Consider the following 72,089-nt stretch of genomic DNA (forward strand, 5'->3'; position numbering starts at 1 on the left):
TTTTTAGATTTAACTGTGTATGATATAATCATTTCAATTAGATAGGATCTACAGGTCATATTCCAAAACTGTCAGCAAGCAATTGATGTCTCATTCACGCGATTTTAATGATTGTCAAACCTTGTCAGACATCTTTTTTGAGTGGGTAAGTTGTGGCTTACAAGGAAATAGAGCTTACGTAGCCTCACCTGACGAGTCAGCTTGTAATCACATCACAAGTCGAGGATACAAACACAGCTGGTCACTAGTTTTTCTCAAATATCTTAAAGCTACATAAACACAGAGGAGATTTAAAGGGGGCAAATGATAAACCCTTTCTCTTGTTTTTGGACTATTCCTGTGCAGAGGCTGTACTCTTGTTAAGGAACAATCCCATGTTTGTGTATATGTACATTATGCAGGCTTAGCCTTAAAAAGGGATCATTTCCCTGTATGTATACAGGCTGTATGTGTTAGATGGAACATTTCCCTATATGTATACATGCTGTATGTGTTAGATGGAACATTTCCCTATATGTATACAGGCTGTATATTTTAGATGGAACATTCCCCTGTATGTATACAGGCTGTATGTGTTAGATGGATAATTCCCCTGTATGTATACAGGCTGTATGTGTTAGATGGAACATTTCCCTATATGTATACAGGCTGTATATTTTAGATGGAACATTCCCCTGTATGTATACAGGCTGTATGTGTTAGATGGAACATTCCCCTGTATGTATACAGGCTGTATGTGTTAGATGGAACATTTCCCTGTATGTATACAGGCTGTATGTGTTAGATGGAACATTTCCTTGTATGTATATAGAATGTATGTGTTAGATGGAACATTTCCCTGTATGTATACAGGCTGTATGTGTTAGATTTAACATTCCCTGTATGTATACAGGCTGTATGTGTTAGATGGAACATTTCCCTGTATGTATATAGGCTGTATGTGTTAGATGGAACATTTCCCTGTATGTATACAGGCTGTATGTGTTAGATGGATAATTCCCCTGTATGAATACAGGCTGTATGTTTTAAATAAGGATGGAACATTTCCCTGTATGTATATAGAATGTATGTGTTAGATAGAACTTTCCCTGTATGTATACAGGCTGTATGTGTTAAATAGAACTTTCCCTGTATGTATACAGGCTGTATGTGTTAGATGGAACATTTCCCTGTATGTGTTAGATTGAATATTCCCCTGTATGTATACATGCTGTATGTGTTAGATTGAATATTCCCCTGTATGTATACAGACAGTATGTGTTAGATGGAACATTTCCCTGTATGTATACAGGCTGTGTGTGTTAGATGGAACATTCCCTGTATGTATACAGGCTGTGTGTGTTAGATGGAACATTCCCTGTATGTATACAGACTGTATGTGTTAGATGGAACATTTCCCTGTATGTATACAGGCTGTGTGTGTTAGATGGAACATTCCCTGTATGTATACACGCTGTGTGTGTTAGATGGAACATTCCCTGTATGTATACAGGCTGTATATTGCATTAGAAAAATTCCCTTGTATCAATATAGTACAGGTTTTATTGGATAGAGGGTAAATTAACACCCCCCCCCCACACTCCTTTTGTACATTTTCTGGCTGTACCTACAAGAGGGAACATTAAATTCTGAGCCCTTGTCTGTATACAGGCTGTACCTATTTATTCAGGGTGTAAACAATATATAGTTTTCATGCAGACTCAAGCTGTTTGTTGGTTTCTTTGGTAAAACCGAAAAAAAAAGTATTGAATATAAGCAAGAAATTGACTATGAATTTAGGATGACCTAGGTTCAAGACAAGTGATGCCAGGTCAGATAAAAATTCCACAGGTCAGTAGCTGTATAGGTTGTAGTCAAGTCTGGTCTGAGATGTACTACATAGCCTTTAGGCACTGTTTCACTGACCATTATCATATTTATTAGCATACAATTGATCACAGGACTGTCTGTTTCTAGTGTGTAAGTGTGTCAGTTCAGATGTCAAGCTTCAGCCTATAAGTAGGGCAATATGCTGATATGTCTCCTGTATATTGACTTACATGGTGCTGCATGTCTGAGTTTACAGTCTTAACAGTTGTGGGCTTTACAATTTCATTGACTGTATATCGTCAAGTATGTTTCATTCATGTCTGAAACATAATACTAACCTGTAAGATTATTTGCACATTTAAATGTTAATAGACAGGTAAAATGGCAACAAGTCTATAAAAAGAATTCCTTCTGTATGATTCATTCATGTAATATGTGCTTCTCCAATAACTTACTTAATATTCAACAATGACATAAAGATAACAGTTGCTCATAGTTTAGCAGGGCAGAATGCTTATCTTTGACCAAATGGAAAAACATTTTTTGTATCAAAAGATATAGGCCTGAAACATTGGTCATCTTGTTTATCTATAAGAAAGATAAAACTTACAATAATAATAAAAAACAGTAGTTGAAAATTGAGGCAATATTGATCTTAACACAATTAAAAAGTAGAAAAGAACAAAGGGCAATAACTCTGACAAATTTTGAATATAAATACTATTCAAAAAAGAAAAATAAATCCAACACCATACCTAGCTTTAGAAGTCCTCCAAGGTTTAGAAAAAATGCTTATAAACGGAGAGAGGGAACCTCCTGACAAAATTGAAATAATGAAATAACAGACAGTATTAACTAGTTCAAAGTTTCTTGGATGTTCAGAACACACACTGATTTCATGTAGTTGGAATTCAATTGATTCAGTTCAAAAGAGTTCTTTTTAAAAGTCTAGACCGAATAAAACAAAAAGATTGTAAAAAAGGGGAAGTAACTCTTGCTAAATGATTAGCATCTGATATACAGATAAGGTAAATTCAGGAAAACACAATTTTATGTCAAGGCGACCAGGCTTACTAAGTTTGAATGAAATATTAGTTTAAAAGTGTTTAATGATATTCTTTAGAAAAGCAAACAACAGTTGGACAATGCTATACCTTGTAACAGTATAGAATATTACATGATCAAGTTTCCATTTGGTACAAAGTCTCTGGTGAGCTAAAATGAAAAATGTTTGATGACACATACCAAATGAAAAGGAATTAAAAGCCCTTTTCATTAAATTATTCAGACAAATATTATTGAAAAAAGGATATATCCATGTCAAACGTGAAGTGGATTAAAAATATGTATTGTTTTTTATCGTTAAGTTATACCTGTGATGCCATCTTACATAATCTAAATCTGACACTACATTAAGCTAATTCATTTTATTACACATGTCATTTGCAACAAATTTAACACAGGTGTACTGATAGCTTAAAGACAATCATATGAACATCCTGTTAGTCAATATCCCAAGGAAGCAAAGACGAAACAAATACACTAGACACAATTGAAAAAGGCTTTTACAAGGAAATTCTAGCTAAAAGATGAGTGTTCAGACATTTGTGTAGTTTGACATAACTCGAAATTTTTAAATTGTAATCTGGGATCTCCCTGACATAAAAGAAGGGTCGACCATGCAGGTACCAAAGGTATCTTGTGTTTTGTCCTGGAGATAGTGAATTTGAATATCCACCAAAGTACAAAAGGAATTGATTTCTATCTCAATCACATTCTGTCAGCTAATTGGTGTAGTCAATTATGGAGAGCAGTTTTAAGTTGTTGGCAGTTTATCAATAGCCTGGAGATACTCAGATCAGTATCTCAGAAACCAGAAAAGACCATGAATAAAATATGAAATGTTTTATCTTCAACCTATACCAACAAAGAAAAGAATAAAATGCAAGCTTTTTCTACATAATATATATATCAGACTGAATGAATTTCAAATTTTGTGATACATGTATCTCCTTCTTAGCTGTTATATCCAGCCATTTTCTGACCTCCAAATTTAAAATATATTTATGTACCTTATAAGATATATGATAATTGTTGTTTGTAGATTTTCATTCTACATGCTATTCATATGACAGTAAAACAGCATGTAACAAAATGTGAATCACATGGCAGTAAAACAGCATGTAACAAAATGTGAATCACATGGCAGTAAAACAGCATGTAACAAGATGTGAATCATATGGCAGTAAATAGCATGTAACAAGATGTGAATCATATGGCAGTAAAACAGCATGTAACAATGTGAATCATATGACAGTAAAACAGCATGTAACAATGTAAATCATATGACAGTAAAACGGCATGTAACAAAATGTGAATCATATGGCAGTGAACCAGCATGTAACAAGATGTGAATCATATGACAGTAAAACGGCATGTAACAAAATGTGAATCATATGGCAGTGAATCAGCATGTAACAAGATGTGAATCATATGACAGTAAAACAGCATGTAACAAAATGTGAATCATATGACAGTAAAACAGCATGTAACAAAATGTGAATCATATGGCAGTGAACCAGCATGTAACAAGATGTGAATCATATGACAGTAAAACAGCATGTAACAAAATGTGAATCATATGAGAGTAAAACAGCATGTAACAAAATGTGAATCATATGACAGTAAAATGGCATGTAACAAGATGTGAATCATATGACAGTAAAACGGCATGTAACAAGATGTGAATCATGACAGTAAAACAGCATGTAACAAAATGTGAATCACATGACAGTAAAATGGCATGTAACAAAATGTGAATCATATGACAGTAAAACAGCATGTAACAAAATGTGAATCATATGGCAGTGAACCAGCATGTAACAAGATGTGAATCATATGACAGTAAAACAGCATGTAACAATGTGAATCATATGACAGTAAAACGGCATGTAACAAAATGTGAATCATATGGCAGTGAACCAGCATGTAACAAGATGTGAATCATATGACAGTAAAACGGCATGTAACAAAATGTGAATCATATGGCAGTGAATCAGCATGTACCAAGATGTGAATCATATGACAGTAAAACAGCATGTAACAAAATGTGAATCATATGGCAGTGAACCAGCATGTAACAAGATGTGAATCATATGACAGTAAAACAGCATGTAACAAAATGTGAATCATATGACAGTAAAACAGCATGTAACAAAATGTGAATCATATGGCAGTGAACCAGCATGTAACAAGATGTGAATCATATGACAGTAAAACAGCATGTAACAAAATGTGAATCATATGAGAGTAAAACAGCATGTAACAATGTGAATCATATGACAGTAAAACAGCATGTAACAATGTGAATCATATGACAGTAAAACGGCATGTAACAAAATGTGAATCATATGGCAGTGAACCAGCATGTAACAAGATGTGAATCATATGACAGTAAAACAGCATGTAACAAAATGTGAATCATATGGCAGTGAGCCAGCATGTAACAACATGTGAATCATATGACAGTAAAACAGCATGTAACAAAATGTGAATCATATGAGAGTAAAACAGCATGTAACAAAATGTGAATCATATGACAGTAAAATGGCATGTAACAAGATGTGAATCATATGACAGTAAAACAGCATGTAACAAGATGTGAATCATGACAGTAAAACAGCATGTAACAAAATGTGAATCATATGACAGTAAAACGGCATGTAACAAAATGTGAATCATATGAGAGTAAAACAGCATGTAACAAAATGTGAATCATATGACAGTAAAATGGCATGTAACAAGATGTGAATCATATGATAGTAAAACGGCATGTAACAAGATGTGAATCATATGACAGTAAAACAGCATGTAACAAAATGTGAATCATATGAGAGTAAAACAGCATGTAACAAAATGTGAATCATATGACAGTAAAATGGCATGTAACAAGATGTGAATCATATGACAGTAAAACAGCATGTAACAAGATGTGAATCATGACAGTAAAACAGCATGTAACAAAATGTGAATCATATGACAGTAAAACGGCATGTAACAAAATGTGAATCATATGAGAGTAAAACAGCATGTAACAAAATGTGAATCATATGACAGTAAAATGGCATGTAACAAGATGTGAATCATATGATAGTAAAACGGCATGTAACAAGATGTGAATCATATGACAGTAAAACAGCATGTAACAAAATGTGAATCATATGAGAGTAAAACAGCATGTAACAAAATGTGAATCATATGACAGTAAAATGGCATGTAACAAGATGTGAATCATGACAGTAAAACAGCATGTAACAAAATGTGAATCATATGACAGTAAAACGGCATGTAACAAAATGTGAATCATATGAGAGTAAAACAGCATGTAACAAAATGTGAATCATATGACAGTAAAATGGCATGTAACAAGATGTGAATCATATGATAGTAAAATGGCATGTAACAAGATGTGAATCATGACAGTAAAACAGCATGTAACAAAATGTGAATCATATGACAGTAAAATGGCATGTAACAAAATGTGAATCATATGACAGTAAAACGGCATGTAACAAGATGTGAATCATGACAGTAAAACAGCATGTAACAAGATGTGAATCATATGACAGTAAAACGGCATGTAACAAAATGTGAATCACCACCATACACCAAGCTTACTTACAAATAAGAATGGAGAGGCTTTATATAGGGTTTATACATCTTTATTACAAAATGTGAATTCAACTGGGAAACATCATAAGGGGAGATAATTATGCAATGTACATGTCACACATGAAGGTGAGACTAATTTTCTTGTTTTGAAATGAGCACACAGCAATGCATGAGGAAATAAAAGTAGATAAAATCCTCCATTAGCATAGAAATAAATTTATTCTTCAAAGCAAATGTCACTTTTAAAAAGGAAATGAACTCTTTAACTTAAAATCACAAAAAGCAAGGTTCTAAAATTTTCACTATGACAGATTGAAATGTCTTGTTGAAATCATAAGTGTTTAATTTTAATTTTGAAGTAATCAGTTGATGATAAGTTGAAAGTCTGGAGACAATCCAGTAGCAATACCTGTTTATAAGCACAGGGGCTTGTAATTACAAGCTCTCATCTCACAGAAACATTGTTACAGGCCCCTGTGTATATAGGTACATCTAAAGTTCATCTTGGATGACAGGGTCAGATCATTCATTCACTCCATCTATAAACATAAGATTCCAGATCCCTTAGGCACTTGTATGAAAATGAATCCCGTCAATTGGTGAACCTTGCCCTTCATTTGACTGTGTATATTGCATGGTCATGTCTGATAACAACAATATGCATATTCAATAATTAATTAAAAATCTAATTAAATAAAGTTCAAATCGATAATATGAATGAAAATTTTGTAGGCTGTAAATAAATGTTCTGTATAGGTAGTTGTGTTTTATTGTGGTACACTAGATGTATTTCTGTAAGTATTGTAAAACCTGACTGACACAGATGTAGCTGACAGTGTGTAATTTACATAATATAGATGGATGAAAAATAGAATTTTTGTCATTGTCTGAATGATAAACATCTGTTGGTGATTGTAAACACATTATATGAGTACTACATTTGAAGTCACTTAATTTCAAACTTCTGAATTAAGTATTTAAGTAACTTAATTATTAAGGAAAAGATAATAACATCAAAAGTGTTTAAATTAAGTTGAAAATAGAATTGAAAAATTGAAAAATAAAAATGAAATTAAAAAGAAAGAGCCAAAAATATAAAAAAGAGAAGAAAAAAATGTTCATACCTGTGTTAAGTTTCTAGGAATGTCACCATTGAAAAGTACAGAATCTATTTGTCCTCAATATATTTCTTTCTTCAGTCTATCTGACCCTTCTATGTATAGCCATGTATTTATAACTGTACCTATACATTAGATATACAGAAATATATTGGCTCTCAACACCTCAGAGGCATGCAAGCCCATTCTTTATACTAGACTGGATGGTTGTTGTCATATTTAGGTCTATAAAATTGTCAGATCACTTGATAGTGATGAATATTTTCCTGTTTAAGTACTCTATGTTAAGTCAAACAATGTCAAAGTGTCACTTTTGTATTTCAGATCATACATATAGTCATAATATTTTAAAACAATTAGAATAATTACTTACTGATAGAATATATTTGAATTCAAATTAAAAAAATATAAGAATGAAGAAGGGGATGATTTTGTTAGTCAGAACTGAGGACATTCTTTTCTGGAATTCATGATGAATTAATTTGATTTTTAAACTTATGTACTTATATAGAAACATACTTTAAAGTTTTGGACTTTTTGTGGTTGGTCTGAGGTGTAAGCTGAACATTCCGAGATCAGTTTCTTGGCTCCCGGAGATCGATTGTGACTGAATTTTTTGGTTGCACACATTATGCAAGTAGAAGTGTTTTTTTACTATTTTCAACCCCAAAAAGCACCTGCACACATTACATAGGTTTTTTTTGATAGTTCTACTTATCTAGCTGAGTTAGAGCTAAATACTCTCTAGATATCCACAAGTTATTTGTGTATATATAGGTAGACTGTGACCACAGGAAGGAAAATGATAATATTAGACATATGTGACAGCAGGTAAGGATAAGGTCAAATGGCAGGGGTCTGTAAAACTGGGTCAGTATTTGTCAGATATATGGTGATACCTGTAAAAATAAAACAGATTACATGTGGGTCAAATAAAAGAAGTCGATTATCACAAGTATTTGTAAAACAGGGCCTTGACAAAGCATCTTCAGTGATGTATAGTAGCCCAGTGAGCGTGCCCCTCTTGATTTTGGACAGGTATTTTTTTTTCTTATTTCGGACACAATAAGGAAGATCTATGTTATATAGTTTCATATATAACTCACAAAACATTTTAAACGAAGGAAGGAAGAGATTGTATAATATATACATGCGTCAGATTGTCCTTGTTCATACCGTTCATATAATTATTTCTGTAAAAACTTTATGACATCATTGTTATTAAACAATGTGTTCCTGATCAGCTCACCAAGCATGTTGCTATTTTTACCTCATTATGGTAATCGAGATTCAAATCATCTTCTCAGTTTTAGATATTAAACTTCTAGTCGTCAATTTTTAGTGAGGTGATATTTCTGATTTATTGAATTAACCCTGTATTAATTAATAGTTAGACTTACACTTTTAGATTTACTGCAGGGTATTACATCATGCTGGAACTCTTTCTTAATTAACTGTAATATATCATTGAATGAACTAAATTAATCTTAAAGGTGTTATGTTTGAGGATGACTGAAAGGCAATTTTTTAGAGGCTTACTGTGTTTTTCTGTCTTTTTTTAGACATAGTTGGATGTGACTTATTGTGTTGAATGATGAGGACCAAATTTTGTCATATTTTTGTAAAAGTTGAGAGTACAGGTCACCTTTCTAGCTTTGTCTAGTAGGAATTTCCTCTCAGTCCATCGGTAGAGTGTCAGGCTAGAACCAAAGGATCGCTAGTCCGAATCCCGCCGGGGGACAAGGTATTTTTCATTACTCATTTTTATTACAGATTTGGTGCCATTGGCCATGCCAAGGGTAGAAGCTATAGGAGATTGAGATGCTTCCTTGGAGATATTGAACCTAGGTTGTTGTTGTCTTTGAGGTCAAAGATTTTGGAAGGGTACAGTGTAAAAGTTGAGAATACAGGTCACCTTACTGGTTTCGTCTAGTAGGAATTTCTCTTTCGTTGAATGGTAGAGTGTCTGACTAAAGCTCGTTAGAGTGTCTGACTAGAGCCAGAAGTGTTGCTGGTTCAAACCCCAGTGATGGCAGGGTGTTTTTCATTACCCTTCCATATACGTTTCAATACATGTTAAAAAAGTGAATGATTTCAAGACTGAAAACAAAATTTCATAGCAATATTTGTAGTGATATGGATGGGGGTGAGATTTAATGTATTTGACTGGTCTGTCCAGACAGACAACAGTTAAGCTGAATGAGGACATATATTTTGATTATAACTTGCAGAGCTGTTCGGCCTCCATGTTTTTGATTTATAATCAGGGTTAAATAGTAATGTGTACCTTTTATGAACCAGCTGTAATCACACTATAAACAGAATGGAGTGTTTCAAGTTTTGTGTCAACACAAGGACACAAAATAAGATATGTAGAAATCGGCCAGTTCATCCTGATGTGGAGGTAATTTCATGATTATAAATTCTGCATTTTACTAACAATTTGTTGTTGCACTGCGACATGATCACATACTTGTTTGTGTCTGGATGTGTTGTATTTTAAACTGCCGTAACATATATATATTGCCTGTCCAAGCAGGTGATGAACTTTTACTGTCAGACACATTCATAAACAGAAATACAACTTTCTTTAAATCGTTTCAGTTTTATAGTTTGAATGCTTTCTGCTGACTCAGTGAACAGGATTTATAGATTTATTGGTCTCGTCCACACTTTATCTACATTGTTCTCTTGTTTACAAGTGTTTATATGACAAGAAATATAACCTTCAAGTGATATGGTTCTAAAAATGAGATAATTGATCAATAAATATTTCAAAGACGGTTTTTCTTCATGTCACTTGTGAGGGCCATATATATGATTATTGCTGTACTAAATATGTAACCCTTGTTTAATAAAGTTAGTATTTGTTGCTAGTATACACTCATTAATTGTACTGTATGTGTCCATGTGTCATCCAGTACATATACCTTGATGACTTGGACCTCTTAAAAACAGTTTTATACCTCTAAAACAGACATGGTAAAAATTATGATAGTCTTTTATGCATATACATTTATATTCAGCATTTCATGAGAAAGTTTTATTTTGTTACAGTTAGTGGTGTTCTAACCACTAACACATGCATTCATGTATCCAAGATACTATGTTTTTTCCTGCTAATTTTGATTTTTTATCAGCAGTTTTATGAGTTTGGGTTTATATAGAACAATATCTAGTGGTAAGTTAAGGTATCCTGAAGAACAAGGATCATTTGTGAGCTGTCAGTGTTCTACACCATTGTTTATTATCATTATTATTAGACACGCAGTCAGTAACGGTGATGTACCACATGACTGGTCACCTAATTAAATTTCTCGCTCATGCATAACAATTACTTTCCACTGCCTAATACTGCATGGTTATTAGGACCTACCTGGTATGTAAATTGCACTTAATTATGGTGTCACTATTTTGATGAATGCTGTAGCAATTTTGCGGTAAAATTTGAAATTATGACCAAAACCATTGAAACCATCCATATTACTGAAACTACAGACTTAAAAATATTTCAATTTTACATCACATTGATGATGCCATGTTGTTTGGGAAAGTGCCAAGATTGAAGAGCAAAGTAACATTGATGAAGGTCAATGTGATGCTGTAATTGTGTTGTTAAATAAGACTGATTAACTAGAGATTGATTCAGTGTTGGTAGAAGTCATCAGCTTAAGATCTCATTTACATCATGCTGAACAGGAAAACAAGATCCTTCTTCTGCACGAAACAAAACTAATTAGGTTGTAAATTTATAACAGAATGTTGGTAAGATGTACCAAAACACTTTTCTAATTACACTGTTATGAAAAAAAATATGGAAATCCATTCAAATTGAATTGCTTTACAAGTTCGATATCCTTCAGGGTTACTGATTTTCGTGCAGCTGAGCATTGTCATGAATCTTATGTTGATTGTCAAGCTGTCTGAATAATTGGCATTTGTCCGTGCTGCTGTTGTCATGAGGTAACAGAACCCAAACGTTTGCTAATTCTTTCTTAGCCTGTTATTTTGTTTACTGGATGTAACACAGTCCGGGTCATAATGAGGCACAGTGTTACAAACCGGAATAATCCAACGACAGCAAAGAACTGTCTGTGAACTCCATTAAACCTCAGATTACAGAATATATAGATAGAGTGAACACTGTCCATGATCCAGGTTTAGCAAGACTAGAGTGACCTGTTACAGAATATATAGATACATTGAGCCTGTTCATGATCCATATATAGCAAGACTAGAGTGACCTGTTACAGAATATATAGATACAGTGAGCCTGTTCATGATCCATATATAGCAAGACTAGAGTGACCTGTTACAGAATATATAGATACAGTGAGCCTGTTCATGATCCATATATAGCAAGACTAGAGTGACCTGTTACAGAATATATAGATACAGTGAGCCTGTTCATGATCCATATATAGCAAGACTAGAGTGACCTGTTACAGAATATATAGATAAAGTGAGCCTGTTCATGATCCATATATAGCAAGAGTGACCTGTTACAGAATATATAGATACAGTGAGCCTGTTCATGATCCATATATAGCAAGACTAGAGTGACCTGTTACAGAATATATATATACGCTGTCCATGATCCATATATAGCAAGACTAGAGCCTGTTACAGAATATATGATGAGCCCATGATCCATATATAGCAAGACTAGAGTGACCTGTTACAGAATATATAGATAGAGTGAGCCTGTCCATGATCCATATATAGCAAGACTAGAGTGACCTGTTACAGAATATATAGATACAGTGAGCCTGTTCATGATCCATATATAGCAAGACTAGAGTGACCTGTTACAGAATATATAGATACAGTGAGCCTGTTCATGAGCCAGGTTTAGCAAGACTAGAGTGACCTGTTACAGAATATATAGATACAGTGAGCCTGTTCATGATCCATATATAGCAAGACTAGAGTGACCTGTTACAGAATATATAGATACAGTGAGCCTGTTCAAGATCCATATATAGCAAGACTAGAGTGACCTGTTACAGAATATATAGATACAGTGAGCCTGTTCATGATCCATATATAGCAAGACTAGAGTGACCTGTTACAGAATATATAGATACAGTGAACGCTGTCCATGATCCATATATAGCAAGACTAGAGTGACCTGTTACAGAATATATAGATACAGTGAGCCTGTTCATGATCCATATATAGGAAGACTAGAGTGACCTGTTACAGAATATATAGATACAGTGAGCCTGTTCATGATCCATATATAGCAAGACTAGAGTGACCTGTTACAGAATATATAGATACAGTGAGCCTGTTCATGATCCATATATAGCAAGACTAGAGTGACCTGTTACAGAATATATAGATACAGTGAGCCTGTTCATGATCCATGTATAGCAAGACTAGAGTGACCTGTTACAGAATATATAGATACAGTGAGCCTGTTCACGATTCATATATAGCAAGACTAGAGTGACCTGTTACAGAATATATAGATACAGTGAGCCTGTTCATGATCCATATATAGCAAGACTAGAGTGACCTGTTACAGAATATATAGATACAGTGAGCCTGTTCATGATCCATATATAGCAAGACTAGAGTGACCTGTTACAGAATATATAGATACAGTGAACGCTGTCCATGATCCATATATAGCAAGACTAGAGTGACCTGTTACAGAATAAATAGATAGAGTGAGCCTGTCCATGATCCATATATAGCAAGACTAGAGTGACCTGTTACAGAATATATAGATACAGTGAGCCTGTCCATGATCCATATATAGCAAGACTAGAGTGACCTGTTACAGAATATATAGATACAGTGAGCCTGTTCATGATCCATATATAGCAAGACTAGAGTGACCTGTTACAGAATATATAGATACAGTGAGCCTGTTCATGATCCATATATAGCAAGACTAGAGTGACCTGTTACAGAATATATAGATACAGTGAGCCTGTTCATGATCCATATATAGCAAGACTAGAGTGACCTGTTACAGAATATATAGATACAGTGAGCCTGTTCAAGATCCATATATAGCAACACTAGAGTGACCTGTTACAGAATATATAGATACAGTGAGCCTGTTCATGAGCCAGGTTTAGCAAGGTTAGAATGACCTGTCATTTAAGACCGCTTCATTTATTTTTTTTAGTAAACTGTTAAAACTTCTGTTTTTGCACATCACGTAGTGAATTTCCTTTACAATATATTTATTCAGGTATGAACCTGTTACACATATTAAATCATAGACTCAGGACAGGTCATTCTGGTCTGAAAACCAACTGGCAGAACTATTAGTGAATATAGAAAATGACATTTCACTATTTTGAATTCCTATGGTGGAAGAACTTGCTTCAAATTTTAGTAAAAATATCTCAAAATCTTTCCGACCATTCAGAAGTTATTGTAAATGATCTCTGTGAGTCTGTTATCAGCATTTATGAACTTCTGGTTGGCATTGTTGGTGGTTTGGGTGAGCTCTAGCAGTCCGAGAGCGTGAGTTTGTGTTCACCAAGTACTCTTATTTTTGGATACAAAATTCAATTTCAGTGTTTTGTAGCCAAATTTTTTGACTGCTCAATATTATGCTATACAGTAATATATTTCAGCATCAGTAATTTTTTTCGACAGATTAAAGATTATAAGTCTAATTAGGGAAGGCAAGACATTAAAATCTGTAAAACACATTTGAAAACATCATTGTAGAATTCTCACAAGGTCTCCTGGTACCTAGAATTGAGGTCCTTTTGTTCTATTGGAAATAAATGGTTTCGTCCTTTTTATCAATCAGGATTCCAGATTCCAGCCAACAACACATACAGTCGTCAATCTTACTCCGTTGTAGGCTTTACAATGTGCACTTTCCTTCTAATTCACAAAACCCTAATGAGTCGGGGAAATTCTCTTGTTATGCTAGAGTCTGTTCTACACAATTAGCAGACGTGTGTGTAATTTTAGATGAGATGTAAGGTAAGGTAGGGTGGGGTTTACATATATATATATATATATTTATATAAGTCTCATTTAAGCCCCTATCAGCTGACGCCCTTTATTTGCTACTAAGGCGATTTTCATAGCAGGAAATAATAGGCAACATTATTCAATAAGTATACTTGTCTGTAATCAGCATTTCATACCACCCAAAATTAATTAATTATAGTAAATCTGCACAACAAACAAATCTGTGATGATTTTTGTACTTAATCACATCTGAATATTACTAATAACAATTTACTGTTGGAGCTCTCAGAAATTTAGAGATTGACCTCCTTATTACAAGTCATGAATGGCTTTCTGTAATAAGGTCTTAGCTCACGATGTCATGCTGCGTGGTGTGGATCTATAACTGAGAAATATATCATACCGTATCGTCAGGCACTGGTTCTAATTATAAAACCATGGTTATATATAAATGGAGACAGTAAATTTTCACAAAATTTGTAAGATCATGTACTCATTGCACTAAGGTGCTGTTTAACATCCTATAGAAATGAGAGAATTAATTTAAATGTATTGAAATTTAAAGCATTGGTTCAAAATCTTGTCTGACTTCATTGAAACCATTGATTTTTGCAGAATTTTTTCTGGCAAGTCTGGGGCACTTTTTCTTAAGGATTCTTATTACTTAAGAGATATTGTGATTTCTGTGAGAGCATAAGTGCACATTATATAAGGAAGGAAGTTTGTCTTTTCTTCCTGAGCTCTGGTAAAATATTAGCTGCTACATGGATTGAAATATTTATACAAAACATATTATCTCCCCTGATGATGACTTTGACTTTTGAATGACCTTTGTTAACCTTGACACCTTGCTCTTAACATATAACAGGAAGCTTCACCCTTGTCTGTTTAAATAGCTGTATTAATGATTACATGTGTGTGAGTTTCCTTCTGGTCAGAGGCTGTGAACTTGATGGTTAGTTTGGTTTTTACACAGGAACACTGTCACAGATGCAAAGTTTAGGTACCACAGGCATGATAAGCTTAATGAAAAATAGACAATAATTATTTATTCACCAAAGTTACAGTAATATTGAATAAGACCTAGTCCATAAGCAATTCAAAATGAACATGAACAATTTAAAGCATTTTTTTTAATTGGATCTTCAATCAATGCAGAATATTTTTATTTCTTCTAAAAATGTAATTATGAAGCTAAATGCAGCATTAAAAAAATATTTAGGTAATGACTTCAGGGCTTCCTGTTTAATCACATGGACAATGTCTGTACAAATGATGTGATATCCTCAGGCAACTTTAACAGCTTTTAATTGTGTGGTAAAATATTATCAAAAATTATGTTTATACACTCCATGTATATCAACTCTGTCTTTGTGATCATAGATATCAACAAATGAAGTTCCATGCATTTTGGAAATAGACAATTAGATAAGCGGACTGTCCATGTAATTAATGCTGTTTCCTTGGAAATGCTGTGATTTAGGGATCATTCTCAAAGCATATGTAGATTTTCCACATTTGTAGCTGTGTAAGGTCAATTTTAGGACCACATAATTGAAAAATGAAAAAGTGCATAGAGGAAAAAGCCACTACTTCTGGAGTGAGAACAAATCGAGGGATGTAATTCATAATTTTTCTACATGTATGTACAGGTTCCTCTTGGTCCCTAGGTGTAGGATGATCAGGTGCAGGTTGAATCAGAAAACAAAATGGTCACCAAAATTAATTAAATCACATATTTTGTATCTTACCAAATTTCTTTGGCAGGTTTTTCTTAATCTTTTAGATTATTTTCTATAAGTTTTTGAGACTCAGTTTTCTAGCTATTTTTTAATTCATACTTGATGAAATGTTTTCAGAATGTCATATCATTTTTAGACTCCAATTTATCCTTAATTCTGCATTATGCATTTCTGACAGGAAATGTAACTTCTAATTAACTTTCCAAAGTCTTTGAGATACGTTTTGTGAATTCTAATAAAAGTGTCCTCAGTTTGTACATGATTGAAGGTGCTAATAGGCCCTACACATATATGATGACCTATGATGGAATTTCAGTTTAATGATTTTGAAAGAAAATAGTCACTTTGGAAAATTAAAAGGGGTCAACCCCACCCCACCTCATCCCCTTTCTGTTCTGGATCTGCCTGTGTAAATTGATCCCAAAAAATGTTGATTTTGGTATTGTTATGGTATTACAAAACATGATCATCACATTAAAACTTGATCATCAAATCAGAATGGTGATACACATATCAAAATCATAACAAAATATACTCCAGTAGACAGATCTGTCTAAAGGTTGACAGGGGAAGTCCACTCCTGGGCTGTACTCCTGTAGACAGATCTGTCTATAGGTTGACAGGGGAAGTCCACACCTGGGCTGTACTGCTGTAGACAGATCTGTCTGTAGGCTGACAGGGGAAGTCCACACCTGGGCTGTATTCCTGTAGACAGATGTGTCTTTTGGCTGACAGAGGAAGTCCACACCTGGGCTGTACTCCTGTAGACAGGTCTGTCTATAGGCTGGCAGGGAAAGTCCACACCTGGGCTGTACTCCTGTAGACAGATCTGTCTGTAGGCTGACAGGGGAAGTCCACACCTGGGCTGTACTCCTGTAGACAGATCTGTCTGTAGGCTGACAGGGGAAGTCCACACCTGGGCTGTATTCCTGTATACAGATGTGTCTTTTGGCTGACAGAGGAAGTCCACACCTGGGCTGTACTCCTGTAGACAGATCTGTCTGTAGGCTGAAAGGGAAAGTCCACTCCTGGGCTGTACACCTGTAGACAGATCTGTAGCAGATATTCTATTATACTATAACAATTATTACTGTACTAATGTAACAATGTGTTTGTCTTCAAATTATTGTTAAATATAATTGTCTTGTTTCTTTCTTTTCAGGTCAAATCCTTTTGAAGCAGACCACACACGAATAGACAGATAAGATTTTATGGTGAACCATTATCCTGACTAGCTATAACACAAATATGTTCTAGCCTTAAGGATGGAAAAAGACATGTTCCATAGAATTGGACTGCCAAGGATAAACTGACCACAGGTGGAAGGTACACAAATTAAAGCACAGGTTTTAGGATGTGTTCACTACATGAAAGTGCGGTGATTTTTCTTGGAATCTCCATAATTGGATATGCATATTAACACAATACTTTCTTTGTAAAGTTTACAATGTATATAAATGGAAGTACCAGTGTACATTATCAAATTTAAACAGATTACTTTCTGGAGTGAAATTTTCAACCAGATAAAAGCCAAACATGTGATTTCAGATAGATTATGGAAATGGCGGACATTTTTGTGGTGTTTCCTCAGCGACTGAATCACTCAAGTTATTGACCTTAATAGGATGTACACGTGTATGTGATATTTTTTACGACAAATATTTTTAATGTTTGAATGTTGATATTATGTAGATATCTTTATAACCCCTGGAGTAAATACAAGAAAACCTGTATGTTTGACACGCTACAGCACTAAATAGGTGGACTTTGCAGTTATGTGATATTTTGTCAATGAATTAGGTTACCGTGACTTGATTGGAAAACGCACATTGATTTATATATTGAATATGAATGTATGATAGTGAATTAGATATTTTTAACATCAATAATTTTTGTTTGAATATGATTGTGTTGATTTTGGTCATGTGACCTGATTCTACAATCAATAAGAATCCTTCTTGGATCCGTGATGATTTTCAGAAGTTTCTTGAGAAAGTTGTTTTGCCACTTTAACATGTATGATTATGTATTGGAAGTGGAACTTAATGATGGAAAGTGTCTTATGGAATTGTAAAAGACTCCATTTACTATAACAGGAGGGCAAATAATTAAATACTTGTACATTAAGCAATGATACTGACAAACACCATATATACTACTAGTTTCCTTATTTATTGTTTATTTTCATAATCCTTAAGATGTAGTAATTTTATTGGAACTTGAGATGATAATGGTTAAAAAAGGAACTGTCATTGTGGGAAAACTTGATTGATTTTTTATCTTTTATTTTAGAAATGTTAAATACAGTACAATTGTATTGAGCCAGAAATGTCTTGTGTGTATATGTTTTCCTGTGATAAACCCATGTTATAAGGAACACACCTTCATCAGGACATTTATTGATATTTATCAAACACCATTCATTTCTCAGACCTGGCTGTCATTCTGTTTTGGACTTCTAAAGCTGGTCTCCGACCAATTCTCTACTGTCCCCATTACCACTGGTGTGTTGATGGAACTGTAGATCTGGTCGCAAACCAATTTTCTACTGTCTCCATTACCTGTGGTGTGTTAATGGACCTCTAGAGCTGGTCTCAGACCGATTTTTCTACTGTCCCCATTACCAGTGGTGTCTTGATGGCCTGAAGAGCTGGGCTCAGATCAATTCTCTACTGTCCAGAAAAGTTACTTGGTGTAACAGAGTTTTTCGTCATCACAGATGCCTTAAAGTATAAAAGATGAAACCTTAACTTCATTACTTTTTTGGGGTGATATTAAGTGCTTTTTGTCTAATGTTAAAATTCTCTGTATCACTAGATACTCCAGCCAAACCACCCTCCTTCACCCAGCACGTCATGGGCTTATTAAAGGTAAAACTAAAACATACAGTGAGCAATCTACACTATATGGTAAAGTACCCTTTTTGTGACTTGTGGAAAATAGCTGGATTTAGGAAGTCTCCTTGGCTGGAAGTGATTTATATTTTTCAACATTTTGATTTGTGATTGACTATTCAAACAACTTAGGAATAATGCAAAATTGTTTTAAAACCGAAAAAGTACAAAATCCATAAATTTCTATTCAAAAGCAATAAAATTGAAAGATCAAAATGTAATTTCTGTTGAAATAGCGGTAATTCAAAGAGAAAATTGGTAATTTATGTAAAATAGGAGAATATATTGTAAAATTCAAGAGGAACATTCTGTAATAAGTTAATTCAAGTTGTTAGGGGAAACTACCCAATACTAGTTGTAAAATAACCCTGAATTGATCCCAGCCATATTTCAGACCAAAAATCCAATTGCCCAATTCAATTCATTCTTGATATCTACATACAGGAACAATTTGTTACTAGATTATATTTTGTCATTAGTAATTAGAAAGTGACCAAGGAAATGTTTTAATAGACAGCAATAAATTCCAGATGTAGATCAATTCATGTTGGTGAAGATTGCAAAAACATTGGATCATTTTACTATAGTCTTACTGTAAACAGGTGGATTTAATTTTTTTGTTTTATTTTAATTTAAATGTCAATATTACTCAGGTATGTGATCAGCCATGACTGTTTTCTTGTTTAGGAATTTTTAATTTTGAATAAAAGTATATCATGTACAACAAAGTATAAATATGGCATCTATTGGGTTCACAATAGTGTCTTATATGACGTAGCATGAACATGGCAAACCATCTGATAGAGAATTAAACTGATGTTTCTATTAATAGATATTCTATAAATGTCAAAATATGTTTCTGAGTAATTTTTCAATTTAAAGTTAAACCGTACATTTATATGTATGTAACTGAGATGAATAACACAGAAACTGTATCTTCATATAGAGTAATCCATTGTTTGTCTTAAAGTTTGTAGTATCCATATAAATCAGAGTACATAATACAAAACTGGTTTTGAACATACTCCTGATTTTGAATTATTTTTTGTAAAATAGGATTTTTTAAATACCTACTTGCTCAAGAAAAGATACATCAAATGCCATGAATGTAGATATTGTAGTCATATTGTAGTGTTGTTGGCATGATCTCAATTGATTTTAAATATCTGAAAAATAAAGGGCATGTGTTCTGACAGGTACGAGCTGTACAGTAAAATTATTATTTTTTCTGTGTTCAAGCTTTTGCTATATTGATATTTTGCTTACATGAGAAATGAAAAAAATTTAGCACTCGATTAGTATAACTTGATAAAGTCAAGAATTAACATATTATATTGCTGGGGGTTGGTAATACTCAGGAAAAGAACTTTTGCAAGTTGAAAATGAAAAAAAAAAAAAAAAAAAAAACAGAGTACTCTCCAGGTTTGGTTATCTGTCAGTACATCATATTTGTTGGCCATCCTTCTAAAGAATTTTCTTTCTCCAAATAATCTTGGAAATATTGTTCAGGTATATTTTGAATGTGTGCTGAATTTCCCTGGGAGTTTAAGCCTGTCATGTGGATGTGGGCTTTGACCTCTATTTGCTTGGATCCATATCATAAAGTAGAAACATTTCGGGCCATATCAATACCCATCAGACAGCTTCCATTGTCCTTGGCTTATTTCCCTAAGTGTAATGATAAGAAATTCAATTGATCAGAAAATAAACCACAAATTACACTACACTAGGTAATTTATAGTCTGACCAATGTTTCTTATAGTGTTCAGCCTTATATAAATATCCTACTAAAATAGAATGTTTCTGATAAGTTAGTTAACCCAATATAGAGGGCTTATATAACTGGGCTTTAAGTGCCTATTTATAACACTATGGTGATATCAGTGATTGGTTTAAATATGGCGATTGATATTATATTTCCAGGTTTATTTTGATTCAGTCATTTAAAATCTCCAGAGAAAAGAGTAATTGGTTTAAATATGGCGATTGATATTATATTTCCAGGTTTATTTTGATTCAGTCATTTAAAATCTCCAGAGAAAAGAGTAATTGGTTTAAATATGGCGATTGATATCATATCTCCAGGTTTATTTTGATTCAGTCATTTAAAATCTCCAGAGAAACATATGTTAGTAAGCAAATATCAAGGGTAAGACAGAGTTGTCTTTCCCTGACAAGAAATGTAGACATCTCTGTATGGGCAGATAAGAATTGTTTGGTACATCTGTGTAATAAGAAGTAGTATTTAAATCATTTAACTCTTCTTGAAGATTACAGTTTCTGTTTTGTTTTATTTGATTCCCAAAAGCACATCATAGATAAAGTTTCATACCAGTTACATCTTAATAATGCTAACCGGATTTCAAATTGTTCTCAGTTCAAACATTTTGTCACAAGCGTTAGATGTACACATTGTACTTAAAGCATTGTCATGTTGTATATAGAATATGCATATAAATATATATTTAAGGTATCAAAATACTAATCATATTTTCATATTCAATGTTTGAAATGTCAGCCATCTTGTGCAATATCCTCTATCTTATCAGCCACTGAAATTATATATGGTATGTTATATTTTTCATTGACCAATCAGATGATATGTTATATTTTGTCATGTGTATATATTAACCTATTAATTGTTTTGTTACATTTGCGTTGAATTTGTTGTTGATTTAGGTATGTGTTTGTATGTGTGATAATGATTGAGATATATGTAAGGATTGCTGGCAGAATACTTCTTATTGATATCAACAGTTCCATTCAAATACATATGTTTTTTTTATTCCAAGGTTCAATTTCTTTCTTTCTTTAAATTAAAAAAAATTAAGCCTGATTCGAATAGTCTTCTTTAGATCTGATTGTTTTTCAGCAAAAAAGAAACATAATGCTACCTGGTGAATACAAATGATATTTCTGAATTAAATATTACTGCTAGGAAACTCTTGTTTGTAACATTTTCTTTTTATGGAAAAAAAACCCCATGCATTTCAAATCAGATGTTGTTACTGCATAAAGATTTTATTATTATTTTTGAAATATCTAACTTTTTTTTAATTTGTTTTATTTTCCCTGTGGGATGGTAGACATCTTTTTCACTACACAAAAACCAATATGATCATTTGACAGAATGAATTTGGTAGATCTCCTGAGGCCTCTGTCTTGATTGGAACATGTACATTTATATGTACATCTAATTTATACCTGTTTCGAGTTAACATAACATGAGGACTTGTGTGAAACAGTGAACATTTCCAGTCCACACTTGCAGTATCATTTGGGAGGGGAAAAAAATGATCTTTTTTTCATGTATGCTGTGAAAAGGTTTGTTTTCTGGTTTTAACAGTGACTTGACCTCTAAGGCAGAGAATCTTGTTATTTTATTTGGTGTACAATGTTTCATTATTTTAATCTTAAAATGTTTGTATGTTCGTTGCACAAGACAATGGTTCATACCATTACAAAAATTGTAGAATCAACGAAGCTAGGTGTTACTTTTAAGTGTTTAACCATAGAATATCAACACTTGTGTGATGATCCAAAGTGCAAAACTTAATGTTTGTAAACATCCGTATGACCAACCTAGGTGTTAAACTGAAAGTTTTAAGTGTTTATAAACATCCGTATGACCAACCTAGGTGTTAAACTGAAAGTTTTAAGTGTTTATAAACATCCGTATGACCAACCTAGGTGTTACACTGAAAGTTTTAAGTGTTTATAAACATCTGTACAACCAACCAAGGTGTTACACTGACAGTTTTAAGTGTTTATAAACATCTGTACAACCAACCAAGGTGTTACACTGACAGTTTTAAGTGTTTATAAACATCTGTATGACCAACCAAGGTGTTACACTGAAAGTTTTAAGTGTTTATAAACATCTGTATGACCAACCAAGGTGTTACACTGAAAGTTTTAAGTGTTTATAAACATCTGTACAACCAACCAAGGTGTTACACTGAAAGTTTTAAGTGTTTATAAACATCTGTACAACCAACCTAGGTGTTACACTGAAAGTTTTAAGTGTTTATAAACATCTGTACAACCAACCAAGGTGTTACACTGAAAGTTTTAAGTGTTTATAAACATCTGTACAACCAACCAAGTGTTAAACTGAAAGTTTTAAGTGTTTATAAACATCTGTACGACCAACCAATGTGTTACACTAAACATCCTAGCCATATTTGTGAACACCTATGCCATAGATAAAAAAATGTTACAATTTTACACAAAGATCATGATTCTAACCTTGTAAATAAACAGCAGACAATTAACAAAATCATGTTATGATAAACATACCTGTCAACTTTTTATATTTGGAATAATTCAAAAAATTGCATTCAGTTGTGTATGTTAATATGTAAGCAAAACCAGTACACAGCATAATACTTTGTTTGGCCTGTATAACTAGTTAGTGGTAAGTAATAATGTTTACTGCATACCACTTGTGTTTTAAAAATTCAGAAAGAACAATTTGGTGTGAAAAGACATAAAAGGTTGACAAGAATGTATATAATTCATTAGCAAATTTATTTCTTATGTAATTTACACAACTATAGATCACTATTGGTGATATTGATTAAAGTCGTAAAATTTTCATTCTGACCATATATGGAAGACTCTATGGTAATTGCTTTCAATGTCTGAAAAAGAAAAAGGTCAATTTTTACACACATAGATCACATTAACCATTTACATAGACTCAAGTCACACTCTGTACATTGATTTGTGTAATATGTTACATTTAATCAAATATTTCAAATCAAAGACATTTTAGAATCCCTAAAAGATGTGGTTTAAGAAGAAAGTCATGGTGATTTCTTCATTTCAATTTATTGTTTGTTTTTCAATTCATTGCACTTTTCTGCTAATGTCATTTGCTACAGAGAAAACATGAAGACAGCATCTCCATTTGTTAGAAATGTTTATAATTATTATAGAATCTCTTAAGCATTCAAGTGTTCAGAACTTTACCACAGAGGGGAGATAACCCCGGAGACAGTGCTACATTACACCTGTTTTTACCATTTCTTTAAAAATGGCCTTGTATTTTCATCAGTTGAGAGTTGTGTAGTCTTTTAACTTTTATTATTTTTATAACTAGACGAAGACCAGGTTTGAGATCACTATGTGACTGACTCGTCATTAGAGTGCTTTGTCTCATTCTCTAAGTTTGTTATATATGTGACTGTTCATCAAAATATCTACACCACTGTTTACATTATTAACCTATTAAAATGACGTAATCTTCAAAATGTTTTATGTCTTTTATCTTACAGTCAACATTAATTATACGGACCAGGGCCTAGTATATTCCACACCGACACGAAAAAAATATTTCCATAACTGACACCTTAATTACAATGTTTTTCATTGTGAGTAGTTTTTCTTTTAATCATAAAGTAAAGTTTGATTTATATACATGTACATACGTGGTATTTTAAATGACAAGCGTGACCGAGTTTACCTGCCATTGAAATATATAGACATATTACAACATGGACAGTTTATACAGTAAAATAACAGTCTTAAGTGACACCAGACATTCTTATTTTTGTTTTTCCCTCGGTATAAGATATCTTATATCAAAAAAATACAACAACTTTTACTTTTGTTCAAGCTGAGCGTTAATGCCTTGGGTGATATGAACAACATGAAGGATCACGTCACGTGATGTGTAGTAAATGTTTTGATTATCTTGCTATATCGATAAACAGAAAAGAGACCATATACCATGCTGTTATTTATCTTATAGATTTATTCCTAGTTTTAACATTGTCGATTTTTTCTGTATTTATTTGTCTCGGTAGAAGTATTTCTTTTACTACGTTATATTCCTGGTTACACGTCCTCTAAACTTTGATTTAGGACAGCACGTATCCACGGAAATACCAAAAGAAAAACAACAATCGAGATGATAAAGTATAAAAAACGAACACTCCCTGTTCTTGGTGGGACCATTCTCATTTTAACTCTCCAGCGACGAAAAGTCAACGCAGAGACTGTATGGTGTGACATTTCTGATCATGATGGCCGCTGCGTAAACATTTCACTTTAGAATTTTGCGTTTTGATACATTGCTAAAAAATTCCAACATTAACCAGACTTGGTATAAAGCTAGATCACATAGTGAAAATCTTAACACATCCACTTATTTTACAAATATATTCTAGATTTTACGGCCCTGTAACTTTGATTTGACCCTCCATATTAGATTACCTGAATTTTGTGCTTGTGTGCATATTTTTGGGACAAAAGCTTCAGATTGAGACGTCATTTCGAAACCCTTGTGGCTCGTTCTATTTATTTAATATTTAGTATATATTCATTTGACAAGTCTTCCTGTCCCTCCTCGGGAAGAGTGATAGTTTTGGGATAAAATACGGTATTTAAATGAATTTTGAGAATTGAAGAATTTACACATTCTTATTCCACGTGTTCGGATCAATACTTAAACACGACATCAGCGTACCTATGGTGTTTACATATCATTTTTAATATCATATTTGTTTAATTTCTTCTTTTTTCTATTTTTTTAAGAGGGCTGCTCATTTATGTATCTGTGTATTCTTTTTTTTTACATTTTGCGTCAGTATGTTATTAAATTCCTGTATTCTGTTGGCTGTTTATATGTTAGACTATTATGCTACTGGAAGCATTGTTTAATGTTAGTTAAAACAGACTTCTGGTATAAAATATTACTGATGTTGATAGCATCCATTTTTTTCAATCTGCACTTTCAGAAATTGGTGCATTGAGGGAGACTCCAGGCTATCCGTTCGAAGAAGTTTAAGTTTTCTTTGTTCCACATCATGAATAATACGAATTCATCTCCTTCGATTGAGTAAATAAAGCTTTTATGTTAGTGTTACTGCATTCGGAACTAGATCAATTTCCTACAGAGTCAACGCAGAAATACACGAGAAATTTTAAGATTATGTACGTTAAACTCAATTGACTGTAAATGCTTATTAAGTTGTGTTTAAAACGTTTCATTTAAAACATGATGTATTTATGAATAACTTCTACAAAAACCTGTATCATATATAAACGCATTACTCCTTTTAATGTGTAAACAAACATTACGTAACATTGGATTTAGAGCGTGTCTGTCACGTGATTTGGACCTTTGGAATATTTAGACACACTAGACACCCGGAGACACGTTTGCGAAAGGTAATGAACAAACACATTCATATTTTTTTCTGTTAATGATGTTTTTCTGCATTATAGGAAACTTTCTAATCATAACCATTTGTAATTGTCGTTACTGTTACGCAAGATAATATATTGTTGATGCATAAATAAGGTTTGCAGGCCGAGCGTGTAATGTTTCATAGCTGCGAATGCAGGTCAAACTCTGGTTGATTGGCCGTTGGGCTGCCTGCAAACTCCAAAGATATCGATGACACTAGCCTAGTGTAAAAGACCAGTAGAATATACTGCACTGAACACCCAATTCAGTACAGTAATTACTATAGGTAAAGGTGCAGTTTGGAAATAGTCATTCAACTGCTGTGCTACTGTGTTATCAATAACTTTTTTTAAAAAACCTGTAACATATATAAACGCATTACTACTTTTGACTGAATGCGTAAACAAACATTACGTAGTTTAGATTATCTAGATACCCGGAGACACGCTTGCTAAACGTAATGAACAAACACATTTTATACTTTTTGCTGTAAATGATGTTTTTTCTAACTTTCTAATCATAAACATTTCTAATTGTCGTTACCTTTACGTAAGTTAACATGTTGTTGATGCATAAACAAGGTTTGTAGGTCGACCCTTGTACTGACTATAGCTTTGTACAAAGGTTTAGTAGAATATAGTACACCAAACACCTAATTCAGAACAATAGTAACGACAGGAAAAGGTAACAATCTAAAAACAGTGAACCAACCTTATGTTTTGTGTTCTGAGGATAAACCGAAAGACACTGTGCTCTAACACATATCGCATGTCATTTTCGGATGAAAGGGACTTCTACATGTCCTCTTACCACCGTTGTACACAGTATTCAGCTTAACGGGTCACTATCTGTTCTCTCTATCTGTCCTCTCAGTCATATTGTACACAGTATTCAGCTTAACGGGTCTCTGTCTGTCCTCTCAGCCATATTGTACACAGTATTCGGCTGAACAGGTCTCTATCTGTCCTCTCAGTCATATTGTTTACAGTTTTCGACTTAACGAGTACCTATCTGTCTTCACACACACACAAAGCATACACTTGTCGGCTTAAAGGGACCTCTGTCTGTCCTCTCACGATTATTGTATACAGGTTTCGACTTAACGAGTACCTATCTGTCCTGCCACAGATAAGGTATACAATTTTCGAGTTAAAGGGGTTGTATTTGTTCTCTCACCAACGTTGTATACAATTTTCGGCTGAATGGGTCTCTATCTGCCCTCTTTTACATACTGTATATAGTTTTCGACTTTCGGTTCTCTCACAGAAATGTCTACAGTTTTTCTCTGAGCGGATCTCTATCTGTCCTCCCACACATTGTATACAGTTTTCGGCTGAATGGTCCCTTATCTGTCAGATTATGTGTACATATTTAGGTTTAAAACGTCTCTATCTGTCCTCTCAGACATATCATATACAGATTTCGGTTTAAAACGTCTCTATCTGTCCTCTCACATTATTGTATACAGTTTTCGGCTGAGCAGATCTCTAAACGTCCTCACACACAGAGATTGCATACAGTTTTCGTCTGAACAGATCTCTAAACGTCCTCACACACAGAGATTGCATACAGTTTTCGTCTGAACCGGTCTCAAACTGTCCTCCAATACAGATTGTATACAGTTTTTGGCTTAACATATCTCTTTCTTTCCTCTTGCACATATTGTTTATAAGATGGTGGTGTACAGACTGAAAAAATCAAATATTTCTAAAGAAGAAATATAAAAAATATTTTTATAGAAGAAATATTTTTATAGAAGATAGCGCTGAAGATAGGTCAAAAGGTCTTGGGAGGCCTTTAACATCCACATACTATTTATTTCATTTTCTGATTAAACAGTATCACAATAAGACTACTCAAATTTGATAGTTAATAGTTCTGACAAAGGTTAGTTTGAACACTCCGGCAATAAAACGTTGTTAATGTGGAATCTTGAGAAGTCAAGGAATCAAATACAAACGGGTGAAGTCTGTGTTCTTATTTTTCTTTATTACTAGCCATTAAACCAGTCGCCTAGCTGTGAGCAAGACGCAATCGATATGGATTCCGAGAAGTACCAAGCCAACCTCTCTAACATCATCGCTGGCGGTTTTGTCACCTCAGCTCTTGTCATTGGGAGGGAGTTGGGTTTATTTGACGCCTTCCGAAAACTTACAAAACCTGCTTCGTGCAAAGAACTGGCCGATCGTTGCGATCTGAAGGAAAGGTAAAAACTAGACAACGTCTTGTTTTATCCTAGGGTTTTATTTCTGTATCTTTATTACTTGAATATGTTCATTTACTGATAAAGTTTGAGGGGCATCCTTGGCATTAAGGAGTTCCGCTAGAGCTAAAACGCGTCCTCTCATTACAGGGAATTTTATCCTCTGAACTCGGGCATATTGGTGTTACAGTATACATAATTTTTATTTAATCAATTTGGTTTTCAATAACCATAAAAGACATATAGATGTTCATTGTTTTTACGATATTATGTTTATGCTGCATTTGCAAACAATCAAATACATGTTGTATATCTTGTTTGAAATTCAATAAACCATACATTATACAGCATAATCCAATATAAACAGTCACAGCAAAATTATGCTCAGGTAATCAGTAAATGTATTTCTAGAACTCACCCGTGGTATTAGAACAAAAGTGTATTACTGTTGACCAATTGGATTAATGGTATGGATTGATAAATAAGTTTGGTCTATGATATACAATTGCTACATTTCAATGAGAAAATAAAATGTTGCCTGGTTGTTTACGACTGGCATTTGACAACCTTCCTTTACACCAATGTGTAGTCTAACTGGTTTTCTAGCTCAGTAATAACAACATATGACCACGACTTCGGAGTTTGAGGTTCAGGAATACCGGAACAGTCGATTCCATCCGATCTCTTTATCCCACTATTTACTCTCACTTTCCCATTAAAATCACTTTTCTCGTCTGTCGAAAGGTCAAAAGGTCGTTACTGCGGACGTACATGTAAAGCCCATCAAATAAATAAACACTTTTGTTTGTTTTTGTACAGAAATTCTAGAAAAAAGACCAATGGATATTGTTTAAAACTTTAACAATCTCCTCACTCCGGTATATGATTAATCGCATGCTTATACAAAGAACTTCTAATCTACACTACATACGTTTGTATCATCAATGGTGTATCGTTGTAGCATCAATGGTGTATCGTTGTAGCACAATGGTGTAACGTTGTATCATCAATGGTGTAGCGTTGTATCATCAATGGTGTATCGTTGTATCATCGGTGGTGTATTGTTGTATCATCAATGGTGTATCGTTGTAGCATCAGTGGTGTATCGTTATATTATCAGTGGTGTATCGTTGTATCATCGATGGTGTATCGTTGTAGCATCAATGGTGTAACGTTGTATCATCAATGGTGTATAGTATCATCAATGGTGTATCGTTGTATCATCAATGGTGTATCGTTGTAGCATCAATGGTGTATCGTTGTAGCATCAATGGTGTAACATTGTAGCATCAATGTTGTATCGTATCATCAATGGTGTATCGTTGTAGCATCAATGGTGTATCGTATCATCAATGGTGTATCGTTGTAGCATCAATGGTGTATCGTATCATCAATGGTGTATCGTTGTGTCATCAATGGTGTATCGTTGTATCATCAATGGTGTATCGTTGTGTCATCAATGGTGTATTGTATCATCAATGGTGTATCGTTGTATCATCAATGGTGTGTCGTATCATCAATGGTGTATCGTATCATCAATGGTGTATCGTTGTGTCATCAAAGGTGTATCGTATCATCAATGGTGTATCATTGTGTCATCAATGGTGTATCGTTGTAGCATCAATGGTGTATCGCTGTGTCATCAATGGTGTATCGTTGTATCATCAATGGTGTATCGTTGTATCATCAATGGTATATCGTTGTGTCATCAATGGTGTATCGTTGTGTCATCAATAGTGTATCGTATCATCAATGGTGTATCGTTGTGTCATCAATGGTGTATTGTATCATCAATGGTGTATCGCTGTGTCATCAATGGTGTATCGTTGTATCATCAATGGTGTATCGTTGTATCATCAATGGTGTATCATTGTGTCATCAATGGTGTATCGTATCATCAATGGTGTATCGTTGTATCATCAATGGTGTATCGTTGTGTCATCACTGGTGTATCGTATCATCAATGGTGTATCGTTGTAGCATCAATGGTGCACGTATCATCAATGGTGTATCGTATCATCAATGGTGTATCGTTGTAGCATCAATGGTGTATCGTTGTGTCATCAATGGTGTATCGTATCATCAATGGTGTATCGCTGTGTCATCAGTGGTGTAACGTTGTATCATCAATGGTGTATCGTTGTAGCATGAATGGTGTATCGCTGTATCATCAATGGTGTATCGTATCATCAATGGTGTAGCGTTGTATCATCAATGGTGTATCGTTGTAGCATCAAGGGTGTATCGTTGTATCATCAGTGGTGTATCGTTGTAGCATGAATGGTGTATCGTATCATCAATGGTGTATCGTTGTGTCATCAGTAGTGTATCGTTGTAGCATCAATGGTGTATCGTTGTAGATATGTACGAGAATGGTTAGGATGCATGGTAGCTAGCAGTATCGTTGCATTAGATGATGCCGACAATTTCTTCATCCCAGACAATTGCAAGCCTCTCCTTGCTAACATAGAGGTTGTTGCTCTCTACCCTGTGGTTAATGAGTTGTTGAAAAAGACGATGGAATGCTTTCGAAAGGATGGTCCATCTGGTAAGTGGTGATATACAAAAATTGTTTGGGTAAACATCTTATCTCACAAATCAAAATTTTATAACCCTCATATCAGTTCCGAGTGTGTATTCCTTAAGCATATTCATATCATCAAATATTATCTGACTGTACCGCAGTTTGACTGATCACAATGAGATGTATAACATAATAACATCTTATTGATGATCTTAAAAAGATACAAGTGAAAAAGCACCGTCAATACAGGTTGAGATGCAGCAGAGCCGAATAATAGATTGAACAGCACCATGCAGCTGTTTCGGCCTTTGACACTTTAGTGATGTTAGTGGCCTCGATGGTTTAAACCGGAAGCGAATAAGAAAAATCCAAATCAGATGGGAATGTGCACTAAACCTAAACTTGTTATAATTTCATAATATTAAATTCTTGATAGTTTCTTGAAGTACTCTGAAACATGCTACAATTTAGATAAATCTAATCATCTCGTGCAGATAAGGCAAAATTGGGATTGTACAAACGACAAACATGTGGCTGTAACGCGGCCTCACCACATTAAAACAACTTGTAGAATGTATCTGATTAGCAAAAAGGAATATCGTTCATAGACTCATCAATATCATATCGACTATCAATCAGACTGCAGCCCTTACCGATTCAGAATATTTTTAATTCAGCCATTTACAGTGATGATTACGAAAAGCTGGCAACGTGCAAACGGTTTCGGCTATCAGGAATTAATTGATCGTCACGAGTGAACACTCCTAGACTAGAGGAGACATAATATGTTTGGTGTGTTAAATAGTATCGGTAATGAAACATCACGTATCTTTCGCAAACAGTTGGAAAAAAACGAAGAAATGTTTAAGATGCACAACTGTAGAGTGATGTAATATACGACTAATTTGTAATAATTGATTTTGTATTTTGAGTCTGGCTTTGGGGATTCCCACTTTACATTATCAATAACTCTTTGATTCTCTGGACAATATTGATCAGTTTGGTACATTAGCTCACCATCTGAGTTATCTTCACAATCCCTTTTAACATCCAAGCAGATCGCCTTGAGAATTTGACAAATATATGCAACTTTAAACCATCATCTGGTCGCCGAATAGTGAACTCTCGTCAACAATTGTTCATGTACACTCTCAATTTGACCAGGAAACAGTTTACAATCGTTGTTTGTGTTAGTAATAAATCTATTTAAATTTAGTGTACATAAAAATTATATTATTGACAAAACATTCTAATAATGTTGCGCGTACTAAATGACCTTTAATCATCGTCTTTATGATTCACTCAGGGATCCAAGTTAAGTTTCACGTTTAAGTTCTTAAATGAATTGTCTATGCATATCTAACTTTTGACGAGCAAAATGTCCCATGAAATTCCTTAGCATTTAACTGAAGTATTTCAATCGGTTTAACACGTTCAATAATTGTTAGAAGCCACCAAGATGAAGCATCAATGAAGTCACATTCCAATTTTTATCTCATCGTGCTTTACGATCATCTTATTTACGATAACTTAACAAAAAAACAATGTTTTCCATGTTTTGTTTTCTTCTATATGCTATCGCATGTTTTGATGAATATTTCCAGATCTCTCATCCAACTGGCAATCTTTATTTGGCACTCATCCTTTTTGAATATCGAACCTAGCAATTAACAGATATAGCAATACGCTGTATCATTTAGTTTATTTTATTTCATGTTGATTTTCTGCGTACATACACTTGTAATAAAGCGATAAGGTTGGTTATTACAGAGTCCTTTATAAAATGATACGAGGGCTGATTGATAAGTTGTGAGTCTTGTATTGAAGAAGTTAAGCTGGGATGCCCTTTTTCAGCTCTGCTATTTCCTGACTTTGTAAGGCTGTGGACCCACAGACTGGTGTCATTTGTCAGTTAATGTCGAAGAGGTAGCACTCTACAGTAAACAAGGCAAGTGACTTTTGCAAAATGAACAGAATTGCTGAAAGATTAGTGATTCAATATTTGTATAAGAAAGGTCTAACACCTAAGGATATCCATACTGATATGGCAGCAACACTAGGGAATGATGCCCCTTATATGCTACAGTGGATAGGTGGGTGGCAGAATTTAAGCGTGGCAGGCAAAGCGTTGGAGATGACGCCCGTCCTGGAAGGCCTGTCACTGTTGCAGCCCCAGAAATGGTAAATAAAGTCAAATATATTGTTATGGCTGACAGGCGAGTCACAGAGAGAGATACATAAGCCAGTACAGTTGTGATTTCACAGACAAGATTGTATTCCTTTCTTACGGAAGATCTTGCAATGAGAAAGCTCTCGACCAATCGGGCACCAAGATTTCTGACATTTAATCAGAAGCACACCAATCAGACTTTGTCGCAGAGGTTTGAGACTTGGATGAAACATGGGTTCATTATTTCACCCCAGAGGCCAAGCAATAGTTAGACCAATGGAAGCACCTCGTTCCTCCCCGCCAAAGAAGGCAAAGACTGTTCCTTTAGCTGGGAAGGTTATGGCCTCGGTTTTCCGGGATGTTGATGGTATTCTGATTATAGATTAACTGCAAAAGGGACAAACAATCAATGACACATATTATGTAACACCTCTTAGGCAGTTAAGAGAAAATATTAAACCAAGCGCCGCGAAAACTCCGTAAAGGTGTACTGTCCACCAGGACAATGCTCCTTTTTACAAGTCTGTCATTGCCCTGGGTCATTAACAATTGTGGCTTTGAATTGATCGAGCATCTATTACCAAAATTGAAACAAATCCATTTCTGGTACCAATTTTGGTCAGATGATGACATCATACATGAAGTGGACGGTCAAGAAAAGGACTTCTTTAAAAGAATCATTGAGGCCCTTAAACATCGCAGGCATAAGTGTATAGATATTGCAAAAGATTATGTTGGAAAAGAATGCATTATATATATCTCAAAACCTATCAATCAGCCCTCGTAGTTTAATACTCCCTATCAACGAATCTTGCTGAAATATTGGCAAACTCGACAGTTTTCTTGGCAAATAAGGCTAAATGATAGTAAAATATTTATTCGCTGGTAATATCACAGGCTTAACCTCAAAATTAAATCTAGCCACAGACCTAAGATTAAAACTGGCCACTGTCCTATTATGTATCATATATATTTTTGGTAGGAGTGATTCAATGCTTGGCTGGTTTCAGATTGGTAAGTGCATAGATGGTTCAAAAGATTTACTTAATAACGGTGTTATCTACCTGTAAACGTATTTCATATAGTAAACCCTATTCTAATTAGTAAGCATATTATATTTAGTAAACAATATTTTAATTAGTAAGCATATTATATTTAGTAAACAATATTTTAATTAGTAAGCATATTGTATTTAGTAAACCCTATTTTAATTAGTAAGCATATCATATTTAGTAAACTCTATTTTAATTAGTAAGCATACTATATTAAGTAAACCCTATTTTAATTAGTCAGCATATCATATTTAGTATAAACCCTATTTTAATTAGTAAGCATATTATATTTAGTAAACCCTATTTTAATTAGTAAGCATATTATATTAAGTATAAACCCTATTTCAATTAGTAAACATATAATATTTAGTAAACCCTATTTTAATTAGTAAGCATATTATATTAAGTAAACCCTATTTTAATTAGTAAGCATATCATATTTAGTAAACCCTATTTTAATTAGTAAGCATATTATATTTAGTAAACCCTATTTTAATTAGTAAGCATACTATATTTAGTAAACCCTATTTTAATTAGTAAGCATATTATATTTTGTATAAACCCTATTTTAATTAGTAAGCATATTATATTTAGTAAACCCTATTTTAATTAGTAAGCATATTAAGTATAAACCCTATTTTAATTAGTAAACATATAATATTTAGTAAACCCTATTTAAATTAGTAAGCATACTATATTATATATAAACCCTTTTTTATATTAGTAAGCATATCATATTTAGTAAATTTTATTATATAATTAGTAATCATATTATATTTAGTAAACCCTATCTTACCTCATTTTTCTAACTTACGATTCTAAAGTTGGTGAATTATTGTTGTTGTATATCTATTGTTGGAATGGAGAATATTTAACTATATGTGTTTTATTGCTCTTATATATACGTTTCTGTGTATTATATATAATTCGATATATATAAATATACATGTAGCATATTCATTCAACATATGTGTTATATAGAATAAATGTTTGTATAATATATACTAGGATACAGATATATATATATATATACGATATGTATTATATATACTGTTTGTTTACTAGGATACAGATATGTATTATATATACTGTTTGTTTACTAGGATACAGGTATGTATTATATAAGTAATTGTTTGTTAACTAGGATACAGATATGTATTATATAAGTAATTGTTTGTTAACTAGGATACAGGTATGTATTATATAAGTAATTGTTTGTTAACTAGGATACAGATATGAAGACATGCCTAAGGAATTGCCGGACGCCATGGATGCAAGGTTGGGTGACGGAGAAGGTGTATTGCAGGCCTTGTTACCTCCGGTGTTAGACATAAAAGGTGATTACTCTATAGTTCAATCTTTAGAAGTTGAGTTGGACATAGTAATTATTGTTAGGAGGTTAGTCAAAGGGAGGCAACAGGGTCAACGTTATAGATATTCGTGGTAAAAAAAATAAAACAGAAAAACACCCCTTGTGTGCGACAGGCAATAAAAGATACGGCGAGTTTGTTTTATTGTAGTTATTGACGAAGTAGAATAAACAATCATTATAAGAACTAGGGTTAAAAACTAATTAAAATGGAACAGTTCCAATTTACAGCGAACATCAAAGTTTTGTTGTTGAAACGTCTCTGGATATGCTAAGCGGTAAAATATAAACCAAGATCTGTTTGATTCAGTTAAATATTTGTCGAAGGCGACACGTTGTTAGCGAATAACAAGTCTTACGACTCTCTGTCGTAAGTGATGTTGCTCTGTCTTAAGTGATATTGCTCTGTCTTAAGTGATATTGCTCTGTCTTAAGTAATGTTGCTCTGTCTTAAGTAATGTTGCTGTGTCTTACGTAATGTTGCTCTGTATTAAGTAATGTTGCTCAGTCTTAAGTTATATTGCTCTGTCTTAAGTAATGTTGCTCAGTCTTAAGTAATGTTGCTCAATCTTAATTAATAATGCTCTGTCTTAAGTAATGTTGCTCAGTCTTAATTAATGTTGCTCTGTCTTAAATGATATTGCTCTGTCTTACGTAACGTTGCTCTGTCTTAAGTAATGTTGCTCAGTCTTAAGTAATGTTGCTCTGTCTTAAGTAATGTTGCTCTGTCTTAAGTTATGTTGCTCTGTCTTAAATGATATTGCTCTGTCTTACGTAACGTTGCTCTGTCTTAAGTTATGTTGCTCAGTCTTAAGTTATGTTGCTCTGTCTTAAGAGTTATGTTGCTCTGCCTTAAGTTATGTTGCTCTGTCTTAAGTAATGTTGCTCAGTCTTAATTAATGTTGCTCTGTCTTAAGTAATGTTGCTCAGTTTTAATTAATGTTGCTCTGTCTTAAGTTATGTTGCTCTGTCTTAAGTAATGTTGCTCTGTCTTAAGTAATGTTGCTCTGTCTTAAGTTATGTTGCTCTGTCTTAAATGATATTGCTCTGTCTTACGTAACGTTGCTCTGTCTTAAGTTATGTTGCTCAGTCTTAAGTTATGTTGCTCTGTCTTAAGTTATGTTGCTCTGTCTTAAGTAATGTTGCTCTGCCTTAAGTTATGTTGCTCTGTCTTAAGTAATGTTGCTCAGTCTTAATTAATTTTGCTCTGTCTTAAGTAATGTTGCTCTGTCTTAAGTTATGTTGCTCTGTCTTAAGTAACGATGTGCTTACGGTAATTTTTAAATCCGTGATTTTGATGTGAATTACCTGTACGCTTGTCCCTTTTAAAATAGGGATGTACGAGTGTCATTCAATCTTTTATTATTATTATTTAAAGAGTTTTAATGCAACTAAAACAGTCGATCGATATTTAAAAGGTTCCGTTAACATTAATCACAGGATTTCCCTTAATTTCTCATAAAAATCAAATTTTGTATCTCACCTATAATTCGTTTTCTATAGAGATGGTCTTACTAGTGAGAGATTATTATTCCATGGTGCTGTTATATCGTGTTTCAGGATCTGCTGTAACAAACATCCTCGACGTAGGTTCAGGAGCGGGAGTGTTGACCAGAGCACTTTGTAAACGTTTCCCTGACTCTGCAGTCTACGGTATCGACTCGTGCGGAGATTCCATTGACAAAGCTAAAGCTAATACAGAAAGTAACATTAATGTTACGTTTGTGAAGGCATCTGTTGACAGCCTGCCCAGCGATTGGACCAATAAATTTGATTGGGTGATTATTTTCGATGTTCTTCACGACCTCCCACGTCCCGAGGAGAGCATGCGCGAGGTATTGCGTGTGATGAAAGACGATGGAGTTATTTCAATATCTGATCCGAACGTACACAGCAACGTTAGAGATAACGTTGGGGATTTCATGATTTCCGGCATAGCTTTGTCTATTAGCTCAGTTATCTGTCTCCCTAGTAGTATGTCGTCAGAGGGCGCTGGCAATGGAATTGGTTGGGGTTTAGAGAACAGACTAAATTTTATAACAAAAGCCGGTTTAAGCGTGAAGGATACTCACACCTTTGGTTTTTCTTGTAATCTTACCTGCGTGAAATCTAATTAAAGACAGTGTAATAATCGAACTCCTTAATCTTAATATCCAGGATGCACGTACCTACACAGCAACGAAGATGTTCATTTGTCAATCACACATGTCTATATCAACTTTTTCTTGTTAAGGTGATGCTTCATTAATTATCCAAGTACTTTGTATAAGTAATAACATCGATATTAATTGTTAGTACCGAGTTGTTGTCTAATTCTATGGTTGTTAGTACCGAGTTGTCTAATTCTATGATTGTTAGTACCGAGTGGTCTAATTCTATGATTGTTAGTACCGAGGTGTCTAATTCTATGATTGTTAGTACCGAGTTGTCTAATTCTATGATTGTTAGTACCGAGTTGTTGTCTAATTCTATGATTGTTAGTACCGAGTGGTCTAATTCTATGATTGTTAGTACCGAGGTGTCTAATTCTATGATTGTTAGTACCGAGTTGTCTAATTCTATGATTGTTAGTACCGAGTTGTTGTCTAATTCTATGGTTGTTAGTGTTGTCTAATTCTATGATTGTTAGTACCGAGTTGTTGTCTAATTCTATGATTGTTAGTAATTCTATGATTGTTGTTGTCTAATTCTATGATTGTTAGTACCGAGTTGTTGTCTAATTCTATGGTTGTTAGTACCGAGTTGTCTAATTCTATGATTGTTAGTACCGAGTTGTTGTCTAATTCTATGATTGTTAGTACCGAGTTGTTGTCTAATTCTATGATTGTTAGTACCGAGTTGTTGTCTAATTCTATGATTGTTAGTACCGAGTTGTCTAATTCTATGATTGTTAGTACCGAGTTGTCTAATTCTATGATTGTTAGTACCGAGTTGTTGTCTAATTCTATGATTGTTAGTACCGAGTTGTCTAATTCTATGATTGTTAGTACCGAGTTGTTGTCTAATTCTATGGTTGTTAGTACCGAGTTGTCTAATACTATGATTGTTAGTACCGAGTTGTTGTCTAATTCTATGATTGTTAGTACCGAGTTGTCTAATTCTATGATTGTTAGTACCGAGTTGTCTAATTCTATGATTGTTAGTACCGAGTTGTTGTCTAATTTTATGGTTGTTAGTACCGAGTTGTCTAATTCTATGATTGTTAGTACCGAGTTGTTGTCTAATTCTATGATTGTTAGTACCGAGTTGTTGTCTAATTCTATGATTGTTAGTACCGAGTTGTTGTCTAATTCTATGATTGTTAGTACCGAGTTGTCTAATTCTATGATTGTTAGTACCGAGTTGTTGTCTAATTCTATGGTTGTTAGTACCGAGTTGTCTAATTCTATGATTGTTAGTACCGAGTTGTTGTCTAATTCTATGGTTGTTAGTACCGAGTTGTCTAATTCTATGATTGTTAGTACCGAGTTGTTGTCTAATTCTATGGTTGTTAGTACCGAGTTGTCTAATTCTATGATTGTTAGTACCGAGGTGTCTAATTCTATGATTGTTAGTACCGAGTTGTTGTCTAATTCTATGATTGTTAGTACCGAGTTGTCTAATTCTATGATTGTTAGTACCGAGGTGTCTAATTCTATGATTGTTAGTACCGAGTTGTTGTCTAATTCTATGATTGTTAGTACCGAGTTGTCTAATTCTATGATTGTTAGTACCGAGTTGTTGTCTAATTCTATGATTGTTAGTACCGAGTTGTTGTCTAATTCTATGATTGTTAGTACCGAGTTGTTGTCTAATTCTATGATTGTTAGTACCGAGTTGTCTAATTCTATGATTGTTAGTACCGAGTTGTCTAATACTATGATTGTTAGTACCGAGTTGTCTAATTCTATGATTGTTAGTACCGAGTTGTTGTCTAATTGTATGATTGTTAGTACCGAGTTGTCTAATTCTATGATTATTAGTACCGAGTTGTCTAATTCTATGATTGTTAGTACCGAGTTGTTGTCTAATTGTATGATTGTTAGTACCGAGTTGTTGTCTAATTCTATGATTGTTAGTACCGAGTTGTTGTCTAATTGTATGATTGTTATACCGAGTTGTCTAATTGTATGATTGTTAGTACCGAGTTGTTGTCTAATTGTATGATTGTTAGTACCGAGTTGTTGTCTAATACTATGATTGTTAGTACCGAGTTGTTGTCTAATTCTATGATTGTTAGTACCGAGTTGTCTAATTCTATGATTGTTAGTACCGAGTTGTTGTCTAATTCTATGATTGTTAGTACCGAGTTGTCTAATTCTATGATTGTTAGTACCGAGTTGTTGTCTAATTCTATGATTGTTAGTACCGAGTTGTTGTCTAATTCTATGATTGTTAGTACCGAGTTGTCTAATACTATGATTGTTAGTACCGAGTTGTTGTCTAATTGTATGATTGTTAGTACCGAGTTGTTGTCTAATTCTATGATTGTTAGTACCGAGTTGTCTAATTCTATGATTGTTAGTACCGAGTTGTTGTCTAATTCTATGATTGTTAGTACCGAGTTGTCTAATTCTATGATTGTTAGTACCGAGTTGTCTAATTCTATGATTGTTAGTACCGAGTTGTTGTCTAATTCTATGATTGTTAGTACCGAGTTGTTGTCTAATACTATGATTGTTAGTACCGAGTTGTTGTCTAATTGTATGATTGTTAGTACCGAGTTGTCTAATTCTATGATTGTTAGTACCGAGTTGTCTAATTCTATAATTGTTAGTACCGAGTTGTTGTCTAATTCTATGATTATTAGTACCGAGTTGTTGTCTGATTGTTAGTACCGAGTTGTTGTCTTATTCTATGATTGTTAGTACCGAGGTGTCTAATTCTATGATTGTTAGTACCGAGTTGTTGTCTAATTCTATGATTGTTAGTACCGAGTTGTTGTCTAATTCTATGATTGTTAGTACCGAGTTGTTGTCTAATTCTATGATTGTTAGTACCGAGTTGTTGTCTAATTCTATGATTGTTAGTACCGAGTTGTTGTCTAATTCTATGATTGTTAGTACCGAGTTGTCTAATTCTATGATTGTTAGTACCGAGTTGTCTAATTCTATGATTGTTAGTACCGAGTTGTTGTCTAATTCTATGATTGTTAGTACCGAGTTGTTGTCTAATTCTATGATTGTTAGTACCGAGTTGTCTAATTCTATGATTGTTAGTACCGAGTTGTCTAATACTATGATTGTTAGTACCGAGTTGTCTAATTCTATGATTGTTAGTACCGAGTTGTTGTCTAATTCTATGATTGTTAGTACCGAGTTGTTGTCTAATTCTATGATTGTTAGTACCGAGTTGTTGTCTAATTCTATGATTGTTAGTACCGAGTTGTTGTCTAATTCTATGATTGTTAGTACCGAGTTGTTGTCTAATTCTATGATTGTTAGTACCGAGTTGTCTAATTCTATGATTGTTAGTACCGAGTTGTTGTCTAATTCTATGATTGTTAGTACCGAGTTGTCTAATTCTATGATTGTTAGTACCGAGTTGTTGTCTAATTCTATGATTGTTAGTACCGAGTTGTCTAATTCTATGGTTGTTAGTACCGAGTTGTTGTCTAATTGTATGATTGTTAGTACCGAGTTGTTGTCTAATTCTATGATTGTTAGTACCGAGTTGTTGTCTAATTCTATGATTGTTAGTACCGAGTGGTCTAATTCTATGATTGTTAGTACCGAGTTGTTGTCTAATTCTATGATTGTTAGTACCGAGTTGTTGTCTAATTCTATGATTGTTAGTACCGAGTTGTTGTCTAATTCTATGATTGTTAGTACCGAGTTGTCTAATACTATGATTGTTAGTACCGAGGTGTCTAATTCTATGATTGTTAGTACCGAGTTGTCTAATTCTATGATTGTTAGTACCGAGTTGTCTAATACTATGATTGTTAGTACCGAGTTGTTGTCTAATACTATGATTGTTAGTACCGAGTTGTTGTCTAATTCTATGATTGTTAGTACCGAGTTGTTGTCTAATTCTATGATTGTTAGTACCGAGTTGTTGTCTAATTCTATGATTGTTAGTACCGAGTTGTTGTCTAATTGTATGATTGTTAGTACCGAGTTGTTGTCTAATTCTATGATTGTTAGTACCGAGTTGTTGTCTAATACTATGATTGTTAGTACCGAGTTGTCTAATTCTATGATTGTTAGTACCGAGGTGTCTAATTCTATGATTGTTAGTACCGAGTTGTCTAATTCTATGATTGTTAGTACCGAGTTGTTGTCTAATTCTATGATTGTTAGTACCGAGTTGTTGTCTAATTCTATGATTGTTAGTACCGAGTTGTTGTCTAATTCTATGATTGTTAGTACCGAGTTGTTGTCTAATTCTATGATTGTTAGTACCGAGTTGTTGTCTAATTCTATGATTATTAGTACCGAGTTGTCTAATTCTATGATTGTTAGTACCGAGTTGTTGTCTAATTCTATGGTTGTTAGTACCGAGTTGTTGTCTAATACTATGATTGTTAGTACCGAGTTGTTGTCTAATTCTATGATTGTTAGTACCGAGTTGTCTAATTCTATGGTTGTTAGTACCGAGTTGTCTAATTCTATGATTGTTAGTACCGAGTTGTTGTCTAATTCTATGATTGTTAGTACCGAGTTGTCTAATTCTATGATTGTTAGTACCGAGTTGTCTAATTCTATGGTTGTTAGTACCGAGTTGTCTAATTCTATGATTGTTAGTACCGAGTTGTCTAATTCTATGATTGTTAGTACCGAGTTGTTGAGATTGTTGTCGAGGTGTCTAATTCTATGATTGTTAGTACCGAGTTGTCTAATTCTATGATTGTTAGTACCGAGTTGTTGTCTAATTCTATGATTGTTAGTACCGAGTTGTTGTCTAATTCTATGGTTGTTAGTACCGAGTTGTCTAATTCTATGATTGTTAGTACCGAGTTGTTGTCTAATTCTATGATTGTTAGTACCGAGTTGTTGTCTAAGTCTAATTCTATGATTGTTAGTACCGAGTTGTTGTCTAATTCTATGATTGTTAGTACCGAGTTGTCTAATTCTATGATTGTTAGTACCGAGTTGTCTAATTCTATGATTGTTAGTACCGAGTTGTCTAATTCTATGAATGTTAGTACCGAGTTGTCTAATTCTATGAATGTTAGTACCGAGTTGTCTAATTCTATGAATGTTAGTACCGAGTTGTCTAATTCTATGAATGTTAGTACCGAGTTGTCTAATTCTATGGTTGTTAGTACCGAGGTGTCTAATTCTATGATTGTTAGTACCGAGTTGTTGTCTAATTCTATGATTGTTAGTACCGAGTTGTTGTCTAATTCTATGATTGTTAGTACCGAGTTGTCTAATTCTATGATTGTTAGTACCGAGTTGTCTAATTCTATGATTGTTAGTACCGAGTTGTTGTCTAATTCTATGATTGTTAGTACCGAGTTGTTGTCTAATCCTAATAATCGGTAACAATATTTAATTCGTCTGATTTAAAGTGTCCAGAAAATGCTGTAGATGCGCGGAGAACTTATATGTAATACACCATTTCAGCATTCAATCGTTGTACTGTCCTAAAATGTATTTGAGATCATGAAAATTTGTTTGAAACGTCCGAATGGAAAAAAAGTAAAAAGACGATACAAAAGAAAAGAAAAAACTCGAAACCGGACCAAGGCGAAAGAGAGGCTAGTAAGCCGAGGCTGGAGACGAACACTAGTCCAACTTATAATCAAACACATAGTAGTCCGCTATGTACCAGCACCATGTCTATACCGGCAAATCAGTATGTCCCCAATATGATGTCACCTAGTCCCCAGGGCTGGAGTAACCAGTATACACAAATGTCTGTACAGTAACTTATAACAAACCAAACTTTGGACGAAATTTTGAAAAAAAACCTCTCAAATCTTGAAACTGCTGTAAAGAAAATCGACAAGCTTGATGCTATTTAGAAATCGGTTAACTCAATTCAAGACAAAATATATACAGCTGGAGGAAAGCTGAAAGCATCAGACGAAAAGGTTAAGGTAATGGAGGACAGTATGAACTTTGTGAGTGAGCAGTATGAGGAATTCCAAAGACACCAATGTGATATTAAAAAGAAGTGAAAGCTCTGAAAGCATCTGTTGATAGAACTGTCAAACAAGATTTTAACAAAATAGGTGATGAAGTGAAAGACGCTATCCAAAAAATATCAAGTGAAAACAACAGTCTGAGAGAGGAGCTACTACATTAACAGTGTAGAAGTATGCGCGATGATCTAATGTTTAATGGTAGCAAGGAAAATGAAGGTGAGAACACTGAGGCCATTGTGAAAAACTTTATTGGAAATACTGAATATAACTGATGACATCATGCTGGAATCGGTACACAGGTTTTGGTGAGAGACTGTCGATACTAGTGGTGCTGTAAAGCCCCGCCCAATTGTGGCCAGGTTTACCCACTTCAAACAGAGGGAGGTAGTTAGGGCCGCCGCACCCACACAACTACGTCATACAAACTTCGGAGTATATGAACAGTATGCGAAAGAAGTGAACGACACTAGGCGAATACTACTACCCCTATTCAAGGACGCGAAAGGTCGAGGTAAACGGGCAAAGTTGGTTAAGGACAACCTATCCGTTGATGGTCGGCGAGTGTACTCCCCGGATACAGCACCTCAGGTGGCTACAAACCAAGCAAGATAGGCTAGTCGCGATGTACAATCAAATAGTGCAAACAATATATGTGTTCATAATTATAACAGTATTACTATATGCTCTTTGAATGTTGGCGGGGTTCTAACGAGATGTAATTACCCTGAATTACATGGTTTTTTGTGTGATAAACATATTATATGCCTTGGTGAAACCAAGGTAAATGACTTTCAAAAAATTGAAATACCAGGATATGAAGTTTTTTTGATAATAATAGAAAACAGAAAACTATGAGATCTTCTGGTGGTATTGCTTTTGCAATCAAGAAAGATATTCTTAAATATGTGTCAGTACTGCCTGTTACGTCAGAGTTTATCTTTTGGTGTATCATATCTAAACAATTTATGAACTTAGAATCAGATATTTACATTGGTTTGGTTTATCTGCCACCAGAAGGCTCCAAGTATGCTAGTAATGATATGCAGAAGAGTTACAAAGGGAGATAACTCATGTTCAATCTGTACCTGGTAATATTTTGTTAACCGGTGGCTTTAATGCCAAGACTGGTGTTTTGTGTGGCTCGATGGAGTGATGAATGAGTATATTATAGCGTCAGAAAATGTGATGTTACCAATATACACTAAACTCTTTAACATTATACTTAATTCGGGACACATACCAGATGCCTGGCTTGAAGGATATATTTGTCCTGTATATAAAAGTGATGACCCGACTCAACCAGGAAATTATAGACCAATTACTATTTTAAACTGTGTTGGAAAATTATTCACAGCAATTTTGAATAAACGTCTCACAGAATATGTTTCTCGATATGATATCTTATCAGAAACACAAACTGGTTTTCGCAGTGGCTATAGCACTGTAGACAATATGTTTGTACTTGGATCTTTAATTGAGTTGTTGAAATTAAAAAAAAACCAAAAAACAAAACGAAAGTTATTTTGCGCCTTTATAGATTTTTCCAAGGCGTTCGATACAGTGTGGAGAATAGGGCTTTGGAATAAGCTCCTTAAAAATGGTGTTAATGGAATTTTTTAAAATTTGATTACCAATATGTATAAAGGTATCAAATCTTTTGTTAAGATTAAGAATAATGTATCTCCCTTTTTTCCATGTGTAAGCGGTGTTAGACAAGGGGGAACTCTGTCTCCTCTGTTATTTTCTTTGTTTTTAAATGACTTTGAAAGTTTTTTAATACAAAAAATTGTAAAGGTGTTGATTTAAGCGAAAGAGAAATGATAGATTTGTGTATAAAGCCTATTGTCATGTGCTACGCTGATGATACTATTATAGTTGCAAATAATGCAAATGACTTACAGAAAAATCTGGATACTTTTGCTAAGTACTGTGAAGACTATGAACTGAAAGCGAATGTTAATAAAACAAAAATTGTAATCTTTAATAGTAGAGGTAGACCGAGAAATCATTTTTATTTTAATGGTGGAAATATTGAGATTGTAGATTGTTATAAGTACTTAGGTATTATTTTTAAAATGTCTGGAAATTTCGGTGCGACGAAAGCCCAGCTTGTTTCTCAGGCGAAAAAGGCTATGTATGCATTATATACTAGAATTAATTCATTAAATCTACGAATTGATTGTCAGTTGATACTTTTTGATCAGACTATTGTGCCAATCCTGCTATATGGATGTGAATCCTGGGGTTTCTCAAACACGGATTGTTAAGAGAATGTACACTTAGATTTTCTGAGACATATTCTAGCAGTCAAGAAAAGTACTCCAAAATTTATGCTGTATGGAGAAACTGGTCGTACCCCATTATCTTTGCAGATAAAAACTCGCATGATCACTTATTGGGGTAGAAACGTCACATCAAAGATGAACAAATTGACACATGTGCTGTACAGTTATTTGTTACATTATAATCATGTTAATAGTTTCTGTAGTAACTGGTTACGGGCTATTAAGACCACATTAGAGGAATGTGGTATGGCTCATGCATGGTATAGTCAATCATTTTTTAATATCAATTGGTTAAAAAATGGTGTAAAACAAAGATTGAGGGATCAATATGTACAAACATGGTTAAGTGTTGTTGAAAACGCTAGTAAAGGTTCACTGTATAAGCCTATAAGCCAATCATCGCCTTCCCATTGAGCTTGGCAGATGGAATGCTGTGGCAGTACTGATCGTAAATGTGAATTATGTAATGCAAATGAAGTTGGTGATAAATACCACTACTTATTAGTGTGTCATCACTTTTCTGATATTAGACACCAGTTCATTGATAGTGTCTACTATAATGCTCCAAATAGGTATAAGTTTGTAAGATTGATAACAACAAAGGATAATGATGTATGTATAAAATTATGTAAATTTATATCTCACATATTGAAGTTTTGGGAAAATGTTTAAGGAGTAGCATTTTTACCATGCCACTCTTTGTATAGTTTGTAAATTTGATAACAACAAAACAAAAAAAAAATGTTTAAATAACATACATTTGTATATCTTTATATATTTGGTGAAATGAAGTTTTGGATAAACACCTAAACTACAAAACATTAAAATGTTTAACATCTCATTTTAATTGTACAACTATTTATTGTATACCATGCTAACTCTGACTACGCCATGTTTTCATATGGACATCCTCATATGTCATGTATGTATGATCAGAGGTTCAATAAAAAGAATTTGAATTTGAGATCATTATAACCAGAGCCATTCTTTACTCAAATTTACTCAGATGTTTACTTTAATCTATTGTATTATTGTATTAAATTATTTCTCCTGTAAAACAAGGTCTATTCCTCCATACGTAGCCAGATTTATTGATGTCAGTTCCATACTGTCGGATCATTATTACACGGCTTTCAATATATTTTTATATATTAACCAGTATGTAGATGATGTTCAATGGTTTCCCGTTAAGACAGTGCATTCCTTCATATTTTATAGGCTAGAACTCAAATAACTGACTTTTATCTTATTGGTAGCCTAGATGTATTTACACGACAATAAAAACGTAAGATTATATTTTTCACCAGGTTATTTTTACTACCAAGGTCACGTAGAGTCACATACTTAGGAATTACAGATCCAGATTTTGACTTATTTAAAGGAATTAATAATTTCTTCAATTAATTCCCTTATTAAACATACTTATTTCTCTCACATTGGTGAATTTCACTGCAGTTATTAGAGACGACTGCTCTGAGTGGTACAAGTACAAAAGTTATATCACCACTGGACAAGTTCCATCAAATTGATTGTAAACTACATTTAAATGATATAATAAGTGTTTATTTATCACTTGATTGGCATGTTCTGTCGTGCTTGGTGGGTTACATAATGTGGACTGGATAAATTAGAAATGATGTCACATACTTTAAGATTTACACTATAAAGTCAAAATGGAAACCGTTGTCACATTGTCTTCAACACGGAAACACACTGAATTCGTTTTCATTTCATATTTAATTTATTGAATTATAGTACAACAGCATGGCGTAATGGCCATGTTGCATTACAGTTTTGTCGTTTGAGTGTTTATATCATATACAATGTATGTAAACTTATAAATGTAACTAATACTCTGTATAACATTGTATAAAAATCTTAACAAAGTAAACATATGTTTATAATCACTTTATTGTATTTGTTGCAGGTTACATCTTTACTTGTGTGCCGGTATACTCAATCATTTATACTGTAATTAACATGTCATTAATTAATATTTTGATAATTAAATAAATATTTCTTGTATACTACATCTGTCATTTTCATTTATTTTCTCGGATATTTCTCAGCGTCCAGCTGTTATTTATTCACTGCAACTTTCCTTGGTAAGGTCTATTGTGAATGAAAAAGAAAGTATTATTCCTGAATAAAACTTTCAGGTGTGATTACTCCAATTTTCTCTTTGATGCCAATTTGATATTATTATTTCTTGTAAGGTCATCAATTTTAATTATCTGATGATTTCATTACCCAGAATTCATCTACCGCGTTGTCAGGTATTTTCCAACACGTTGTTTATGTTAGGTTAACTGTTTTGATTGCATTCACAGTGGTATAAACGCAGTTTAATACGTAATATTGATCTTTCCATGAAACATTGAAATTTCAAGATATCTTTACAAAAAATTATATATCATGCAAATAGAATATATGGTAGGCATTCATGCTACTGTTACGCTCAACGTTTCTTTGCAACACAAAAACAGCAGCTATGCTGATAGACCTTAGAACGCGAATAATTTGCCGATAAGTCGACCAAATTTACTCCTCTTTGTGTTATCATAGGAGGACGCGTGGAGAGCAAAGCAAGTGGTAGCTTGTCGGTCACATGTACAGAGGGCACGTTGACACGGAGAACTGTCATCTGTAAAAAGATTATAAATACATGTATACATGACAGACAAACGGTCATTTCATGTAATCTTATTTCCTTTTATTTTAATATTTTTCATATTTTTAAATGAAGGCGGGTCATTTTTATCTGAATAATAAAAGTTAACTGTTGATTTCTTACTTAAATTTATAAATATATGCTTTAATCGAAAGTAATTGATTAAATCGCTTGTATATGGCCACATTTGCCTCGACTGCATTGAGTTGCATTTAAGTGCTGTTTAAGGTTGTGAATTAAAACACAACTGCGTTTTCTTCAAGACAATCAGGTGAGAGTTCGGGGTGGGTTGATCACCGAATACACAGAAGGACACGCTGATGTTACGACAAAAAAAAACTGAAGTTACAGCGTAACATATAGTCTATCTAGATATCGCATACTTACTGCACTGTAACTGACCATTGGTCAGCGTCCAATTGTAAACAGTAGTATAGGTAGTTACTAATTCTCCTTGGATGGATTTGCATGATCTCGTTGCTATCGTATCATAACACAGATCGTGTGTCATACAGCACCTGTAGTAAAGGAGAAGCGACACATCATATAACACCTGTAGTATAGAAGAAGCGACACATCATATAACACCTGTAGTACAGGAGAAGCTACACAGCATATAACACCTGTAGTACAGGAAAAGCGAAACATCATATAACACCTGTAGTACAGGAGAGGCTACACAGCATATAACACCTGTAGTATAGGAGAAGCGACACAGCATATAACACCTGTAGTACAGGAGAAGCGACACAACATATAACACCTGTAGTACAGGAGAAGCGACACAGCATATAACACCTGTAGTATAGGAGAAGCGACACAACATATAACACCGTAGTATAGGAGAAGCGACACAGCATATAACACCTGTAGTATAGGAGAAGCGACACAACATGTAACACCTGTAGTATAGGAGAAGCGACACAACATATAACACCTGTAGTACAGGAGAAGCGACACAACATATAACACCTGTAGTACAGGAGAAGCGACACAACATATAACACCTGTAGTACAGGAGAAGCGACACAACATATAACACCTGTAGTACAGGAGAAGCGACACAACATATAACACCTGTAGTATAGGAGAAGCGACACAGCATACAACACCTGTAGTATAGGAGAATACAACACCTGTAGTATAGGAGAAGCGACACATCATATAACACCTGTAGTATAGGAGAAGCGACACATCATATAACACCTGTAGTATAGGAGAAGCGACACATCATATAACACCTGAAGTATATAGGAGAAGCGACACAGCGTACAACACCTGTAGTATAGGAGAAGCGACACAGCATATAACACCTGTAGTATAGAAGAAGCGACACATCATATAACACCTGTAGTATAGGAGAAGCGACACAACATATAACACCTGTAGTACAGGAGAAGCGACACAACATATAACACCTGTAGTACAGGAGAAGCGACACAACATATAACACCTGTAGTACAGGAGAAGCGACACAACATATAACACCTGTAGTATAGGAGAAGCGACACAACATATAACACCTGTAGTACAGGAGAAGCGACACAGCATATAACACCTGTAGTATAGGAGAAGCGACACAGCATATAACACCTGTAGTATAGGAGAAGCGACACAACATGTAACACCTGTAGTATAGGAGAAGCGACACAACATGTAACACCTGTAGTACAGGAGAAGCGACACAGCATATAACACCTGTAGTATAGGAGAAGCGACACAACATATAACACCTGTAGTATAGGAGAAGCGACACAGCATATAACACCTGTAGTATATAGGAGAAGCGACACAGCGTACAACACCTGTAGTATAGGAGAAGCGACACAACATGTAACACCTGTAGTACAGGAGAAGCGACACAGCATATAACACCTGTAGTATAGGAGAAGCGACACAACATATAACACCTGTAGTATATAGGAGAAGCGACACAGCGTACAACACCTGTAGTATAGGAGAAGCGACACAGCATACAACACCTGTAGTATAGAAGCGACACAACATACAACACCTGTAGTATAGGAGAAGCGACACAACATATAACACCTGTAGTATAGGAGAAGCGACACAGCATATAACACCTGTAGTATATAGGAGAAGCGACACAGCATATAACACCTGTAGTATATAGGAGAAGCGACACAGCATATAACACCTGTAGTATATAGGAGAAGCGACACATCATATAACACCTGTAGTATAGAAGCGACACAGTATATGATCACCTGTAGTATAGATAACACAACACAACACACAGTACAGAAAATGATAAGAAATATTTAACACAATATACAGCACATGAAGTAAGTCAACGCTAATGTATATAGGTTATTATATATAAATGAATTAATATGATAAACTATAGTAAGTGATATCGGGGTTATGTTCCAATATTGGTACTGGATCATAACAAACAAATATTTTTGATAAAAAACTGCTTCCGTTCCAGTCGGAGATCGTTTGTATATATTTTGCTTAGATAGTTGTCAGTAATTCTGTCATGAGTTCATACTGCGAGTTTTATGATCAGATATTTAATATTTATGTTATTGTCAAATATCTCGATAAATAACATGAATATTAAATACCCGTTTATAAGAAGATACGATAGGAACAATATCTCGTGGAATTAGACTGGTAAGATAACATAATGGCCTACAAATGCACTAATATTTAAAACCGCCGAGGTGGTTACATGTACTTTAAATAAGGGACTCGACAATTCCAGAAAAATCTACCTGTCAATTTCGTCGACAGGGTCCCCGGACCCCCCGAATCCGCACCAATGACCATAGCCATTAAAGTCAAGTCCGGATCTGCCCATTACTGTTTGTATCATGCTGTTAAGCTGAGGCAGGCTCCGTCTCCATCTCGTTGTTGCTGCTCCTGAAAAAACACCGTATTTACCGAATAAAATCGAGGACACAAGCTAGATACTCGATAACAAGGCAAAATAAAACCATGGTTGTCAGAAGGATGACTGTTTTCAGCCTTAGCTGAAACCTGTAAACGTAAGCCAGACGTAACGCTTTCAAAATACAGTCTTCAATAGCAAGACAAAACAGCAGTTGATAAGTTTTTTTCTCGTTTAAATGAAATAATTACTTTAAATTTGAAGTCGTAACACATGTACCATTCTAGTTGTTTGAAGGGCGAATAACCGAGGATGTCTGAAGAGAAATGTAACAGAATTAGATTGAATTGAAATGAATTAAATTATAAGTAGATCAATAGGTTATTGTTGATGTTTAAATCACCGTTGTTTGCTCTTCCATGTTCTCACCTGACACGACGCTGATTAAGCAAATCGCTGTTAAGACTCCAAGACGGACAGACCACACCTGCAATAGATGAATATTAAAGCGTGAACATGGTCCCACATGACAAAATCAAAATTTAGCATCGTCCATTTCGTTATAAAATGCAATAAGAGTCCGAGAGAGGGAGACAGCTGAAATTGTTTAAGCATCAATTACTACAGTAAATGTGTATTGTGCTAATTGTAACAACCCTTGTTGTGTGACATTGGCATAAACTCTGAAAGTATTACATTACGTATTGTTAAATGTAGGTTAAATGGGAAGCCCAACATTAAACACAAAGACCGGCGCGACATCAAACTCTGTACACACAGAGTGGCGAGACATCAAACTCTGAACACACAGAGAGACGAGACATTAAACTTTAGACACACAGAGAGACGAGACATCAAACTCTAAACACACAGAGTGACGAGACATCAAACTTTAGACACATAGAGTGGTGAGATATCAAACTCTATGCACACAGAGTGACCAGACATCAAACTTTAGACACACAGAAAGACGAGACATCAAACTCTAAACACACAGAGAGACGAAACATTAAATTTTAGACACACAGAGTGGTGAGACATCAAACTTTAGACACACAGAGAGACGAGACATCAAACTCTAAACACACAGAGAGACGAGACATCAAACTCTGTAAACACAGAGTGGCGAGACATTAAACTTTAGACACACAGAGAGACGAGACATCAAACTTTAGACACACGGATTGGTAAGACATCAAACCTTTAATACACAGAGTGACGAGACATCAAACTTTAGACACATAGAGTGGTGAGATATCAAACTCTATGCACACAGAGTGACCAGACATCAAACCTTTAATACACAGAGAGACGAGACATCAAACTTTAGACACACAGATTGGTAAGAAATCAAACCTTTAATACACAGAGAGACGAGACATCAAACTTTAGACACACAGATTGGTGAGACATCAAACCTTTAACACACAGATTGGTGAGACATCAAACCTTTAACACAGAGAGACGTGACATTAAACATAAAATAATTAGAGTGGGAAGACATCTATCATAAAATCATATATACAGTGTAGTACACACAGACTAACAAGACGTCAACAGCAAACACACGGTAAACACACGCGCAGGCGAGACACCAAACACTAAACACACTTACGCGAGACATCAAACTAACAAGGCGTCAAACAGTAACCACAAAGAATATTGAGACACCAAAATGTAAACACAGGGACAAGCAACACACGAAACAATAAACACATGTACAGGCGAAACACCAAACAATAAACACATGGATGAGCGACACACCAAACAGTAAACACAAAGAATATTGAGACACCAAAATGTAAACACAGGGACAACCAACACTCAAACAGTAAAGACACGGACGGGCGAAACACCAAACAGTTAACACATGGATGAGCGACACACCAAACAGTAACCACAAAGAATATTGAGACAGGGACAAGCAACACTCCAAACAGTAAAGACACGGACGGGCGAAACATCAAACAGTAAACACATGGATGAGCGACACACCAAACAGTAAACACATGGATGAGCGACACACCAAACAGTAAACACACGGACGAGCGACACATCAAACAGTAAACACACTGACAGGCGAAACATCAAACAGCAAACACATGGATGAGCGACACACCAAACAGTAAACACATGGATGAGCGACACATCAAACAGTAAAGACACGGACGGGCGAAACATCAAACAGTAAACACATGGATGAGCGACACACCAAACAGTAAACACATGGATGAGCGACACACCAAACAGTAAACACATGGACGAGCGACACATCAAACAGTAAACACAGTGACAGGCGAAACACCAAACAGTAAACACATGGACGAGCGACACACCAAACAATGACCACATGGATGAGCGACACACCAAACAGTAAACACATAGACGAGCGACACATCAAACAGTAAACACACTGACAGGCGAAACACCAAACAGTAAACACATGGACGAGCGACACACCAAACAGTAAACACACGGACGAGCGACACACCAAACAGTAAACACATGGACGGGCGACACAAAAAACAGTAAACATACGGACGGACGAAACACCAAACAGTTAACACATGGACGGTCGACACACCAAACAATAAACACACGGACGGGCGAAACATCAAACAGTAAAGACACGGACGGGCGAAACACCAAACAGTAAACACACGGACGGGCGACACACCAAACAGTAACAACATGTACGGGCGAAACATCACACAGTAAAGACACGGACGGGCGACAACACCAAACAGTAAACACATGGACGGTCGACACACCAAACAGTAAACACATGGACGGTCGACACACCAAACAGTAAACACATGGACGATCGACACACCAAACAATAAAGTCACAGATGAGCGATCCAAAAAAAGTTAACCACACAGACTATGAAGACACAAACAATTAAGACACAGAAGAACGAGACGCAAAACTTGAATTCACCGGAAATAGGGTGATGACTGGCTGCGCATGACTAACCAAAAGTTGTTAAAATGAGTTGATATTATTCAGTTAATTTCGAATCTTCACTGAATAGATAACCTTGAGACGCAATGGGCGCAACTGGATTGCTCGCCTGTTTTGTAGTCTATAATGAGAAAAGATCAGGAGATTTAAATTGGGTGATTGTCGTGCTCATACCCGAATTGTCATCCCATATCCAAACACTTGTACGATTTTGCAGCATTTATTCCTGTGACATTGAAACTAACTCAATGTCATTCGAATGCATTCTGTACACTTTATCCCAGAGTGGAAGCCCAATATAACGACCCAGTGCTGTTTGGTTATTCAGAACATGTTGTTCAGAGGTAAATGTGTCAATGTTATTCAACAGACGCATTAGTCCTACATCCGAGCAGGTTATCAACTTAAAGTTAAAACACTTACATAATGAAATTTCACATATATCCATGAAGATGTACAAATGTAGTTTACATTTCGGTATCTTTGCATCTTATAACAAAAAAAAACAAAAAACAAAAAACAAAAAACAAAAAAAAAGAAAAGGAAACAAAATTACGTAAATCAATAAATAAACAAATAAATAAGTAAAAACGAACATAAACATTAATCTCATTAAGGATAAACCAAGCGATTAGAAAATTCAGTCGGAATATTCCGAACTTATCAAGCGAAATCGAACAAGACAATAAATTCGTACCGAAAGTATCAAGAGTAATGAGACATAAAAAGGCAGTTACATGTATACCGGAAGTTAAATAATGGTGCCTAGTCACAAGGATATGTTACACCGGAAGTTGGATGGCGGCGACATATACTAACTTACCGAGACACAAAGCATTGTTACACTGAAAGTTAAATGGCGATGAATGATGTTACAACGGAAGTGCAATGTCGGTGATATATTGTACATGTCGAGACAAAAAGCGTTGTTACACTTTAAGTTAAATGGGGGATGGAGGGTGGGGATGTAACCCTGGTAAATAGAATTGCATAAAACAGCGCGGCTAGAAAGAACCTCTCTTTAGCTTTATCGACTAGTAAACCAGAGGTCCGACATTTTATTCCACGTGGACGCATTGAAATAAATGCTGACCTCCGTTACATCTGAATACAACATACTTAGTATTTTGTGCTAGGACATGTTTTGGGGATCGCAAAACGCCAAGGCAGCTGAGAATATTACCTGAAATAAGTTTTCTGATGGACGATAAATTAAATCAGATTTCAAACCTACCATAAAGGTTGTTTGAGTTACTCCCCCTAATAGATATTCCCGTTTATGTACCGAAGAACCGTCGATTTGCCACGTTTGTATAAAAAAGAAAGTAGAATGTAAACGTTGTCATTACAAAAAGCACGTTTTGTACATATAACTGATATACAGAATGTACAGAACTATCAAACCAGCGTTATCATTTTACACAGGTATATTACAGACACGTTGTCAAAGTTGTATTGACAGGTGCTGTAGATATGTGTGTCTTTTGTATGATCCTTTAAATGTACAGTCAATGTCTTTCACAACTTGTCGGTAAATGAACTCACGAGAACGTACCGTTTTATATACTGATTATATATTACAGGACGATATATATTATATATATATTGACGTATATCGATGAACACATATAAGTAAAACTATGTAGGTATTTAAAAGCCATTGTAAACAAATTTTAAATGATTACTCACCATTTATGTAATGTTCATTTCCTGGTCTTTTAACTCTCAATACGGCAAAATAAAAGATGTGTCTCCACATGACGTCACGGGTATCTACTTCCGGGTCTGTTCGGTGAGGTCGCGAAGATGGATGACGCCTCGTGTCGCTCTATTGCCTACAGCGATGATCTCGCGTGACTATTGGCACAAATCCATTAATCACCCGAGTTCTTTTTACCCAGATCACTTATCAATTTTGTACCTTTCAAGGCATTCAGAACTTTTTCTAATCCCCTGTAGTGTAAATAAGTACCCTGTAAATTTGTGTCAAGATAGAATGTTTATAGTCTTTCATTGAAAATGCTCAAGTATTTGCTTTATTGAACCGAATAAAAATTACCTTGTGTATTAGTAAGTGTTTACCAAATGTAGTTTACTTTAACTCAATCACAGTAGAATGGCCTTCCTTAAATGGATATTCACTGTGCGCCAGCTGACCTAGAGGTTGCCTCCCTTGTCATATTAGGGGAATTCGACGCATACGGGGAGGCCAAGAGCCTCATAGCTCTCTGGACGCTATGTTTAACAAATGCTGTCTATTTGTACTTTTATATCACTGGATATTAAATACTGGTCGATCTGTTATTCAAAATCAGCAGTTTCCTTATCCATTGCACTATCAAAATATATCATGACAACAACCCGTTCGTATATTTCGTTTGGTAAAATGTTGATCAGTTTAAAATCTTTAAAACTCACTTTTTTTTCTCACAAAATATTAACATAAATAATAATAATAGTGCTAAAATGAAATTGTTTGAAATTCTATGTATACTTTTCTCGTGGTCTAGAATCTCGATTTCTTTCTTCCCTTTTTCTTAAGACGCTGTTTTTTAGCATTTAAGGTCGAAGAAGAGTTTACATTGAAATCATTTACATAATTATATGTACATAAATGCGACACATCGTCTTCACGCGGTTGATACTACCCGTCAAGAGGACAAATGAACAGGTAGTACATCACCCAGATAATTTCCTATGTACGCTATCCGAGAGCCACGAAATACGAGGCTCGTGTAAAACGTGGCGCGTGTACTCCTAAAACACATTCAAGAGGCCAGATATGAATGATTCTCCTTTTTTTAATTAGCAAGGTCAATACTGAATTCTAAATTAGAAAGTTTGTCACGGTATAGGGTCCGAGAATTGCAGGTTACCATCCGTGTTAAAATTGTCCAAGCATGCGTGGTGACCTGGTTCCGAACACTCAAGAAACGCCTGTGTCGGGTACAGTTCTTCGCTCGTGAGCTTACCCAGACTTCGCCAATGTTGCGCATGTCTAAATATATCGAACCCATATCTGTTTCTGACCCAAAGTCCCGGATTGAATGCTGTTTTCACCCACATTTCATTCATCTTCACTCTGGTGAAAACAGTGCGCCCGTCGTCTCTTTTAACCGATGTACGGTATGAAGAAGGTGTAAAAGAGGCCCTGCCCCAAATCTCTACTTTCCAAAAACTAATGTTGCTGTCAAGCTGAAAACTTGCTGAAAGTAACGTGTCGTTAGAATTGTATCGGGGAGCAATCTGCACATGACATTTGTGCCCTGGAAGTGAAAAATTCGGAATAAGTTGTTTTACAACACTATAGTTAGTTAGGAGAAAATTTATGTCAACATCTACATCCCACGGCAATACCGCGTTTAGTTTCACAGCCCCTAACATTGTACCTGACCTCACCTCATATACTACATCACGTGATTCACACACAGTCACCACGTGCTTCAGCATTGTAATGATATCGGCTACACAACATGGATGCAATAACTTGTTTTTCTTGAAAGCACACGTTTGTCTCGTTCTGATGTTGCACTTCATTATTATCTCTGTTCCGGGAACAAATTTTAATTTATATATATCCCACTTATTGGCAAAACTTCCCCAAAGTTCTGGCGTTGCTTGTATTTTGGGGGGTTTGACATGAAACATTGAATCGGAACACACGACTAATTTTTCTTCGCCTAAACGTAAAAATAAATCATGGAATATCCCACTACCAGTAATTTTGTCATCAAATGATAGCTCCAAGAGTGTACTGGTACGGATGACAAAAGGCCCATCCGTGTAATCGCACACAACACATTCCTGCACAGACTCGTCGTAACCTTCGTGGTAAACTGCCGTGTAGTTCCGTAATGCGTTCTGGTAACACCCAAGTTTCCACTTACCCTCGTATGAGTCACGTGTGGCACCACCAGCCGCCAAAAATCCAAGCATCTCCATAACACGAATTAAACGTTCAATCCGTATATTTTTATCAAAGATGTGTACGTCGCGCGCTATAAGTATGTAGTTTGTCTGCACACACTTAGTAAGGTCGTTCCATACTTGGCCTTCCGGTGTTTCTGACGTGTAGGATACTTGTGTTACGAGTGGGTTTACTGGTGTAGTGGCGGGACCCTGTTCCTGGAGATCTTCAAGGCCTAGGACGGTATGAACTCCGGGAAAAACTCTCTGTATATCTGTGACAGTATCGTGTACAGACATAGATAAATTCCTAGGCAACAATAAAATCGTGATCAGCTCAGAGAGAGTTTTACTGTTTTCGCAAGGTAGCATTTCAAAACCCTTCTCGTAACGATCAAATCCGTACTGTGTACCTCGAAACTCCTCTGGACATACCGTACGGGGTGCAGATACACCTCTTTTGGTGATGTTTCCGTAATTGAGTTTCAGCTGTTGTAGAACGGTCTTGATTTCAACTGTTGCTTGTCTCAAGGCAGCTATCGTCTTTAAACTTTTAGCATGTATGGAAGCTTGATGTATATGTTTAGCAACGCTAGCTAAACTTTTCACGAAGTTCTTCGAGTTGATATTTTTTGGGATGACATTCCGGGTGACCAACTTAGCACGTGGAGCTTTATTGACAGTTGATGAAAATGGTTTCTGAGCCGTGTGTTTTGGAACATCTCCTAGGAAATGTAACGATATCAGTACGGTGAGGATGGCGAGGAACAGAAGATGACAGAACACTATTGAATAATAGTTTACCCTGTCTGGTCTGAAAAAAAGAGAAATTTGGAAGTTATTTATTCAGCTTTAGAAGTAACATTAACATTAGTTCTGGTCAGGTTTATATAGAAAAAATATCAGCAAAGATGATAAATGGTGACATGTGGGATGTCAAAGGTAAGAATACTTATTAAGAAGGTAGATGTAATACACGGTATGTAATGTATATGACTTCGAGAATTCGCATGATATACATTACCTTTGTTAAATACACCATTATCCATCTCATAACAAAAACAGAAGGATTTGTTGAATCTTTTTTTTTAATTAAACATATTTTATTGCAAAAATTATTACAACAGGATTAGTGACAAATTTAAGAAGGTCCTTAATGTAATAAAGATAAGTTTATTACATTAAGCGTATCCAGAGAGTGAAGAATTGTGTACTTCTACAACACTAAAGGATATTGATTCTGTCTAAAACCTGCAGATAGACACTTATTAATAAAATATGCTAAAACATGAAAATATTATATTTGGTTTAATCTTTCTTTTATTGATGTTATAGCAGTTGTACATATAAGTGGTACTAATTACAGGATACAGAAACAAGTACATAGTACTTATATTAATCCGTCTCCTAATGTAGCTATGGACCAATATTGACTATATTGAAGATATATGTATAATCTGCAGGGAAAAGAAAGAGAAAGGGTGCAGGGGTTGGGATGGTGATTACTAAGTGGCATCGCATTGGGCATCAAACTGTAAAAAGGAACAAAGAACAAACGCAGGTTGTTTACAATCCGGGTTCAAGATACATACTATATTTGATATATAGTACATTTGTTTATTTAATTGATTATTTATCAGTAACTGAATTGTTGACTATGAAAAGGGATATTGCGTTTCTACAAAGACTAGCCATACATATTTTTATCAATATCAACACCACGTTCATATTTTGTAATTTTTATCTGCTATAACACTTCAGGTGTTCATATGCGTATTGAAATGACAAAAGTTCAACAACCCAAGTTCCAACGGTTCGAAGTTTTATTTAACATAATTCACCAGGTATGGCTCCACGAGAATAACAACAGGATACGTTACAACTATAGTAAAACAGTGGACCGACGACCCGTCACACTGGTGTATAACTAAGTAATTTTCTTGGCGAAAAGTTCGAAAGTTCCTATAACATTTTAGGTTTCATATGGCCGAATGTGAGTAGCCGGAGACCGCAGGTTGGCGTAAGTAAAGGTTCCCCGAGCTGACTTACTCCGCAAGTCTCCAAGGCTGCTTTTATAATATCTGTGACATATGAATGTCAGCGATTGGTCAACTCCCCTGCCCACAACATTCCAGCGAGAGTCAGCATACCTGTTCTGCCCCAGGTCGGCTGACCTGTATCTATACAATCAAATTGTGTAAATTGAACTTAATTGATTTGTATTAATTGATACTTTGACCATCTTGAAATGGTACTCTATTTGGCTCTTGACCAACTGCCACGTACGTTCATTCTTTCTACCCATCTATTTCATTAGCCTGTGTTATCTCCATGGTCCATTATCGTCCAGTTAACCCATTACCCTAATGCACAATACACACAGTATTAGCATTGTTTACGCTACCACAGGAAAACATGATTATGTTGCACTAATATATATAATATAAAATTCATATCTTGAAATAGTAATGAAACAGGATCATGTAATGATCATGTAATCATTACGTAACATATCAGAACATAGTAGTCGTTCGCCAAGAGTTACGTCCCCTTCACATCTCCGTCGTAACAGGCTTCCCATTAGAAAGATACGACATTTGGCATGTTTTTATTAAAGTTAAGGTACAAATGGTTGTTGCTACATCTATTACATTTCGTGACAACGACACAAGGATGTTTTATGCATGCTCCAGTAGTTATAATGAAAAGCAATCAAAGGAAACATCCGTAAAATTACTCGAGTTCATCTTGCAGCTTGCTGCTATTACAACGTGAAACACCATGGCGGACGAACGGGTTTCCCCAAGTTCAATATAGGTTGCTATAAATATTTATCCAATAAGCTATTACGCTCGATATGACGCATTAGGGATTTAATCCCATCTGTCAAATGAAATTGGTCAACAGAAAATCTATTTTAAGCCCGTAATTACCGGCATGACGATGCAGTGTTGATGCAAATAGACGCCTTCAGAAATAGTTCCGGGCCAAGGAAAAACGGACCAATGACAACAAAATTGAAACAGTAACTTTATTAACAACAATAAATTGACATTCCTTGTCAAATAAAGCATATATCAAAACTAGATATACATATATCCATTATCAAAAGCCATCACTCCACAACTATTTTTTTATTTAAAACGAAGTCAGAAACACTTGCATATTTATATGTAGTCACAATGGCTTGTCTAGATAATTAAGATAATAAAAATAATTTCGAAAAGTCCCTGTGATTTTGCTACTTCTGGTTATTAATTTTGTAAATATGCTTTTTTTCTCACATGATGTACAAAATATTGCCCCATTAGGATATTCTGACAAGGTGAAGTTAACGACGCCATCAAAAGACCATGGCTGCAATAGTAATAATGGTATTGACTTATCTGCAAATAAATTGGCAACCATACAACTTAATGCTAGAATCACTGTAATTCCTCCACCAGTATGAGTGATTTACATTATTCTGATAGTGTAACAAACAAGCTCTGTCCCGTCAGTTTATCCTAATAGGGATCTATGAAGGTATAATGGAATGCTGACAATATTCATATATTGAACAATCATTTTAATTTGTCACACGAAAAAAAAAAAAAACAAGAGCCTGTTTCAGGTCACGAAATACGCCTGTGATTTTGTCTGACTATCACCTACACTATTTATGCTGTATATAATATATTGCATTTGTTTCAATGGTAATTGCGTAATACTTTGCAAAGTTATTGCACCGACATTGAAAAGGTTACAGACATTAATGGGCCGTAACTCTAAAAGTTGTGGATCAAAAATCATGGAAATCAAACTCAATCTAGCTTTGATTGTACTTAAGCTTGCAATGAAAGTTAAAAGAAATCTGTTAAGGCTTAATAAATTCCAAAATCGCTGGGACATTGAAATGTTTACGAACAGAGGGACATACGGACGGAAGATGGACGGATGGAAGACGAGAATACCATAATATGTCCTGTCATTTGACGGATGTATAAAATACATAAATATCAAACAAAAAAAAAGAAGTAAATAAATGTAAAGATCATAAATCTAAAATAATAAGCAAAATCACTTGAGGTACGCATATTGTGCATAAAAATACATTGAAAAATTAATTTAAGATTAGAAACAAGAGGCCCATGGGCCTTATCGGTCACCTTAGAATCAATCACTTCACAAGCAATGGTAAGAACTGACAGTATTTCTGATATTGATTTACATTTATTATTAACAGCTAATAGTTGTCTGCTGTTTAAAGAATTATAAAAAAAATCATCACATGTTTTGTTTTTTATTTGTCTATTTCATTATATCTAGGAACATTTATCTTATAGTGATATAGTGACAGCTGTCAGTTGCTCACTTATTATGAGTCCATACTAGTTTATGGAGAAATTACTGAAATTAGCATGTCTATGTGTGCTTGATGATGAAGATAATGATGTTGACTGTGTCTAAGAATCTGCAGCATCCTTATGCATGGAAGTTAAAGTGTGTGAAGAAGCTGATAATGAGGATGTGTGATGCTGCTGTGTGATGCTGCTGATGTTGGTATATATGATGATGTTGAGGTGTGACGATGCTGATTTGGTATGTGATAATGCGGATGTGTAATGCTGCTGAAGTGTGATGATGCTAATGTTGATAGGTGACCATAATGATGCTGATGGTATGTGATGATGCTAATGTGTGACGAGGATGATGATTGTATATGATGACGTTGATGTCAGATGCTGATGTTGTTTGTATATGTAATAATGCTGGAGTACTAGTATGGCTGCAAGTTATAAATATATGTTTAGAGTGATTGTGTTACATAGTGTCTATGATAGTTAAGATATAGTGTGCAACTCCAAATGCTGTGTGTTTAGTGGTGAAAATGATGCATGACTATACTCTGTAAGTGTGTGACGATGGGAGTTATAGACTGATAGTATATATGAATCTATTTATTCCTCATGTGTTTTTCGATAAATAAAAAATAAACAAATATATATAAATAAATAAAAATAAAATTGATATTATCCCTGTTAATAATTAACATTTAAAATTACTTTTGCTAAATGATTCTCTTGGCATGTTTAAATGGGTTAAAATTTCCCTTGCACCGGTTGCAGTGCGCTTCCATAAAATTCTACAACGATACTACGCGATCTCTAAAAACTACAGCTCAAGCACCATTTCATCAATTAAATAATATTAATATAATACAAAAGAACTATTACTTACGCATAAGAACTCACCACAGTTCCCCTGTAAGCAATTTCTTTCCGTGAGGTGCGCGTAATACCCGCCATGCTTACATAAAAATAAAATCAAGTAGGAAAGCTCCGTGCGGGGAGGTAACTCTGCACGAACGTCAAAAATATTCTGATATGTAAGGCCATTGTGTTACACTGCATGTTACATGTACATTAACACTATCGCTATTAACCAGTACTAGGACAACTCGCCGTTATAGTTTCATTACGGTGTCCTATATTTTATTTTTCACACAGCTCGCATAAAGTAAAGGTCGTTAACGTTTTTTTAAGTAATCACGTGCCAGCGTCGTAGATAAGCATTTATTCATATGATTTGTAAGGATGGTACTTCTCGAATGATAGTTTTGGTTTTAACGATTGTCACGATCCAAATCTTTGCCTCAAATTATCTTGAAAGCTGTGTATTTTTTCTCTAGATAGAGAAGCTTTATTCGCCTTTATTGCAATAATATTAATGTCAAATGATTTAAAACGCCATTACAGTAATCAAAATCCGTTCCATGCCAAATTATGCATATATGCACATGTGTGTATGTATTCGTGACTGGTACATGTCAATTAATGTATTATTTTTACATATATATATATATATATATATATATATTACGTCACCACACAACATACTGAGACTTGATGAACGTATGATGAAACTCCAAATATATTTTGGTAAAAATTCTAAAATTATCTGCACCAATCAAACATCAAACAATAATACCAGAACATTAACCATTGTTTGGATTTGTCGCCCTGCGCTGCCGATGACGGACATACCACTCTCAGGGAGGACGTATGTGTACCGTTATAGATATTTTTTTCTTTTAGCTAAATGTTTTTCATTAAAATATGATAAGTAACAATATTATATAGTATACGTCTATTTACAATAAGTTGTGGTAACTTACCTGGGTGACATTTCCACTGCGGTTAAACCGGGGCTAAATACTATACTGTGTTATATTGTGTATGCTATCTATCGATCTACTTGGGGCAAATTGTAACTATTGTCTGACAGGGTGTACCGGAAAATCTCCCGGGTCCGATGTCATGTGGCAGAGACAATGGACATGTTCCGGTCTATTCTTATTTTAAAAAATGTTGATTATAAGGGAAGACATGCGCGAATGTTCAGATATTAAAATCAACATTTTTTAGATAAAAAAACGATGTTTGATGTATAAAAAAAATCTATAGCTTTTTGAAAAATAGATAAATAAATGAAATATGTCGTTTAAGTATAATAGTTGCTGTCTGTTGTAATATTCGTAATATTAAGAACACTTTTCAGAAATAAATCAAATTCAGTGCTAGATCTCCAATACCAAAGGAGTTGAATCCGTGAGAATTTTCATATTTCGCTCTATTCATTGAAACATCAACTTCTTTACACAGTTAATATGAATTTGAATTCACAGTTTGCTTTTGTTTTAGTTTTTAGTTTTTGTTTTGTTTTATTCTAACTCGAAATTTCGAGTTAGTATTCCGAAATTTTGAGTTAGTAATCCGAAATTTTGAGATATTATTCCGAAATTTCGAGATAGCAGCTCGAAATTTCGAGTTAGTAATCCGAAATTTTGAGTTAGTAAGTCGAAACTACGGGTTCTACTTACTAACTCAAAATTTCGAGATAGAATAAAACACGACGTTGCCGGAATACGCTTCCGTACTATAGCGATATATCAATTAAAATTGTACTTATTTTCAGATTTGCGTAAATGATTGATTCTTGTTTCATAAGATGTGATGTTATTATTGTGTTATTTTATTGTCTATGTCAATATTTAACGATTATTACTATTGGTAAATGAGTATTACAGTAATATTTAGGAATAAACAATTTTTTTTATCCGTCTTATCGTTGGTTTTTGTACCGTAGCCACCAAACGAGTTGACATTTTTTATGGAAACATCAAAGGATTTTTTTTTTTTTTTGAGAAAAGATTCCTCTAGTACCAATCATGGAGGCTCTTCAATTTATAGCAATAGATCCCAATAGATCAATACAAAATGAACTTCGATTCCGGTGTCACTTAATCCCTAAATGTCATCCTCTATTTCTTCTTCTTTGTCTAAACGCGCCCAGGTATCACACCTTTACGCCTGACTGCGTCTCCCCTGCTCTCCTGGTAGCCTATCCCTCGGCCACCAGTATACACATCGAAGGTATCACGGGCCTCCATAATCAGGGGGTGGGGGAGGGTATATCTATGTGAGCCCCCGCTCACTTTGCTTAAAATGTTACTGTTTAATATTCCAATTTTCGCATAATCTTTGTTTATTAGTATGTTCTAAAGGACACGTTCCATGGCTTTCAACTTTTCTGAAACACTAATTTAACGTTTTACACAGCGGGTAGTCGCTAGCGCCTATACAGGTACCTAGATAACTGTTATCTACGTCCCTGGCCTATATGACCCGTTACCTAGTCCCTATATCAAATTTTTCATGAGCTACGAGGTCACGTGACACTGTGACCTAGTTGACTTGGCCTCCCCTTGTAAGTGATGCTATATTAGTTTTACATCTGTAAGTAAAATTTCCAGAAATAAACACAACAGACAATTCCTTGTCGATATCAGACGTAAAAGTAAACACCTTATTTGGAGGTATCTACTCTTATTAACAACTTTGAAAATACGCATTATCTAATATCATCAATATTAGCTAGTATATCACCATCAATGAACTATTACAATCATAATTGTTGGTACGATCTGGTCGCTCAAGTTTTTTTTCAAATGTAATATTTATAACAGTGTCAATATCAAAATTGATCAACGTTCAATTTAATCAAACATTTTTGTTCGTATATTTCTTTTATGGTGATGACTATCGACAGCTAATTCTTTGCCCACGGGTTATCTCGACAGGGTACATGTCTGCCGCAGAGATTGCTTTGTGATATCGAATTGTTTGCTTCACCGTTTAATACTTGTAATCATCTTAATAAAAGTCACATAGATACCTACACATATATCTTTATTGAAGTGTCCCGTATTAATACATAGAATGCATAAAAAATCTTAACATGTATCTGTACCCAGTCATTAATTTCGCTAACGAAACACTGTATATATCAAATGGAATTTGATTAGAATATACATATGAAACATTATTTTGGAGATATAAGTCACATCGTGTGGTTGTTGCTTACATATTTACCCTTATTTTTTTCAGAATACCCAGTACCTGGTCAAATGGCTAAACTATCCTCTATGGGAATCAACCTGGGAGCCCGAAAGTCACCTACCATGTCATCTGATTAAATCATTCAACAATCCGTCTATTATTATTATTCTCTTTATTGCCTCCAGCGATGAAGATTACAGAAGAATGTTGAACATATATACAAAGCGTACGATACATAAATAAATGATTACAGAATATGAATAACATAGATACACACTTTATGCTTTAGGAGTAGGCATATCAAGTGCAACTTAAGCGAAAGGGGGTATTTTAAGGTATACCCAAAGAGTTTCAAAATACGCTGTATGTTACATACTGATGAAGGGCAGTGGACTTGTATTGGTTTTGGTTTATCATTTGTCTGTTCAATCCTGGTATTATCGGTTGTAGATTTTTCTAGTGGAGAAATTTTCGGCACTGATGAAGAGCAGTGAACTGGTATAGGTTTTGGCTCCTCGTTTATCCGTTTGTCTGTCGTACCATCACTTGCAAATTTGCTGATAGTGTCACTTTTCCTTTGCTTGTTGCTGCTGGTGTCGTCTAACACATGAAATCTGTTTGACAGATTAAGTGTCGGCTGTGTTGCTTTGTTGTTCCTCGACTTGCCTTGTGTCATAACTGTTCGTTGGGCATCTTTGTGGTCCTTTGAAACCCTCTTTTTGAGATCGTTTAGTTGTTTTTGTAGAGTTGATGTCGACAATTTTAAATGTTCTATCGCTTCTTCTAAGTCTTTGTACTCCGTATCTTGTTGCTTCATTTTCTGATTTGTAAGCCTTATTTGGTATTTAAGACTCGCCACACCGTTTTGTTGTTCATTATCATATCTTTGTGCGATATTTAGACAGTCTGTCATTTTCTCTTTAGTTCCAGAAATATCAGATTTCAATATGTTAATTTTCTTTTCGATATTTACACCAAGTTTTTGAATTAAATTGTCTTGCTCATTAATGTCTTCCTTATTGTTGTTAACATTTATCTCCAACTTGTTGTTTTCTTGTCTTATGGTTTCGATTTTCTGTTGTGTCTCCTTTTCAATTTGTTCTAATTTACTTTTAATTGTTCCGTTCTCTTTCTCACAATTTTCTAACTGATTTTTCAATGTCTTTATCTCCGCCTGAAACTTTTTAGCTCTATTTTGGGCACCTTCTTTTTCTTTCAAAAGTTTCTTCATTGTGCTTTTCAGTTCATCTATCTGTTCATTATAGTTTGTTTTCAATTCGAGGATCTCTCGTTGTATCGCGACCACAGTTTCGGTCAACACATGTACACCAGCTACATCGTCAGATTGTGTCTGTGATTTTTGAAAAGGTGCGTTTACGCTACCGATTCGCTTTTTCTTTGTGGGTACAACTTCTGCGATATCATCAGAAAATTCACCGTCACATGCAAGCAACAAAGTAAAGCAGTCTTTCGATAATTTTTTTCTGCAAGGACGCAGGTACAGTTTGACCCCATTTTCGCGTTTCAATTCGTCGTCTCAGATAACCATCTTTCACGGGGAAATCATCACGCGCTACGGCTTTCTGATAAAGTTCATTCCTGATCATCTCTAAGTCCGTGACATTGTCTCTGGTTAATTTTCGGATGTAGTCAATTACTATTGTTCGTGGTTGATTTTTAATGTTTTCAATTTCAGTGATATAATACTTCATTGTACTAGTATTATGGGTATTAGCACTGTTCTCAGTCGAGGTGCTGGTTTGGGTATCATCCCAGTCACTATCATCAGCATCACAGATGACGTTTTCGCGTTGTCCATTTTGCCATGGGCTAATTAGCATGTCGGGTAGCACCACGTTAGTGAGGGTTGTGTAACGAGGGGTGTGATTGCCGTCACTTACACTTACTGATATATCGTCGCAACTTTCGGCTACATTTACATCCGCCATAGTCAATAAATAACAACAAAATCAAAATTCGATGCTTCAACTTATTTACGTGAAAATCACAGAGTAAATAAAGCATTCACAGAGTCCACATAAACTGATAAATACACGGGTTCACAATTGTACAAGTGTTACAGTTTACCTTTGTGTGAATACCTGGTCATTAGACAATACCAGTCGTTACGCTTGATAGCTCTCGGGTACTCAGGTGCTCACAGTTCAACACCTATTGCATTCGGACATACCAACAAAAATTACATTTTTACAAATTGCTGGCACAAACCCTTTACAAACCACACAGAATGGATGCTTATGAAGACCTCTGCCAATTCTCAGCGACGAAACACATCTCCAAATCATGACATTTGACAATCGTCTGTGGAGACTCTCACACACGTCTCACCTGTGTGATACTCTGTCGTAAGCCAACAGTCTACGACATGCTACAAACGCCTTTGAAATTGCAATTAAGCTTTGACATCTATCGATATTGTTTTGGTTCTGACAAACCTGTCACGGTAGAAAATGCTGATCATTTGTCAAAATTACCTATGGTACAACACTGGTGTTATACGTTAAACAAATATGGCCGCGGTACAAAAATCAAATATCCTATGGGCATTGTTCCTCGTTTGCGATTTAGGAAAGTATATGTTTCTGACCAGGGACATTTAAACAAGCTGAATGTGCCCGTTGAAAGACTAACAATATTTGCTGCAACTCAAGTATGTGACGTTTCCTGTTTGTGACAGTGAAAATGACTACAGCAAAAATAGTAGCTAGTTACATGTTTTTAGTTAATATTTGACATCTTGGTTGTCAAAGGCTTACACATAGTTTTTAAGTGGTGTTTATTGTTTATCACATAGTACTATTGCTTATCACATAGTATTTAGCTTTTATATATTACATGTACATTATGTAACTTTGGTAGCTTAGCGAGGAAAATCTCAATAGTAGCTAGTTTCATTTTTGTAGTTAATATTTGAAAATTGCTAATAGCTGTGACTGGTGTGCACCAGCAACTTTACAACTTTGATTTAGTTAGTCTAAATAGTAGCTAGTCATGCGTTTGCTTATTTTTTCTTATTATTGAAGAAAAAAAAACTGTTTTGCTTGTACTAACATCAAGATGTCTGACGTTTTTGATTCGTACCAAAAACATAAATTTGTAAATAGTTTAGAGGTTGGTTGCGTTTCACCGTCTCTCACAAGATCTTTTCATGGTAAAGGTCAAGTTGCTTTTACAATTGAAGTATCAAATAGTTTCATCAGAGAACTCAAATCAAAAATTGCAAAACCCAGAATTACCTTATTTAGCAATTTTGAAGTCTCAGATTAGCGCTTTTCAGCTGTATTCAAATAGACTTGAAGAAAGGTTTCACTCACTGGCGCATAAAACATGCAGCCAGTACAAAACAGCATGTAAGAGTGGTAGCTTAAGGCAAAAATTCAATGAAAAGAAAGTGCAAGTTTCCATATTTCAATCTTAACTAAAAGATTTCAAAACATTGAATTTCACACTCTCAAAATTGGAAAAAGATAAAGTTCAGTTAGAAACTAAATGTAGATGTTTATTTGAACAACTCCAAGATGAAATAGAATCACGCTCAAAACTCACAAAAAGATTGGATAGCAAAGAATTAGAAAATTGCCAATTAAAAGAACAGATTGGTTTGTTAGAAAACCACAGAGTATCAAAAAACATAGGTAAAATTTTAGATGAAATTAAAAGCCCCACAAACAAACAAAAAAAACTAGAGACTATCAAAACCAGTTCTTCAAAAGCTCTCTGGTTTGCGGAGTCATTTGGCCTGACACCGTCTGTTCTGAAATTTAGATCGTTGACAGGTCAGCAATATTCAATAAACTTTGATCAGACAGAACCTAGCTATGACTCTCTTAGTTTGGGCGACAAAGACAACATTAGAAAACTTATATATATTTTGGACAGATTTGCCATTAGTGACGAGGCTTATCATGAGATACGTCTCCTTTCAGAAGATCTCCCTAGCAAACATGAAATTAAATCCTGTAGAAACACAATGAATGGTGAAGTAGAGATCGACAGAACTCCTGGCAACATCCCTGGTGCTCGTGTAAGCGTTAAGCAAGAAATAGAAGGGGCCATAAGGCGTGGTTTACACAATGATTCGAAGTTGACTGTTAAATTTTCAGGGGATGGAGCTAAAGTCGGGCGGGTCACAAATTTTTTGATTTTGTCACTTTCCTTTCCAAATTCTTCATGTCCCTCAGATCAGAAAACCGTAGGAATCATAAACTGCAATGAAACGTACGATAATTTGAAAGCAACGTGTGGTCCGATTTTTCAGGAGATCAATGAGTTAAATTCAGAGGGAATTATTGTTGATGAAAAAAGGTATGATTTAGAGTTATTTTTTGGGAGCGATATGAAGTTTATCAACTTATTGACAGGGTTGGGGGCATCGACCAGTGAGTACGCCTGTCCATGGTGCAAAGTTTCAAAATCTGAACGGGGGGATACAACGAAACCATGTGATTTCTACCATTCTGCAACAATGTTTCGGACCATTGAAGAAACCAAAATATATTCAAAATCTTCAAAAAAACTGTTCGGGGTAAAAAACCATCCGCTGCTAGAAATTGAGCAACATCACATCATTCCCGATGAGCTCCATCTGCTTATGAGAGTATTTGACGTCCTATTAAGAAATCTTATAGATGACGTTAAAGACAAAGATGACGCTGCAAAAGTACAAAACGAAAAAGCTGACTACTTAGACTCTCTAGTGTCACAAATAAGGTCATGTGGGGTCAGTTTTAATGTATGGTCAACAAAATACGGGAAAGGGGAATTAGAGTGGTCGTCACTAACTGGGGTGGATGTGAAAAAAGTTGTTCAACATATACCAGAGAAACTTTGCTTTGTTGTTCATAACAATACACTGGACCAAACCATTTGTATTTGGCGTGGGTTTTCGGAACTGCTGAGCTATCTTTGTTCGAAAGAATGTGAACTTAAGACAGCTGACTACAACTTTAGCAAATGCAAAGCATGGGCAGACTCCTTCCTCGCTTTAAGCAGAGTTAGAAAAGGGTACCAACCAGAAAACATCACCCCCTATATGCATTGTTTGCTGTACCACGTCACCCATTTCGTGTCAAAATTCGGGTCATTAAAAACAAATGACGACATCAAACGAATTTATCATCAAAAAACAAACAAAGTTGACCCCACTGTAGATGCCCTTAAAGTTAGAAAACGTATGGAAATGTGTAGCGAAATGCAAAGGTTGCCCAGATGTTATGAGAAAAGGAACGCTGA

General features: G+C 34.9%; 1 protein-coding gene across 1 annotated transcript; it reads left to right on the top strand.

Moving 5' to 3' along the window:
• The first annotated feature begins 25,099 nt into the window (after window positions 1-25,099).
• LOC132562436 (S-adenosylmethionine-dependent methyltransferase Rv2258c-like) lies at window positions 25,100-37,815 on the top strand. Its single transcript, XM_060227177.1, has 5 exons — window positions 25,100-25,225; window positions 28,378-28,586; window positions 30,944-31,131; window positions 35,556-35,666; window positions 37,259-37,815. Exons 1-5 carry the CDS (start codon window positions 25,100-25,102, stop codon window positions 37,813-37,815), a joined length of 1,191 nt encoding a protein of 396 aa, XP_060083160.1.
• The last annotated feature ends 34,274 nt before the right edge of the window (window positions 37,816-72,089 follow it).

This window comes from Ylistrum balloti, unplaced genomic scaffold (assembly GCF_031769215.1).
Source record: "Ylistrum balloti isolate Yb309-2 unplaced genomic scaffold, AGI_CSIRO_Ybal_v1 Utg371416, whole genome shotgun sequence".
Taxonomy (NCBI): Eukaryota; Metazoa; Mollusca; class Bivalvia; order Pectinida; family Pectinidae; genus Ylistrum; species Ylistrum balloti.

Bases quoted from the DNA above. Each gene is read 5' to 3' on its own strand.
- LOC132562436 (XM_060227177.1), top strand. From the start codon at position 25,100: ATGATAAAGTATAAAAAACGAACACTCCCTGTTCTTGGTGGGACCATT. The intron at 31,132-35,555 runs GTAAGTGGTGAT...TTTGTTAACTAG, and splicing joins TCGAAAGGATGGTCCATCTG to GATACAGATATGAAGACATG. The intron at 35,667-37,258 runs GTGATTACTCTA...ATCGTGTTTCAG, and splicing joins TCCGGTGTTAGACATAAAAG to GATCTGCTGTAACAAACATC.